Source organism: Amblyomma mixtum, chromosome 1 (genome assembly GCF_055824585.1).
Source record: "Amblyomma mixtum isolate Tamu chromosome 1, ASM5582458v1, whole genome shotgun sequence".
Classification (NCBI taxonomy): Eukaryota; Metazoa; Arthropoda; class Arachnida; order Ixodida; family Ixodidae; genus Amblyomma; species Amblyomma mixtum.
Window position 1 is genome coordinate 233,921,816 of NC_143012.1, and position 72,089 is coordinate 233,993,904.

Sequence of the window (72,089 nt, forward strand, 5' to 3'; positions counted from 1 at the left end):
CTATAACCTATTAGCACCAAGAAATTGAAATCGTTGACAACCATAAAATATTAGGTGTACATTTTTCCTCGCATCTAACCTGGGATGCTCACATTGATCACCTTCGTAAAAAACTTTCCTCGATTACAGGAGTTATATCGCGCTGTCGTACAGTACTTCCACCCAAGATAAAACTTAAGTATATCATGCTTTGTTTAACTCTCATTTAAGATACTGCAGTCTAGTTTGGTGCACAACCACCAAAACCAATTTAAATAAACTCCTGGTTTTACAGAAAAAAATCATCCGTTACATAGCAAATATTGAGCCCATGGAAACTACAAAGAGTGCATTTGAATCATTCAATATCATAAGTGTAGACAAGTTGTATGAATTTCGCCTATTACATTCAATCTACTTTTCCTCCCCTGAAGTTACTAACCTTCTAACGTCCTTGGCATCCTTAGAGCGACGAAATATTAGCGTGCAAACAAGAAATGTTGATGCGTGGGCAGTTCCTCATTTTCGTACATTTTATAAATATCAGTCACTTACCCATAACCTCCCTACAATACTAAACAAATACAGACACACAGTGGGCTTGAACAAAAAACAATTGCATTCCTATTTTGTGCAGTTGTGATCCATTAATTTTTGTTTGTTGTTTCCGCGTATGTGCTTTTCAGTTGTTTTATTTTGGTTTCAGTTTCATTACTGGTTGCTTTATGTGACTGACATCATTATTACTTGTCACAGTAACTGTTTTATTATTACCCTATTACTGTCTTCCTATGTACTATTCATCTATTATGTTTCTATTCTTTACGCTGCTGCCTTGTATTGGTCTCTTGGGCCTCGTCAAGCTTTTGTGTAGCTTTTAGCCCAAGAGACCATCCAGTTGTCTTCTGGAAAATAAAGATGTATTGTATTGTATTGTATATCCTGGCATAGCAGAGCTAAGCCACTACCCTTCCAGTTCTGAAGACGTCCGACAAGACGTCGAGTGTGACGTGTAGGACGCCGTCTACATGTCTACATATTGGAACGTGTCTACTTAACGCGCCACTTTGCGCCATACAAACTGAACTAAACTTCACGATTAGTTGCACTTCTATGTTATTAATAATTGTTAATAAAAAAAGTTAAAAACGCGCTGTTAGTAGTTTGCTTTTCTTTTCCTGCCATAATGATGCGTTCCTCGCTACCGCTTTAGCAGACGATCTCACCCGCATAGCAGACGATCACACCGGCACGATTTCCTCCCGCGCGATTCACACACATAAGCTGCTATAGCAATCGTAGGTCCACAAAGACTACTTTATTGGCCGCCAGTTCTTATAAATATGAACTTAACGGAATGACTTAACGGAATGATGGTGCGTCTCCGGGCTCCAGTGCCCGCAAAGAGCACGGCTCGCTCAGCTCCGACTACACCAACTGCTCTGCCATCTTTAGACAGGAAGTTAGTCTGCGTCGATGTTGACTTTGGCGAAGCATCCTTTCACGGCTTCGTGAAAAATGGAACGCGTCTCAAAATGGCGGCTGTCCGGCAAGACGTCTGAGTAGACGTCTACTCGGGAGTATTAGAACGCACCCATATCTTCGTCGGTGGCTTCCACGGTGACTCCTCGCGGAGCGCGCGTTATTGTTTTTGTTGCGACTGAGAGAAGAATGAAAAAATTGGAGGCTTATCAAGGTTAAGCCCAGTGGATGCGAAGCATGTTAAGCAGCGTTTGGAGGCATCTTGACCCCATACACGCCCGGCGCAAAGACGCTGGCGCGGTTGCGGGCACAGAGACTGACGCGACGGCGGGCGCGCGCCGCTTCATCCCTGGCGTGACGTCACATATCACGTGATGTAGCGATGGTGGCGCCGCTGCCGCGTCGCGCGCGACGGCGCGAACCGAAGCGTGGAGGCCTCCGCCGGGCGACGTCCGACGGCGCGATATGAGGCCCCATCTGCAGCCGGTGTGACGTCATCACGTGACGTCACATCATGTGATCTCACTTCAAGGTCAATGGTGGCCACCGCCGGAAGGCGACCAACGGCGCGATATGACGCCCCATCTGCAGCCGGTGTGACGTCATCACGTGACGTCATGTCACGTGACCTACTTGAAGGTCACTTGAAGGTCAATCAATGGTGGCCACCGCCGGGAGGCGACCGACGGCGCGATATGAGGCCCCATCTGCAGCCGGTGTGACGTCATGTCACGTGACCCCACTTCAGGGTCAATGGTTGCCACCGCCGGGCGTCGCGCGAAGGCCCGAAACCTACGTTAATATTTGATATTTATTTATTTACCACCACAATATACATGGTGACAGGGTGCCCATAGTAAAAGCGGCCTCTTGGACCGCTTGACTTGGCCATGGACACCCAGCTGCGAACTTTGGCAACAAAACCGTGGCACACTTTGAAACTAAATACAATATTGCAAAAAAATCGCGACAGGTACTTCCCACAAGAAAAACAAAATGACAAACAAAGCAATGAAGAGTGCAATACAGTAAATTTTATGCTTCGCATAAAAGGAAATTGCACGGGCCTGCCAACTGGCTCCAGCCCAGCCACCACCGCTGCCACGTGCAGATAGAGGAGAGTTAAAAATCAGAGGAAAGAGTGAAAGAAAAGAAAAGACGCGCGCCGCAGCAACAACCGCGTCCGCCGAAGCGGACGCCGGCTGAAAAAACAGATAAGCGGCCGTAGCCGTGCTTCGTCACCACCTCCCCCAGGAGCGCGTGCATGACCGGCTCCTCCCGGCTGCGGTGGAGAGAGCAAGCTGACGTCACGCGTCGCCATAGCAACGGAGAGGCTGACGTCACAACATCTGTTAGGCGCGGCGGCGGCTGCTCGAGGAGCAGGAGGTCCACGGACCACGCGACGAGCGGTAAGACCTGGCGTAGTATTGCTTTCGCAATAAAAGAATATTCACACACCCCAAAATATAGCTGCACCAATTCAACCATCTTTTATTTGGTAATAGTAGTGGTAATACCTCAGGTTTAACACCTCGAGAAGACACGGGGGCTATATGATGGACGCTGTAGTGGAATGTAGACAAGCTGTGGTTTTCGAGTCAGAGCTCCACTACGCCATATTTCGCCAAGGTCATCAGGTGTTGCGCTCTGACCTTCAGCAGGAGGAACGCAGAGGTGCGGTTGTGACGTAAGGCAACGTGACTTGCCGCAGCTGCGTCCGTCGAGGCAGCGGTAGGGAGCGGACGTGTGGTCGACGGCTCCGTCGACCACGGCCGCTTCGTATAAAAATCTTGCGGTGCGGAAACCTAAAGCCCTCCGAATCGACAGAAGACGACGAGCGAACACTGCGGATACCAAATTTTCGGATGTGGGAGCCTTTTTTTTGTCTGTCATTTCTGGGACATTTCCGCGGACAGCGTCCGAGCCTAACGCTAGGCCTAGTGAGGTGCAGCCACCGACGGTGGCCCAGTCCCGCCCAACGGCTGAGGCACGATGATGGAAACCGTCGAAGGGACGGACATTGATCCGAGCGAGCTAAATGGGCCCGGCCAGTAGTACACTAGCTAGAAAAAAAGGCAGAGCGGTGCCGAAGGAGGCTAGTCATAACCTTAACCCCAACCAAGAGACGCGCATCGTGGAGCGGCGGCGGGCTGACGAGGCTCTCGCTAGAAGGAAAATAGCGAAGTCGGGGGAAAGGCAGAACATCAGGCCCCCCAGCGACGCCGAAAAGATAATCATGAGACCCAGCGGCGGCGTCACGAGGCTGACGAAACACGGAAACGCGCACTTGTCGGACGCGATAACCCGGGCTGCCGGAGTCGAGCAAGACGCAGCGGGAGTGTACATCGTCTCCATTAATACACGCCAACAGTCTATTCTCGTGGCAACGAGAGACGCCAGGCGAAAAAATTCAGGGGGCACTTTGACTGTCTAAAGTGCGTAGAGGCGAAAGCGTTTTCCACACCACTTTGACTGCCTCTGTGGCACTTGTGGCGTCATATATAATTGAGTAGAGTACTAATTACTAAGTGATGACAAGTCACTAATTAGTGGTTAATTACTTATTAATGCCTGAATGCTGATTAACGGTTAATTAATGACGCTTAAGCTTCGCCTTTAGGAGTGGAACGCGACAGCGTGTTGTAGCGCTGCCAGGGAGTCCACGGAACGCCACCACCCGTTCGGCGCTATGCGTTGCCCTTTGAACGCAACGCTTTTTGAGCAAAGGAAATGGCGCAGTAATTCTCTGCAATCTCGGTGGACGCCCGAACCGCACCGTAGAGGAAGGGAGGAAGTGGGAGTGAAAGAAGACAAAGGGGGCCCGTAATGAAGAAAATGAAAATTGTATTTGAGGAAAGGAAATTACGCAGTAACTGCCTCTCGTATCTCGGTGGAGACCTAAACCTCGCCGGAAGGAAGGGAGGAGGATGGGAGTTAGCGAAGACACCGTATTCACTAGACGCGCCTTTGTTCATTCCAAACTATCGAGCTGGCATAGCGGAGTGGATAGCATGCTCGTCTCTCACGCCGAAGACCGGGGTTCGATTCCCGAGCTCGACCAATTTCCTACTCGGTTTTATTTATTTATATGGCGTGACTAGAAAAGCTAATTAGGTTAATTGTGTAATTAAGGAATTAACTAAGCTCAGTCCCACTTACTTGGAGCATCACTATACGGTCCCTTCAATTGGTTGCATGGTTACTAGGAGGAGGAGGAGGTAAACTTTATTAAAGAAGAGGTCTTAGGCGCGGATTGGGGTCATGTTCCCCTCCCCGCGGTGGGCTCCTCTTCTAGGCCGGACGCCAGGTGGCCGACCGACGATGTCGTTCGGCGACCTCTTCGGCTCGCTCTGTGGCTCGAAGTTGAACCTCCGGGTCCGAGCTGAGCAGCGCGGCCTCCCACTGAGATTGGGTAGAGAGCTGCAGACTGTGCGATGGCTTGTCTTGAGTACATGAGTATAGGATGTGCGGTGTGTCTGCCTTTTGGTGCCCACAGAGAGAACAGACGGGGCTGTACTGCTCCGGGAACCATATGGAGTACATGTATGGATTAAAGAAAGTGTCTGTTTGGAGCTGCCGCCAACTGACTTGTTGTGTTTTACTGAGGGATGTATGTGGTTCTGGGAAGATCTGTCTTTCTTTCTTGAAGTGGGTAGTAATTTCTTTGTAGGTTGTCATTCGCTCCTTGGCCGACCTGAGCTCGGGGTAGCGCACCTCCCGGTTAACCACGAATCCTCGGGCAAATTGGTGCGCCGCCTCGTTTCCAGGATGGTCCGAATGGGCGGGGACCCAGATCAATGTTATCTGGCGGGTATTGGAGATTTTTTGTAAGATTTTGATGGCTGCTGAGTGGGCCCTTCCTTTTGCAAAATTTCGAATTGCTGTTTTGGAGTCACTTATGATGTATTTGGCAGTGGTGGAGGTAATGGCTAAAGCTATGGCAGCTTCTTCGGCCTCCTCCGGAAATTTTGTTTTATCTATAGTCGCCGATGCAAGGGGAGAACCTCGATGATCGACAACTGCCAGAGAAAAGGCGTCTCTGTCCGCATGTTCTGCCACGTCAACGTGCGCCGTGTCTTTCTGAACTGAAAATCTTTCGTGAAGTTTTTGTGCCCTAGCCTTTCTTCTGTCCGTATCGTAGTGTGGATGCATGTTTTTGGGCAGAAGAGGGACTGTTAAGTGTTCGTGCACGTGTCTTGGAATTGGCAAGGTGTGTGTACGGATTCCTTCATATTCTATTCCTGCTTTCTTTAGGATGAAACGTCCCGTTTCAGTGCCTGATAGTCTTTCGTATTGTGCAATGAGGTGTGCTTCTATCATTTCCGCTAAGGTGTTATGAATTCCTAACTGTAATAGTTTTTCATTTGGAGTATGACGTGGGAGGTTGAGCGCAATTTTGTAGGACTGTCTAATTAGAGAATCCAGGTCGTCTCTTTCTCTTACTGTGAGGGTGACGTATGGTGTAGTGTAGTTGACTCTGCTAAGAACGAAGGCTTGTATTAGTCTCCTGGTCTCGGCTTCTTTAACTCCTCCTCGCCGATTCGCGATGCGTCTGATGAGGAAGGAGATTTGGTTGACAGTGTTTCTCAGTTTCTTAATTAACGTGTCGTTTTTTTGGTTAGACTGTATCAGCATTCCTAATATTCTTAGTGTTTCCACTTCTGGGATGGCTGCCCCTTCCGCGTAGATTTTGATCTCAGGTGCTTTATTTTTCCTTTGACGCTTTGGGTGTAGGATGAGGACTTCAGATTTTTGGGGGGAACACGCGAGTCCCGCGGCTTGTGCCTCCTCTACTACTACATCTGCCGCTTGTTGTAGTGTATCTTGTATTGTGGCAATACTCCCCTTGGTGGTCCAAAGAGTGATATCGTCCGCGTACAAAGAGTGCTCTAGGTCTGGGATTTTTGCGAGTGCGTGTGCCATTTTGATGAGGGTTATATTGAATAAGAAGGGGGAGAGGACCGATCCTTGCGGCGTTCCTCTGTCTCCTAAGCTGAAGGTGTCGGATTTAATTGCGCCAATTTGAATTTTAGCCGTTCTATCGGAGAGAAAGTCCTTGATGTAGTTAAACGCTCTTTCGCCCACATTCAACGGTGAAAGAGATTCTAGGATTGCTTTGTGTTTGACGTTATCAAAAGCTTTTGTTAAATCTAGAGCTAGGATTGCCCTAGTGCTCCTTTCTTGCTCCTGAGAGAGGACTTCGTTTGCTAGTCTGAGCATCGTGTCCTGTGTTGATAAATGTGGTCTAAAGCCAATCATAGTGTGTGGATATAAATTGTCTTTGTGCATGTGAGTCTGCAGTCTGTCTAGTATGACGTGCTCTATCAGCTTTCCTATGCAAGATGTAAGCGAAATAGGTCTGAGGTTTTCGAGCGCGAGCTTTTTGCCCGGTTTTGGGATGAATTTAACGATGGCATGTTTCCAAGCCGCTGGGAGTTTGCCCTCCCTCCAACACTCGTTCGCAAAATCCGTGAGGGCTGTGATGGAAGCGTCGTCTAGGTTTCTGAGTGTCTTATTGTTAATGCCATCTTCTCCCGGGGCGGATGTCGTGCGTATCTTATGGAGGGCTGCTCTTATTTCCGCTATTGTTATGTCAGCGTCCAGGAGGGGGTTAGGTTGTCCTTTATAATCTGGTAGTGACTGCGTCTCTCGGGTTGTGCAGAAGTATTTCTGCTGTAGCGTGTTGATAATGTCTTGATCCGTGCCTGGGTCCATGTTTAAAATTTTGGTGATTTCCCTTTGAGTCGTAGCTTTATTTGATTCCGGATCAAGGAGATGCCGCAGAAGATTCCACGTCTCTCTCGTGCCTAGATTGCCATTTACATTTTCGCAGATATGGTCCCATTGCTGCCTTGCGATTTCTGCGGAGTGGTGTTGAATTTCTTTTGTGAGTGTGATTATCTTGTTTCTAAGCTTTTTGTTGTATTTTTGTTTAAGCCATCTTTTTTCTAGGCTTTGCCTTGCCTCCCACATGTGTGTAAGTCTGCTGTCAATCGCATTTACGTCTAGGTCATGTGCTAGTTCTTTAGTGGCCTTTCCCACATCTGATAGGAGGGTTTGTGTCCACTGTTCTAGGTCTGTGATCGGTTCCTGATTTTGGTCGCGGATCGTCCTAAGTTTGTCCCAGTCGGTGATCTTGTTTTTTCTGGGTTGGGGTTTGAGTTTGGCGATGGTGATTTTAGATGCTATGATATAATGGTCACTTCCCAGATTTTGTCTGGTGTTGCTCCAGCTTAAGTCTGGGAGATTTTTGCCTATCGTGAGGTCCGGGCACGTGTCCCGGCTCACGCTGTTACCTATCCTGGTAGGTTGCATGGGATCCGTGTATTGGGTTAGCCCTCTTTGCTGGATAAAATCAATTAGGGCCGTGCCTTTCTTAGATATAGTTGCGTGTCCCCATTGCACGTGTTGAGCGTTGAAGTCGCCCACAATTAGGGTTGGGTTTTGGCCTGCAATTTGTAGGGCTTTCAGTATAGCGGCTTTTGCTGGTCCAGCCTGCGCCCTGGGGTGGCTGTATGCGTTCAGTATGAACAGAGAAGAGGAGTTTCTTTTGCTGGGTAAAATTTCGATTAATATACAGTCGAGCTCTACGTTTTCAATTTCGTGGTTAACCACGGTAAGGTTTCTATGTACCATCGTAGTGGTTAAAGGTTGTTCTGTGATGAGACATGGCAGAACTGCCCGGTACCCTGGCAGTTTTAGTCGAGATATTCTGGGTTCTTGGATCGCTATTACGTCAGGTTTTTCGGATTGCGATTGAATATGTAACTGCAGATCTGCTTTTTTGTTGCGCATAGATCTGCAGTTCCACTGCCAAATTGTTATGATTTTAGGATTGGCCATTTTGCTGGGATAGATCGATTGGCGCCCCTTGAGCTGATGGGGGAAGCCGACGTAAAATTTCCTGTAAAATGGTGTCGATTACCCCGAACTTGTGATTTACATCCTGTATGTGTTGTTCGAGTCTTTGTGATAAATTGTCAACTGTTTGTGTTACGTTATCGAGTTTCTGACTGTGCTCTTCCACTTTTTGTTCGAGTTTTGGGACTCTATCCTCCAATGAGGGATTTCTAACATCAGCTACTGCTCGTTTTTTGCGAGGTGTTTCTTCCTTGCTTACTACGCTTACTGGGGTTTCGACTGTTGCGGACACAGTAGTTTCCATTTCTGTAACTTCCTGCATGGCAAGTGGTTTTGGAGGAGGGTCCTCAGATTTGGTGGGTGCTTTTAGTTGACTGTTTTCCTGTTCTAAGTGTTTGATGCGGTCCGTAAGTATTTGAATGTGGTGGAGTGCCTGATCGAGTTTAGACTGTAATAACTGCAGCTCCGTCCCCTTTCCGTGAGAGGCCACTCCCGCCCAGCTCACCTGTTTCGGTCCGGGGCTCTGCGTCCGGCTGCCGGTGCCGCTGTCACCTCCACTGCGGCTGCTGCTGCGTCCGCTGCGGCTGCTGCTGCGTCCACTGCGGCTGTTGCTGCGTCCGCTGTCCAAGGGCGGGAAGGAGCTCGAGCGGTCCTTTCTTTGGGTGGATGTTGAGTCGTCGCTGGTCCGGGATTTTGATCTTGATTGGTGCTCCGACGTTTTAGTGTGGGGTCGTAGAAATCTTTTTTTGCAGCTGTTATCGCCTGTGCGGTGCCCTTCTCCACAGACAATGCAGACTGGGTCGCAGATTTCTTCTTTGAGGTGCTGGTTTCCGCAGTACGGGCACCGTTGTTGCGGTGGCTCTGGACATACGTCTCTTCTGTGTCCGACTCTTCTGCAGTTCGTGCACGCCTCTACTTTTGGGATGAAGGGGTAGACCGGATACAGGACGCCGAAGTATATGATGCTATCTGGCAATTCGTCCGCGTTGAAGTGGAGCAGGAGGGACTTTGATGTTCTTCCCATGGTTCGTGCTTGGACGATTTCAGGGTTTCTTTTGCGAAGTTCTTTCATCATTTCTTGCTGCGTTTCGCCATCGTAAGCCCTGTAGATGATGCCCTGCAAGGCCTTGTCCGGAGGAGCGATGTATGACGTCATGATGATGTCTTTGCCTTCCAGCTTGATTTGTTTGACTGCGACGTAACGTAGTGCGTTTGCCTGCACCGGCGTCGATATGGTGAAGACATTCTTCGTACAGTTCGTTCTGGATTGGTCTTTGTCAGCCTCGGTCGCGGTAATGCCGCTAGCTGATGCAATAGCTTGCCTGATAGATTTCTCGGTGTAGCGCGTGATGTCCACGCCACCCGTTGGTCTGTAGATTATCTTATAGTCTTCCTCCGGTAGTCGTGGAAGCGGTTTCTTAGGATGGAGTGGAGGGAGAGGTTGCGCCTTCGACTTTTCGGTCTGATTATTTGGCTTCTGAGCTGTTAATGATACAACTTTGGGGTCCTGATTCCGGTAAGACACAATCGTTTTCCAATCGGGCGTCTCGAATTCGTCTGGGGAGGCGTTCGTCCCAGCTACGGCGTACTCCATGACTGCCGCCGTGGCGTTCGCGCCGTGGCGTTCGCGCCGCGCCAGGCCTGGCGTTCGGGTAAGCTAGGGCGCCGGAGCGACGCTGGCTTTAGACGGTTGGAGCTCGGTCGCCCGAGCTCCGATTTGCTTAAAGGAGGTCTTGAAAGGACTCACGCTTCTTGTCCGTGTGTCGGAGTCGAAGTATCCTGGCTTTTTTCCTTGCAGAAGGTGTTCGAAAGCGGAGCCCATACGAAGCACATGCGCCTCAGTTGGCCCTCTAGCGGGAAAAAACTGCATGGTTACTAGCCAAAGTACAATTGGCCCCGTTCGAAATTCGCGCGCTGTGACGTCACGACCGTTTCGACCAATTGAAAATCGTGACATTTCTGTCGACAACTGCTGCTTACAACGATGAGACATTAAAGGCTTTCGCCTTAAAAGAAATTACGCAGAGCTGAATCCACGACGTACCCCTCTACTTCTCAGAATCGGACATATTGCACCGTCTCTAGACGCGCGGCAAGCCCCCGGTGCTGGGAGTTTGAAGATTAGGCAAGGAATCGAAGACAGTCCTGATACTGTTCGAAGACAGCAAAGTATCGAGGTGGGTGCGCATCACGCCATTGGCTCAACGGGACGCGCTTTATCGGAAAAAATACGAAGTGTGCAACGCATGCGGAAGAATGGGCCACCGAGCCGACGTCTGCCCGGACCCTAAAACGTGATAGAGAAACCTGGGAAGCCCTGCTGCGGAGCGAGGCCCCTTCACAGCAACAAACCATCCGCCTGGCGGAAGAAGCCGCGAGGAATCACGACCTCTTCGCCTGCTTCTAATCCCGGAGGTCCCGGCCCCCGTCACCAAGGCCTGCGTGCCGGGGACGGGGAGTAGGGGGCTTCCTTATTCTGGCGGAAAAAAAAAGTTGATATCATCATCATCATCACTGCCGCTGCTGCGGGCGCTGCGCCACTGCTCCGACCGCTGTGTGCTGACCTCCGCTTCGCCAGATGTGGTCATGTGGTTATGCACGTGACTCCGAGCCGAGTCGTCGCCGCTCTCGCACGTAGTTTCGCCATGGATGACAGCGCGGCTGACAGTGTGCCTGAAACTACTGTGAGCCATTTCAGGCACGCGGAAATCGCACCTGAAGTGCTTCGCAGTCGTTTCAGGCGCGTAGCCAGGAGTAATGGAACTTTCGCTCTAACTCGGCTTAAAAGAGTTAAGCCAGTGCCCTTTTTCTCTCTCCGATGCTCATAAACTCGCAGAAAACAGCTTTAATGCATGTACAAACAATATTCGTAAACAACGCAAGCGGAGAGAGTAACGTTTTCGCATTTCCAAATAAAAGCAGTCGTGTAAGTTTGTGCAATTACTGCGGAAGACGTAGCGTTAACGGAGGAATCAAGTTAAAAAAATATTTGTTCGAAATGGTATGCTTGCTGAACACTAATTAATACCTTGCGACGAAAATAAAAACACATCGTTTTTCGAACGAAATGTTGAAGACTGCTGTTAAATTTCACTCCGGCCTATTAGTGATGCCCTAGGCGCACATTTCCTTTATTCACGAAGATTAAAATCTTTCTCCTCGAAAACGCATCACTGCACACATTGCCACAAAAGTGCTCGGTGCCACGCCTGGCTGGCTGACATGTTGCCAGATAGCGCCTCTCGTCCTTCTTCCCGGCCTCCAGCACCACTATGCTCATTTCTTACGGCCCCGACGGCATCGTCTCGTTAGATGCGAAGCGCAGAACGCGCCCGTCTGCTGTGCGGTGTCAATGCACGCTAAAGATCCCCAGGTGGTCCAAATTATTTCGCAGCCCTCCACTAAGCTGCCTCTTTTTTGTAGCGAAAGCTACGTTCGCCACGAAATCGCAATTTCGCTGTAGCGGTGCTCCGAGGAGGTACAGAGACTGACCTTGAGCCGTTGCCTAACAACTGCCACAGCTGGAGGACGCCGCTGCGCGCTCGCCGCGCCATCTGGCATGCCGACAAACCACGCGCATCGCCGCGGAGCCGTCGCTGCCGTTTGGTGTGACGTCACACCGCTTGCGTCGTCACTCACGAAAGTACTGGACGAAATAGAAAACATCAGCTACGCAATGTATGCAGATGACATAACAATATGGACAACCACAGGCTCCCTAGCAGCTAAACAAGAGCGGCTACAAAAAGCGATTGACCATACTGAACAATACGCCAGGGCCAGACGATTATCGTGCTCAGCAGAAAAATCAAAATACGTAAGAATCAAAAAAGGTACACGAAAATACGACTCCCGAATCACCCTGAAACTCGGAAACGAGACAATACCTGAGAAAACGGAAGTCAGGGTACTTGGAATGTGGCTGCAAAACACAGGACGATGTAGCAAGACCATTGCCTCTATTAAGAATACAACAGAGCAAGTCGCCAGAATCGTGCGAAGAATCAGCAGTAGAAAGAAGGGGGCGAGAGAACAGGACACCCTAAGACTCATAGACAGCCTCGTCACGAGCAGGGTTACGTAGAGTCTCCCCTACCACGAACTAAACAAGCAAGAAACTCTATAAATCGACACCATACTACGCAAAGCGTACAAAACGGCGCTCAAACTTCCAATGTCCACACCAACCGAAAAACTAATGGCCCTGGGAGTATCAAACACCTTCGACGAACTACGAGAAGCGCAACGTAGTGCGCAATTAGACAGACTCACTCAAACCAGAACGGGAAGACACCTACTGGAGAAATTACGGCTACCTCTAGGTAAACAAAGAGATAAGGAACAGATTAATAATGAAGACAGAAACAACATCCGGGTAAGACCAATACCACGACACATGGATCCGAATTTACATCATGAAAGACGACAAGCCAGAGTCCGAGCACTCACCAGGGAACTCAGCGACAATCCCAACGTAGTCTACACGGACACAGCAAAATACCGATACCAACGCAAAACGATCGCCGTTGTAACAGACGAAGGAGGGCAAGAAATAACCAGCGCAACTATAAACAACCCAAACATAGAATCAGCTGAAGAAGCCGCCATTGCTCTGGCAATATCGCACGGCAACGCAACAGGACACAACCTCCCTATAGTGACGGACTCCAAACAAGCATGTAGAAACTACACAAGAGGCAGGATCGATAGCATCGCCAATCATATTCTACACACGACGAGAAGACACAAAAACACTAAACATAGTATTTTGTGGGTTCCGGGACATGAGGGGATGAGGCGCAACGTGGCAGCAGACGAGTTAGCTCGAGGATACGTCAATCGAGCAGACTCAGCACTTTGCACCACAGGCACCTTTGACCCAGTTACCCCCACGTACTCAGATGTACTCGATCATTACAGGGGTCAGCGGAAACGCTACCCAGCCCCACACAAAAGGCTCACCAAAGAGGAGGCGGTAGACTGGCGTAGACTACAAACCGGTACCTACCCACACCTGCACAAACTACACAAGATTTTCCCTACACAATATGCAGACAAATGCCCGTGGTGTCAGGGTAAACCTACACTAGAACATATCACATGGACCTGCCCTAAGGCAGACTTAGAGCCAAGAATAAACCCGAGTTTGATGCAGTGGGAGCACTTGCTGGCCAGCGAGGACGAGGAAACGCAACGATTCCTTGTGCGCCGAGCCACGATGGCAGCAGTCAAGTGCGGCATCCTGGACCACGGATCGACCACGGCGCCCAGTGACCCGTAAGGGTCAAGAACACCAATTTATTGACAACAAAGTTTTTTCCATCCATCCATCGTCGTTGCGCTCTTCTCCGCTCACTTCGCCAGCCAAAACGCGACGTCGCTACCAAAATGTCCTTAGACGAAACTGCTTTCGCCAAGTATATCCTGGCCTTGGCTGAGCTAAGCCACTGCCATTTTAGAGGGTGGTGGTGGTGGTGGTGGTGGTGGTGGTGGTGAAAACATTTATTACGAATGAGCAGGAGGTATGTTGGGATCAGCCCGTAAGGGACCGATCCTTACAAACACTAGGTGGAGGTCCCTAGTATGGGACCCCAGTGGCGGTTGCCGCCGCCCGGGCGCGCCCGACTAAGGCTTGTTGGGCCTGTAAGTCGTGGCAGCCGAGCAGGGTCGCCTCCCAGTCCTCCCGGGTTGGGTTGGGGATGGGGGGAATAGCGGGGTTGGAGGGGCAGGCCCACACCATGTGATAAGTGTCAGAAGACACTGCACTACAGTGGGGGCAGCTGCCGCTAAAGGAGGGGTCAAAATGTTTTAGCGCTGCCGGGCACAGCAATGTATTGGTGAGAAGGCGGAGAAGGAGCCGCTCATCCGCTAGGGTAAAGGCGATGACAATTTTGATAATATGCTGTAATATCTTTGAATGTATAGACCGGATTAAAATCGGGTTCCTGATCGGATGGGGAGGAGAAAACAGCCCGGTGAGAGAGCGCGCGGGCGGCTGCGTCTGCTGCCTCGTTTCCTGTCAACCCCTGATGAGCAGGGGCCCATATGAGGTAACGGTGTGCGGGGTCCGTATCCCGTATGCAATTTTGGTATATTCGATAGGCTAGGGAGGGAGTGCAGCCTTGTTCGACGTTCCGACAGGCCCCTCGCGAGTCGGTGATTATGTATTTTGAATTGGAATGTGAGGCCGCGAGAGCAATCGCGCGCAGCTCTTTGGAGATACAAAATCTAAAATCAGCCCTGACTACGGCAGACGCTAAGCCAATGGCAGTTGTAAGCACTCCCCAAACAGGGACACCATCCTTGGTAGAAGCTAAAGCACAAACCTCACTAAATAATAGCCAGGAGAGCGAAAGTAACATGGTGGTCGAGGATGCCGTCCCGCCCCCATCCAAGCGCAGAATAAGGGAAGAGAGCAACTCAGACCTGACTGTGGACGAAAAGCTAAACAAGCTAGAAGCCAAAATGGACAGACATTTGAAAAATTTCTCAAAGGAAAGGGATACGAAACTAGAGGATTTTGCTAACCAAATCCAGAACCAAATGCAGAACCATTTCCATTTAATAACTGAGGCACTTCAGCAGCTAAAGGGGGAAAATGCCGTCATACATGCACGGCTCGCTAAGGTTGAGGAGAATATCGTCAAGCTTAGCAATGGACAGATCGTGCAGTAGTACCCAAATTTGGCAGTGGAACTGTCGCGGATACCGACGCAAGCGGCCGGTGCTACAAAGCGCCTTGTCGATGCTCGATACAGCCCCGCTGGCAGTTGCGCTGCAAGAGACCGGCGGTCCGGCTAAACTGCAGGGTTATCAGGTTTTCCATAGCAATAGGGGAGACAAATCACGGGTATCAACATTAGTCAAGAGAAACGTAGCAACAATAGAGCATGATCTAGAAGACAACGTAATCGAAAACGTCTTCGTGGAAATTTTAACAGGAAAGAAGGGAGAATCAAACACTTTTCTCTTAAACATATACAGCCCACCCAAACAGAGGAAGGTTAGGTTTAGGGCGATAATTAACAAAGCACTTAAAATAGCCGAAAACCAACCCCTAGTCATAGTAGGCGACTTCAACGCCCATCACCCGGAATGGGGGTACCTGAAAGAAGACCCAAAAGGGAGACAATTATGGGAGGATATACACAACCTGGGACTTACGATACTAACCGATCCGGAGCACCCCACACGAGCCGGAAATAGCGTCAGTGTGGACACTTCACCGGATTTAACCCTCCTTAGAAACGTAGGAACGGCGAAATGGATTAACACGGAACAGAACTTAGGCAGCGATCACTATGTCATAGCAACAGAGATAAGAACCAAGAACAAACAAATAGGCAAGAAACAAACCCCTACGACGATCACAGAGTGGGACCACTTTAGGGAGCTCAGAGGAAACAGAGACGAGACAGTCATAAACAATATCGGAGAGTGGTGCGAAGCAGTTAAGAAGGATGCCAGAAAGGTAACCAAAGTGCTAGACGGGGAAAAAGCCCCCGAGATAGCGGACAGCCGACTCCTACACATGTGGGAAGCCAAACAAGGCATCGAGCGCCGACTAAAGAAACAGGGCAGGAACAACCGCAATCTCAAAAGAAGATTGGCGCGGCATAATAAAGAAATAGAGGATTACGCGTTTAAACTGTGCCAACAAAATTGGAATAGCAAATGCAACGAAATGGAGAGGAGCATGAATCTCCCCCAGACGTGGAACATTCTTAGGCATCTCATAGACCCCAAAAAATCCAAGACCCAAGCAAAAGTTACAATGACCAAAGTTAGACACGCGTGTGGGGAATACGATGACGAAAGCTTCATACGTAAACTAGCTGAAACCTACATAGGAGATACAAATAAAAGCCGGCTTCCAGATTATGAAGGAGCCCCGAACGAGGCCCTGGACGCGCCCATTACGGTAGCCGAGGTAAGGGCTGAAATAGTCAGACTCAAAACCAGATCGGCTCCTGGTCCAGACGGGATTACGAACACAATGTTAAGGAACCTCGACGACAACTCCATAAAGGCCCTCACAGGTTACATGCAGGAGTGCTGGGAGAAGGGCGAGATTCCCCCGCAATGGAAAACGGCCACCGTGGTCCTAATACCTAAGCCTGGGAAGCAGCCGCAGATAGGGAACCTCCGACCTATATCCCTGACATCGTGCGTAGGAAAACTAATGGAGCATGTCGTCCAAACCAGAATATCGAATTACATGGAAAAGAATAGGAAGTGGCCAGATGAGATGTATGGATTCCGACCACATCTCAGCACACAAGATGTCATGCTGCGATTAAAACATGATATCATTGACTCCAGAACCAAGGATGCAAAGGTTATCCTAGGTCTCGATCTCAAAAAGGCATTTGATAACGTCAAACATGAGGCAATATTGAAAGGACTCAGCCACGCCGGAGTAGGCCACAAAACCTATCGCTACATAAGTGACTTCCTCACAGATAGAACTGCGAGCATAAGCTTCCAGGAGATTAAATCCGGGGAAATAAAGCTGGGAAGCAAGGGAACCCCTCAAGGGTCGGTGCTATCACCCATTCTCTTTAACATGGCCATGAGAGAACTCCCGGGCGAACTTGAGAAAATTGGCAACCCAAACTTAGAATATAGCCTGTATGCGGACGACATTAATCTATGGATCAACCGAGGAAGTGATGCAGAGATTAACCAAACCCTACAGGCAGCTGCCAATATTATTTCGATGTATGCAGAAGAAAGGGGCTTAGAATGTTCGCCCGAAAAATCTGAAATATTCATATATAACGATAAGGCTCTGAGGAACAAACCACCCTCGGAAATTCAGATTTCTGTAGGAGGAAAGGAGGTGCCCAAAGTGGACACAATCAGAATCCTAGGCCTTTATATGCAATCAAATGGAAAAAACATGACAACCATCAAAAAGCTTGAGAGCCACGTGATGCAGACCCTCAATCTCATCAAACGTGTCTCGAGCAAAAGAGGCGGTCTTAAAGAAAAAAACCTACTTAGGCTCATACAAGCTTTCATAATAAGTAGAGTCAGCTACGCTACGCCGTACCTAAATCTCAAAGCAGCAGAGAGGAACAAGATCGACGCTCTCATAAGGAAGTGCGTCAAGAAAGCTCTAGGCCTGCCCATGTGCACATCCTCGGAAAAACTCCTATCACTGGGCATTCATAACACGCTTACAGAGCTTGCAGAAGCAGTCCATACATCACAGCTAGAGAGACTCAGCATAACACATGCCGGAAGAGCCACACTAGCCAAAGTCGGACTCAAAACAGATAGGGGAGCTAGACAGAGGGTGGATATCGACATGGAGATTAGGAACAATCTCAGGATTCCCCCCTTACCCAAGAACATGCACCCAGAAATAAACACGGAAAGAAGACAAAAACGGGCACAGGTGATAGACCGCATCTACGGTGACAAGCCTGAGGAGGAGGTCGCCTACGTAGACGCAGCGGGTGATATACATAGTCAGTACACGACCGTCGCGGTAGTGAACGGAGCGGGTAGCCTCATTACGGCCGCAACCGTCTTAGGGACAAACACTGAGACGGCGGAGGAGGTCGCAATAGCACTAGCTTGCGTCGGTTCCAAACCTAAATACGTCATAAGCGACAGCAAAGCTGCAGTCCAAAATTTCAGTAGAGGGAGAGTCTCTCCCCTCGCTGCCAAAATTTTAAGACAAGCGACATTGAATAGAACAATCAATATAATCTGGACCCCCGCGCACGAATCTGTCCGTGGCAACGAGGCGGCCCACGAGGTGGCTCGAGATCTCTACCACCGAGCTGCACACGACGGTCCACCGCTCGTAGATCACGGGAGAGAAGGGCGACTAATTTCCTGTCAGGAAGTTACAGAATATTATAGACAACATCGCAGGTACTTTCCCCCGCCTAGCATAACACTCAACAATCAACAGGCGGTGGCGTGGAGGCGTCTACAAACAGATGTCTACCCACACCCAATTCTATGCAAACATATAATTCCTGAAATAGAAGACGATAAGTGCAAGAAGTGCGGAGTGAGAGGGTCCCTCGACCACGTAATATGGGAGTGTAGCCAATCCCCAGGCAGGGCGAAGAACATTAATAGTAGAGACGCCTGGGAGACCTTGCTCCGGAGCTCGGACCCTGAGCTCCAGCTCACCGCCGTCCGACTGGCTGAAGAGGCCGCCGGGATACAAGAGATCCCGGCCAGCATCTGACGCGACTACCCCATGCGGCCGGATCTCTCCTGATCCTCCTCCCTCAACTGAGGGTATGGGACAGGGGAGGTCTGGGTGAGGTAGTCTCATTCTGTTGGACAATAAATGTTTTTCACTCACTGGCGCCCGTTTCTGGGTTTCGTGGCGTTTCCGTCGCCGTTGTACGTTGTAACCAGCAGTGGACACAGTCGCGCTTTAAGCTGCGAAACCAATGAAGCGGGAGCTTGAAAAGAAAACGAAAGGCGCATAACTGTCCTTTGAAACAGAGGACACCTCCATCGTGCTTTATGCTACTCAGTACTGACAGATGTGCGCAGCATGCGTTGGCATTGAAAACATTGTGCCGTTTTACGCAAAGTACGCAAAACTGGCTCTCTGGGTCAGTAGACGCCTGAATCACGCTTATAGGTACTGTACGTGGGATGATGAGAGAGAGATGTGGGCTGCAGGCATTGACTGCGTTGTGCCAGGAACACGGCGCTGAAGCCATAGGTCGTCGGTGTTCGAAGTATTCTTTGGCGTTGGCGTTGACAATCTTTTACACCACGATCATTTTAAGGAAAGGAAGTGCGCATAACTGGCTCCCTGGTTCAGCGGACGCCTGAATCGCGCTTATAGGTACGTGGGGTGACGAGAGAGAGATGTGGGCGGCAGGCGTTGGCGCTGACAACGGTGAGCGAACTCTCGCGGTTAACCGTCAACTGCGACCTGCCAGGGTGGCAGGGTGGGTGGGGAATGTAATGTACATATCAAGACAAACAGGAATTCCTTACCACTTATGCGTGAGCACATCCCGTTCCTCTCGCTCGTAACGCCTCCCACAGCTGTGACAACCTCGCGAAATACTTGCACAAATCTCGTCTTTGAGAAACAGGCTTTGACGCAGCAAGTCGAGCATACATGCATCTATTTCTCCGACCACAAAGCTTCCTTGATGATAATCAAGAACTGTTGGTGGAGTTTTTCTTGACGAAGAAAAATGTGTGAAAAATAACAAGTTATCTGTGATTGTACATACAAGTCCTGCGCGAATTCTTTGCCTCAGTCTATCAAAAAGGTGAATCAGCTGATGAACTGCGCTCAAATTTCTCTTTAAGAAGTAACCTAATCATCTGGAATTTTTTTTCTTCTTTCACTCCCACCTTCCACCCTTCCCTCATGGCGCTATGAGGGTGTCTCTCCTCAAAAAATCTAGTTGCGGTTCAACTACTCTTTAACATGGTTAGAGAGCGAAAGCTAATTCGTATCGGGCAGCTAACTATACGCGGCTTGGCGTCTTTAATGCTGAGTGCGTTCTGGACACTGGACACACAGCGCGCCCACCCTACCACCCTGGCAGGTGGCAGTTAATGGTTGATCGCGAGAGTTTCCGCGCCGGTCGAATAGAGGCCCGTGTACTGTGCGATGTCAGTGCACGTTAAAGAACCCCAGGTGGTCGAAATTTTCGGAGCCCATCCCTACAGCGTTTCTCATAACCTGAGTCGCTTTTCAGCGATAAACCCCATAAAACAAACCGATTGCGAGAGTTTGCGCAGCCAACAGCCAATAACCGCTGTGGCCTATTGCTGCAGTGCCACATGTCCGCCACCGCGTTGTCAGTGCTAACGAATGCAGCCCACACCTCTCTCTCACCACCCCACGTACCTATAAGCGCGATTCAGATGTCCATTGACCCAGGGAGCCGGTTTTGTGCACTTTCTTTCCTTAAAATCATCAGTCTAAAACATTATCAATGCCAACGCCAATGAACTCAATGAGTGCTGCGTTTCTACCACGTCGTTGTCAATGCCAACGCATGCAGCGCACATCTGTCACTATCGCCACGTACCTTAAAGCGCGATTGAGCTGTCCACTGTCCCAGGGGGCCAGTTATGCGCCTTTCCTTTGCATTCTAAGCTCCAGCTAAAGAAAGGCGCATAACTGCGCGCATTAAGCTACGAAACCGACGGAGCGCGGCAGCGTCGTTATGTATCTTTTCATTGCAATCAAGACTACGGTGGTAGGGGTATCTGTTACAACCGGCGTTGTCGCTTCGGCGGACGCGGTTGCTGCGACCGACGCGCGTCTATCTTTCGTCTAACATCTTTCAACTCTCTTATGTCTGCACGTGGCAGCGATTGGGGCTCTGCTCGAGCTAGTTGGCAGGCTCGTGCATTTTCCTTTTCATCATTCCTTCGGTCGCAACAGCTCCCGCTCTTCATCGTTTTCGTAGCTTAGAACGCGACTGAGGTGTCCTGGGGGCCAGTTATGCACCTTCCTATTCCTTTGCTTTACCTGTTGGCAACTTGGCATGGGCTCTGGTTTTGAAGGTCATTTGAAGGTCAAATTTGCAGCCATGGCTGAACTTGCTCTACCTTGCGTAGTGAAGTTCGCTTTAAGAAACGGTCGGGTACAAGTACATACAAACAGCGCTAAACAACAGGACCAGAAAGAGGAGAAAACAAACACGGCGCTGACACGGTACAACTAAAGCTCGCAGCTCAAAACTGAGCGACCCGTAATGGCTCTCAGCAATCGCAATCAAGAAAACGTACTGGTTCTGTGAGCCCGTCTCACGATTTTCGAGAAAAGAGTGCCTTACTACTGATACTCTAGCCAACGAACAACAACCAGCCGATGTAACAAACCAGACGTTCATTTCCCACATGAGCTTAACGAGGCTCTTTTGCCCGGTAGCCAGCCAGCTTTTGGTGCTGTGTCTTCTTCCTTGCGTTTTTTTTTATACCGCTTGCAAGAGTTTCCAGGAGGAATATCTGACTTCGTAAGGTGGTTTCTGAAGTCCACATCACATAGGAGTGATGTGAAGTTTCCAGCGCTCATCGAGACAAGAAATATTTGCCGGTTCTATTGGCTAACAGGACCAGGAAGAAAGCGGTAACAATGAACTGCAATATTTTGTAGAAGTATAGGTCGACGTTCTTTCAAAACAAGTCGTTTTAAATAACACTTATGAGCGCTACGGAAGGCAATCTCGAAGAGACATTTTTATATCGCCATACGTTATAGACTGTTCGCTTCTCTGCGAACAGAAAACCCCGTACCTTATTTTCACTACAAGCAGGAATATTTATGCCCCCAATAGCATACAGGGATGCAATAGTCACCGAGGGAAAGGTGTCATTTTGGATATTGTATAAAAATGCGTCAACCCAAACTAACAGCGACCACTGAACATCTGTTCAGATTTCTAAAGGCGCGCGCAGCGTCACTTTTAAAATAGCACATATACAAGCATTTTCAGTCACTAAATTGCGTTCTTGTGAATATATCAGCCGGATATTACGCCTTTTACTCACAACAGAGCCCACAATCACGATTGAAAGTTGGCGACCTCTCTCTCTGGCGACTTTTTTACACTAGCGTCTTCCTCCTTGTCGTGATTCACCGGTTCAGAATGGGTATTGTTTGGACTCTTTCAGATGTCACGAAGCTACCGTCAGCTTGGCCAGCCAACCGCGTCTCGCCACCACGTTAGAAAGCTGCGCCCCTCTGAGAATATCCGCTCACGCAGGCAGCCCGGGTGGTAGAGGCCGGCGGTGGAGCGCCGACCTTTAAGCGCACAAAACAACCACGAGGAGAACTAAAGCACGAAAACGGTTAAATTCAAGTCTCGGTTACAGGTAACTCAGCGCCTACAAAATGGATTTCAAAAACTCTGACTGGAGGGCATTCGAGTAGTTGCGCCTTTTAATATCCTAGCCAGAGTGCAACTTTATTGATAATTACTCCAGGGCTTCTTTAAGTTGGGGCCATGTTCCGAGTTCTTTTCGCAGTGTGACTTTCTTCGAGCTTAGATTCTCTCTATGAAAGGTCTCTATCTAAAAAATCTTAAATTTTACTCATGCCCGTTCTTTTCCCGGCAGAGCAAGTAATTCACTTTTCTTTTTAAGCCCATTTTTATGTGCAAAAATAAATAATGTTGCACTGAATAGAATTCCTCAGGGATACCAACAGTCACTTCAAATGCAGAAACAACTCAAGCAGGAACTTCAGACCGTGGTCTATAACTCGAGGTGTCAGAACTCTAGCCTCAGTGTGGAAATTTGAAAGAATAGCCGTCTGCTCTAAATAAGATGGTTGTCAGATGATGCGAAAGGAGCCCTCAAGCCTGGTGCCTGTTTATAGTGCCCCTCAACACTCCAGTTTTCTTTTCTCGCTTTGTGTAGCACAAATTATTTGCTGCCGCATGAAAATGCTACCCATGCAGATGAGAACTGCAGAGAAAAGAAGCTGAATAACGACTTTTAGCACCATATGAAAAAACAACCGGCCACACTGCAATTCAGGCGAAGGAGGAAGTAAAGAAAGCCTCAGAAGCAAAGCGAAAGAGAAAAAGGGCTGGAGAGGATCAGGCGGCAGCAGATCTGATGAAGGACTTTTGGGGAGATTGTGCCAGGAAAACTAGCCACCTTGTGTAACGAACGCCTCTCGACCTCGAGCGTACCGTAATCTTGGATGAACGCTAGCATTATCTTAATTCTTCAAAAAGGAGATGATCAGGACCTCAAAAAATACAGACCGATCACCTTACTCAAAGGTAATCGCTCGCTAATAGAATTAGAGGTACCTTAGACTTCAATGAACCACAAGACTAAAACAAGCTTTTTGTAAAGGGTACTCGGCATTAGACCATGTTCCACTACGAATCAGGAGGTGTTAGAGAAACGCCACAAATATAACCAACCACTATATACAGCCCTTGATATATTATAGGAAAACATTTGGCCTAGTAAAAACCTCAGCACATAAGCAGGCATTCTGTAGACATGCTGTAACACCACAAATTCAAAAACAAAAAACAAAAACGTCTCCTATGCTGCTTGGTTTCGGAAACAGTTGGCTTCCGTCATATATGCTGTAGACTAGAAGATTTCTATAGCGGCTTTATAGCAACCGTATTCCTCCGTAAAGAAAATTAATATTGCCCCGGCAAGGAAGGGTGTCGATCTCTCCTTCAATTAACCACTAGTGTCCGATTCACACTTGTTACTGGAGGTATTCAAAGATCTGTATTGAGAACAGCTGGGGAAAATTCCTTGGAAAATGGAGAATAGTTTAGTAATCCGCAACTCCCTGATGAGACTGCCTTGCTGGGTAACTTAGGGGACGAATTGAAAAGCACGACAAATGGCATAGTTAAACCGGAGTGCCACTCTCTCTTGGAGGCACGCTCAACCTTACCCCCCCCCCCCCCCCCCCCCCCCCCCGTCCAGTGCTCTGTTCCTGTGCCTTTTTTTACATATATTTAGTGCCGTTTCCTGAAAGGTTTGTAAATAGTTCATGTAAATAAAACAATTTCAGTGTACTGAATAACATGGTAAAAAAAGCGGTTTGGTGTCCTATATTTTATTTTTCTTTGATGCAACGGCACCGTCATCTGAAAATTTTCGTGATCACTTGTTTCGTTGCCGATGAGCCATATAATGCTTTCTTATTATTAAGAATGGAGAAGAGCGCATTTGGCAGACTCTCTCAGATCATGAATGGCAGTTTACCAATACCCCTGAAGAGAAAACTTTGTAGCAGCTATATCTTGCCGGTACTCACCTGTGGGGTAGAAATATGGGGGCGAGCGAAAAGGGTTCAACTTTATTAGAGGACAAAGGATCCGGCTACGCAAAGAAAAATGAAGTTGTAACGTTAAGACAAGAGAATAACGGAAAAATTTTAGGAGGTACTTATGCTCCGCCTTAAGGGTATGATCCGATAGCTTTAGGAGGTTATTGCCAACAAATGGAGGATTGTTCATCCTCTACTTAACATTCATGTATACTTGGCAGTCCTCATACCACTCCTGGCGCTCCGGTGCAGCGGTTAAGCAATGCTTCACTATGGCAGGTGCTGCCATGGGTGGGGCTCGTGCGAACCAGGTTGCTCTTCGGGGCATCCTTTCGTGAACAATCATTGATTCAACTGCCACCTGCCACAGTTGGCAGGTTACTCACAATCATATGGGCAGATTGTACAGAGAGATTGTACAGACGGATTGTACAGATTGTACTGATTGCACAGACAGAGATTGTACAGATTGTGAAGACGCCACAAGGTTACGGGGCATAGGTGGCCCACCTTCCTCCTAGATTGCTGCTCTGCGGATTTTTCGGGGATTTGCCGCTCAATATCATCGACGCCGATCACGCCGACTGCGATGCCCGATCTGCTACACGTTAAGAGGTGACGTCACAAACGCGGAACGACATCCCAGTCTAAAAATGTGGGTAAAGTGCCATGCTTAGAACATATAAGGCGGAGGCAAGGTAACTAATGCTCGGTAAGCGCACTGTACTGGATTCCAAACAACGGCCTCTGTAGCCGGAGGTGGCAGAAAGTTAGATGGGCGTATGAGATTAGGAAGTTTGCGGGGATACGGTGGCCGCAGTTAGCGCAGTTAGAGATACGGGAGAGAGGCCTTTGCCCTGCAATGGGCGTAATCAGGCAAATCATGGTGATTACCTTCCACTCATAATGTCGTCCTGATGAAGTAACCAAAACTGGGGTTAATTTCTCCAACCTTCACTTCTAACGCTACAAACGGCACGTGTGGATGGCTGCCATTTCCACTCGATTTGCGAACGACATTCCTTGAGTGCTTGAATTCAAATGAATCCAGAGATACGCGTTGTTTTGGATAGTGATATGGCGCTTTCATGTTTCTGACCATAACTAACACTTCGAAGTCGTACAAATTTTGACACTTTAATTGTTTAGTATTTTCTAATTCGATTTGTTCTTTTCCGGCATTACAGTTCATGGAATCTGCAATTATCGGAACGAATTCGTTTGACGAAGACAGAATTCCTTTTTTCATCAAGAGTTTCATCCGTTATGAACTGCGGGTTTAGAGTTCTAACATTTTTCTAGGCAGGGAAGAAATCTGCCACAACAGCAACCACCTCAAGCCTCCGAAATGCAAAACTTCCGGAAAACTGTCCCGTGATTTCTTGAATAAAAGCATAGATGCGAGCGCAAAACACTTGTGTATCGAGGCAGAATCTGCAGCCCCTAAAGAAAAGTGGCGTTCATAGTTAGCGACCACAGTTACAGCATGCACCAAAACATTTGAAGTTAACTGCATACAAGACATTTATCCGCCCGGTTTTGGAGTATGCCTCCCCTGTTTGGAGCCCCCACCAAGTGTACTTGCCAGATAAGCTCGAAAAAATTCAGAGAACCGCAGTGCGTTTCGTATGTTCGCGTTATCGCAAGACCGATTCTGTAACAGACATGCTTAAATCTTGCGACCTGGAACTGCTCGAAACACGACGAAAAAAACAACGGTTGAAACCGTTTTTCGAAATCACCAGGAATCAACTAAAAATAAACAGGGAAACATATATTCACCCCCCTCTAAAACAAAGTGCGCGTTTACACCACAGGTCCGCAATACGACCGTACAGAGCCCACCTATGTGCTTTTCAAAACTCTTTTTTCCCCTCATGTATTAATATGTAGAATGGTCTTGCGGAATTCATTGTCACAGCTCAAAATGTCAAAGAGTTTGAGAACCTTTTGGAATTATATTACAGGCAACAGGGGAATTGACAATGATCATGCTGTTGTTATGGTTTCCCTCATCCTTCTTTGTTAAGTTGTTAAGTATTCGTGTTTTGATTATGTTTTTTGTGTCTTGTCGGTGCCTGACGTTTTCGTTCCACGATAATTAAAATAAAAACCTCTCCTGTTATGGCCCTCAAGTGAGGGCTACAGTATTCCCAAAGAAATAAATAAAATAGTTTTTGTTTAGCTGTTGATACCTTGGAAGTAAAGAACAACAGCGAGACCTACAGTTTGCTGCCCGCAATGTGGCCGCAATGTTACAGTCCTTTATCAAGTGATGCTGGGCAGTTGTAAGACGTACCGTCTTTGTCAAAAGTAACCAGGCTTCATTGTTTGCTTGTATCTTTTACAGTGGAGCCCTTGTGGCTTTCCTAAAGATCAAAAGGTGTTGGAAGGTGAGAAGACCCCCAGTCCTTCCCTTTAACGATCATTTCAGCTTCAGGGAAGCTGTAAGGGCTCCACTGTACGAGCTAGAAGCAAACCATGCAGCCTGGTTACTTTTGACAAAGACGGTACATTTCATTATGCACATTATGCACATTATGCACATTATGCACATTATGCACATTATATGTCCCTGTCTTTCTTTTTTTCTTACTTTTTGAAATTTTCACTCTTGCAATGCCGCTTATATTTACAAGTTTGGAATAAACATCTTTTTGTTGGTTCGAGAATGTCGCCTCCTTCCAACCAGCTGACATATTTTTTCTACACCAAGTGCAAGAGGGCCTCATCGGTGGCTCAGTGGTTATGGCGCTCAGCTGCTGACCCAAAAGACGTGGGTTCGATCCCAGCCGCGGGGGTCGCAATTTGATGGAGCGAAATGCTTTAGGCCCGTGTACTGCGTGATGTCAGTGCGCTTTAAATACCCCAGGTGGTTGAAATTGTCCGGCGCCCTCCACTAGGGCAACCGTCATAGCCTGAGTCGCTTTGGGTCCTTAAACACCCGTCCAAAGATAAAGATCAAGCACAAGAATGCGACGTTGCGCTTTGTTCAGTGCGAAAGCTCTATTGGTCTCGTAGCCCGTAAAATGCCGGTTTGTGGTTAAAGCTCTTCGTCTTCTCTTCATCTTCGAGATTTCACGCGTATTTATCTGGCCGAGTTCCTAGCGGCTGTACTTGCTCTGCGCAAGATGACCAACTCTTTTCCCGCGGTAATAATTACTGAATCATTATCTTTATGCACTTTTTCTGTCTGCGTCCACTAAATTATAGCCATTTCGAATACTAAAATTCTAATTCCTCCAGATATCCGACCAATTCGATGTGTTTGGGCTCCTGGACACGGGGGCCTTCATTTAAATGAATCAGCTGATGCTTTAGCGAAGGCAGCCCTGAGTGTTCCTATCGTTTATTTCCTCCTCCTCGGCACCGTTTGGTGCGTACACTTTAATGAGGGAATTTGACGCACCAGTGCTTACATTCTTGGACGATTTTCAGTACCTCCTGTTCCCACGGAGGAGTACATCTTGGCGATCTAGCAAACTTGAGGTTTCCTTCACGCAACTTCGTCGCCGTAATCAGCAACTAAACTTTCACCTCTACAGGCCTGGTCTTGCGATCTCCCCACTGTGTCGGTTTTGTGCTGAGCTGGAAAAAGTAGACTAATATCTTCTCTATTGTCGTCGCTACTCATCGATAGTAGGCGACTGTTAGAAGTCCCATTGCAGAAATTGAGTTTGCTCCTGTCTTCTGCGGTCGTTCTATCCCTTGGAAGTTTTGAGCTTGGACACGTTTTCTCTGCCGTTCAAAATTTTTTTCGAGGAACGAAACGCCTACCATCATAAGCTTTCGTAATGCCCGTTTTACCCTTTATTTTGGTATTTCCTTTTTACTATCTACATGTGTTTTTTTTTCTTTTACTCACTGCCTCTCATAAATTTAAGCTTGTTGCACGCCCTTCCCACCCTAAACCGCAGCTTTCAAGGAAACTGAGTTGGCGAAACTTTATAGATAATCCCATGTTTGGCGCATGCAATTCGCTATTCAGGCAGTGACCGCCTGGCTATTCCCAATCTCTGTTGTGGGCATTTGCCATTTTATGAGGTAAACAACAATAATAATTAAATAAATATCTCTTTATCCTCTTCCCCGCGAAGCAGTGGTGCTGCCGCGGTTGTGCTGTAAGCAGCACGTGGCACGTTCGCACAGCTCGTGCGAAGAAGAATCCGAGCTTTACCCTGCGCCGGAAGCGTTTGTTGGTCTCTCCCTGTTTCGCCAGCGATCCGCAAGGTAAGAATGCGCCAAGACCTGGCACGGCTGCACTATCAGCTCCATACACGCGTTGGAAGCCTCAGAGGCGCGACTGCCGGCAAACCTCAGAGAAAAGCTGCGGCGTACAAAACGCTTGAGGCGCCCCTCAGAGTTGTAGGCGGTCTTTAAAGTGTGTCTATCAGCAGCGCGATGGTGGTACCAAGCAGTGGTTGTTTCTGGCTTCTCAAAAGCTTGCCTACGTTTTGTCAGTTTTTTTTCCAGCCGCTCCTTTTTATCTTGCGCTGCCGTGCTGTGCCGATGACAGTGTCTAACCTTCGCAGTGCAGTCAGCTTAAGAAGTGAATGCCCTTAATTCACTGATCCACGTTAGTGCAATTTATTTTAATGGACATTTCAACAGGGTCCCAAAATTAACGTCTCGCGTTCGAAGCACAGTTCTCAAGCTCAAGAGCAGCAGTAATTTGGGCGCAAAGGCACAAGGATTACATCAGAGGATTGGACGAAACAAGCGCTATCTCGCCCACTTCTCTAATGGGGTCCTAGTGCATTTTGCGCTTCTACATCCCCATCACGTTCAAGAACGGAACGTTTCCGCGCTCATTAAGGAGAAGGTCCGGAGCCACATGTAGCGTTTACTAATGAATGAACCTGGCAGATAGCTTTTGCTGGCGCCTTGAACATTGTTTCCCAATTACTATTGCGTTCGCACAAGAGCTTCCACTCAGCCTCTTAGCCGTTGTATGTACGATCCCTTTGTCAACTGGGCTGTGAGAACACCTGTCATGGGCAGCTGTTCGCTGCCCTCGTGCCCTCTCTGAGACCGCTAAAGTCAGTCCGAATTCCCTGCCAGGACTCTGCCCAGGCCAGTAAAACCCACCGCAGGCAGTCGCGAGGGTCGACTTTCCCCTTCTTTAATTTTGAAGGCTAGGCTTTGGTGAAAGGCAGTTAACCTCAGGAATGTGGCCGCGTCACATGATAATACAGGCGTTACTTCCAGCAGTAAGCTCTCACCGACGGAACGGCGCGGCATGGAAACGCTTTCATTGCTTTTCGCATCACGGCGCAGAGTTCGACGAGCACGGTGCGGCAGCTATGCGAAACCAAGATGAAGAACCGATGGGGACGGTGGCCGATGACCGCCAGCGGACGGAGAAGTCGCACAAGAAACACAAGAAGCATGGACACAAAGGTGCGCGCGCCCCAGATTTTTCAGCCCTGCAGATTGTGACAGAAAACTCGAGCTTTTATTTTTGTTGCGAAATAGGTCTTACTTCATGTTTTGCAAGCAAATTAGTCGGTCCAGGAAACTGAAAACTGAACGCTAATCTACTCTTCACATAATGGTACAATACTTATGATACGTCACGCACTTGGATGCACTTCAACACGATTCTTTACTCTGCCTTGATGCAGCTGTTCGGCTTTGAGTAATAAATGTTCGGAAGCCTATTTTCCTCAACAACATGGCTACAATATCACCGGTGGACTTCAAGTGTTAACAGGAGTGTGAAGCGTGCATTCTAGGAAGCAGTGACTGTCGAGTTGTTCATTCGGCATACTAGCCCATACGTGTGCACAAAGTGTTAGCCTGTCACATATGAACCAGTGACCGTCCACTCAGGCTAGCACCAGATGGACACTGGAGAGAAATTAAAATTCACATGTATCGACAGATTCATGCTTTCGGATGACCGAGGTTGATTGACAGCTTTTGCCAGCTAGAAAGCTTGAAGATTAAGTATAACTAGGTATCCACACCCCAGACAGTTTTTACACACTGTGGTTCACCCAATCAGATTTTTGGTAAGCGGATCTCACAGGGTATTCTACACCACCATTCACTTCCATATGATGATCACGGAGCCTTTTAGGTCGGTCTAATATTTAGCAAAATCGTCCACTGGTAGTTTTTGCAATAAGAGAGCAAATACACATTAGCATACACCCAAGCGCACTCTGACGGTTACAAAGGCTGCCTATACAACTTTTAAGGAAACTTCGTAGGGGGAAAAAAATTGGTCCAAGTCCAGGGTTCTTTTAGGTCCTAAAATAAGAATTGTGAATCCAGGGCAGATAAAATTTTCAATCCTTTTGATCTCAATAAAGCACCTTTAGCTACAGGAAAAACATAAGAGAGCAAGAAAGGGCCGTATAATCGATTTCTAATCAAAATAAAACTTGAATGAAATTGTCCTCAGTGTACTTCAATCTTTAGCAGTTTCAAGCACTAGGTGAAGTTCACGCTGAGCACCGTCGTCAGCAACAATGGCCCCAGGTGACAGCCGTGGTGCCCAAAGCTCCACCTAGGCGCGATGACAACATCTGAGCTGAGGCGGAGTAAGCCAGTTCTCATGTAAACGGTAAACAGGCGAGCTTCAGTAAGAGTTTATAAGGAGATCTGAAAAGCACCTTCAAAGGTATCAAGTTTGTTTTAATCATGCCAATTTAATCGAAATAAAGTGCGAGACTGCAGCAGCGGTATCAACAGCACTGCTCCGTAGTGTTTAGTACGGCATGTGCGGATTTAATTTTTATCATTCAGATACTGCAGGCCAATATAACCCTAACCATAGTGCAGGACACCGGCTTTACGCAATGATAATGAAAGCGTTACGCAAGGACCGGCGTTACGCAACGATACTGAAAGTTACGTACAACAATACGCAAAGCATTGAAGACAAGACGCAGCAACCAAACACAATACAAACGTTCACATCAAACAAAGCCTGTTTAAAACGGTGCAGTCACTGCAGAGGGAGCTACGGCCCACGGAAAAGCTCAAAAGCATAGGTACGACCACTGTGTAGACCTAGGGTGCGAAAATGTCAGTAAAGTGGCCATTTTCTCTTATCGCGGATAGGGTCCCACCAAGCGCCACCGTCTTCTAAGCAGCAGCAGAGTGCGCGGCGAGGCCAATCCGGAACCACGTCACAAGCCATAGTTGTGTCGCCACTCCTGAGCGATGAGCGCTACCAGACTACCGCCACGGTCAATGTGGGCTCCAGCGAGCTGTCGCCGTCGTCGCCACCTATGCCGCGTCCAGCGGAAGACGTCAAGCCCGCCGAGCACCTCGACAGGTGTGTTCTGCGCGAACCTGCATACAACCAGCGCCCGCGTTTGCTGCTGGCACCCTTTATACGGCGATAGACGCTATACGGAAACTAACTGCGGCGATGCTCTGCCTCATTTGCCTTTTTAGTTGGCGCCTTCACACTGTCTCATGGAGTTATTTATCGCTTTTGGCGTAGCCTGTGACCACCAGTCTTGGCAAACAGGTTTGGCGCGCCACGATGCAAACACTTCGAATAACGCCTCGCCGCTTTCGACCGCTTCTAGAAGAGTGCATCTGACAGACAACAGAGTTCGCGAAAATTGGCGACCATTGCGGTGCAAAACAATGCCTGAGGCGCACCCAGGAATAATCTGTCTGGAATTCAAAGTCCGACGTCGGGCCTCGCACAAACCAGGTACTCTAGCTTTAAAGGTATGTGTGTTTAGCACCGGTGGAGAAAGCAGCAGAGCCTTAACAGGTTCCTCCAAATCGCTCCACCATCCAGGCTCCTCCAGTGGTGGGAATGCGAGATCCGACCCCTGTTTCAAAAAGCACTACCAACGGTGTACTGACGAATGTCAAAGATACTCACATCCTAGAAATGTAGCTCCTTCGGCAACACGCTAAGCAAACATGTTTATGTTCCTCAGATACATCTAAGAAACCATTTGGTAGAATTTCTTCGCCTCCTTCACTGGGCACGCAAGTGCAGCTTTGCAAGGCCCTAGTTGGAGGAGGAACAGGACGCTATTTCTAACTAATTAAACAAAAACGCCTCTCCAATCTACGCCGTCCCTCATAACTTATATGTCGCTTCGGGACGTTAAATATATATTTTCTAGTGTTATAACAGCGAGAGTTTTGTGTAGGGCACCTTCCACGGCCGGTCACGCGTAGCATTTCTCAACAATCAGATGGCCATCCTGTGCACGTAGCCGGTCCATCACGCTTGGGGAAAACTTTGCTCTCGTCGCTTGGTACGACCGGTCGCCAGTCACCGCAGCACGCGTTTAAACGCCTCTCGATCACGTGCGCAAGTCTGTGCATGGGTTTTAAGTGGTTATGAGGAAAGGCTCTGTAGCAGACTTCCAGCGCATGGACACCTGGACCGTACACTCAAGGGACTAGAGTGAGGCTGAAAAGGGCAGAGATGAGCAGCCAACGTTTACACTTGCTCTGATTTTCTCGACTTCCGCAGCATAGCGCAAGCGTAGTAATTTTTTTCATCACTCGAATCTTCCTCGAAGGTGAGCTTTCACTGCTCGAGAGGAGAGCAGTAGGTCATTAACTTACGGGCTACAATCAACCTCTTGAGTGCGGTCCTTTCAACTGCTCGACTGAGTACATGTCGAAAAGAATTTCGCACATGGCGAACCGCAGCAGTGAACACGGAAACACGTTGACATCTCTTTTTGAAATGCCTGACACACTTAATCGTCCTGCTGTTGACAGCGTCCATGAGGGGGCGATCGATGGCGGGCTGGTCGTGCCTGAGAACAACTTGGGGCGGCAGGCGGCGCACCAAGCGATCGACACCAAGAGTGTCGGCATTGGCGCTGATCCCGGGACTTCTGCGAAGAAGCACCACCGCAAGAAGAAGCATCGAGAAGCCAAGGAGGACACCGAGGTGAAGGCGGCGGAGCCTCCTGAAGAAAAGCTATCGCCGGACCAGGAGCCGACTGTGCAGTCCCCAGAGGAGCCGACGAAGACTACCCCGCCCGACCCGTCTGTTCCAGCAGGAGGTGAGCAGCAGTTAGAAGGTGCGCCTGTGGCTCCGAAGGACGCGCAGCCCGTAGACCAGCCGCCACCGCCACCGAAGGCGCCTGATGAGACCACTGGCACAGAAGAGAAGCAGCACAGCGACCTCAAGCCAGGTGAAGTGATGATCCCACCAGACCACCAGAGCATCCAGGGCGTGAAGGACGAACACGACGACGAGCGCGACCAGCGGTGCGGTCTACTGGGCGTTTACCCGCGGTTGCTGCAGAAGTACCGCACGCCCCGCACCGCCCTGATCGCGCTATGCCTCGTGTCGTTCACCCGGAGCTTCTCCATGAACGGCGTGATGATGGTGGTGCTGCCGTCTCTCGAGCGGCGCTACCAGATGAAGAGCTCCGAGAGCGGCATGATCCTGAGCAGCAACGACGTGGCCAGCTGCATTGCCATGCTGCCCGTGTCCTTCCTGTCCACACAGCGCCACAAGCCGCGCTTCGTCGCCTCCGGCACCGCCATCATGGGGCTGGGCAACCTGGTCGTGGCCATGGTGCACTTCTTGTCCCCGCCGTACCACCTGGGTGGCGCCGGTTCCGACACGTGTCCGGAGATGGGCGCCGGCGATGCGTGCACGGAGGTCGGAAGCATCAGGTGAGCGAAGACTGTTGACACCGCTACTCGGTGTAAAGAGCGGCCACCATAAAACTAAACTCTAAAAACCAGCCGGAAAGGTAACCACGTTCTGGGTAGACATTGATTACGTTTTATTTCACACTCACCATGCCTCATTGGCTTTGTTAAGAATGCACCGATAAAACGGGCGCTTTCTTTTTGAGATATAGGGGTATCCCTTTTGAGAGTTTTTAACCGTTTAAGAGTTTCAACTCAAACTTAATTTTGGTGCTTTTAATAGAAACACCTACCTGCAAACCAAAAGCGTGTGATCTGGCATGTGCATACCACCCTCATTTTCAGCAAACACCGACTTTATTCTGGCTTCTGTTTTTAACCCTGGCGAAGTCACAAAAGTGCGTCAATACGCTGAAGCTTTTTCACCTATTTCGGAAAGGAGACACCTTAGCACAATGGTGATATTGTAGACTTTTAGACGCTTTTAAAGCGCACTGAAAGGGACTAGCCTTCGTTTTATGAGAAGCGTATTCAAAAACAACTCCCTCTTTTAGGCTGAACTGACAGCTTCTTCGTGCACAGTGTGTGCTGGGTATATGCTCCCAGTTTACAAAATCAACTCTCTCCTTAGGATTTGGCAAGTTCTAAAGTTATTAAAAGAAACATAGTTAATACGTGCCTTAACGCTCCGCTCCGGAAATGGCGTGCTCAGAAAACAGCCAACTTTTGATCCATAGTTCGCAAGAACTTTGGCATCGGGCTACCATTTGTCGATCGTGACAAACATAGCCTCGACCCTCATGAAGAAAGTCGTTTGGTTCCAAAGCCTGAATTCGAGAGCAACTGAAAGAGCCAGGGGACTTACACAGGCCACAAACTGAGTGCGTAAGTGAAGCTTTGATTGGCGTGTACAGTTCGGAACGCAAGCTTTCCTCTGCCATAACATAGAACGTTATACGGCCTAGTGCCTTTGGCACATGTACATTTGTGTTTACCTTCAAGCAATAAACCGTTGCGTGCAGTGTCTGTCCGTGTGTGTATGCCTTCAGCATGTTATCCGGCTTCTTTCCGCTGCAACTATAGTAAAAAAACCTTCAGTCGGAACTTATCTACTAATAAAGTTCGACTTCTACAAAAGCAAGCCTCAGTGCATGTCATGGGTCACACTCGTATTCTTCAAGGCGTTATATACAATAACAAAATCTGCATGTTTGCGCCGTAGATGAGGGGTGGGGAGGGGGGGGGGGGGGGGGGGTAACTATGGGGCAGGTCGTAGTAGGATATCGAGACATTCTTTACCATTCGAGGTCGACTATGGTCAGATTACAACCACCTCAGCTTCTTCGACGTGTATTAAAATCGTTTTACACAGGTTACTTTTTATTTCTCCCTAATATAAATTTGTGCAGTATAACACGCGAGACGTCGCCCTCAATAGCAAAACGTTAGGGAAGAATATAGTTTATTGGCAGCGTCAAGAAATGCAGTGGTCCCAGCAAAGGTGCCTCGTGTATAACTCGTCCGGCGGTGAAAGTAATGTGCTTATTACGAATCGCATATTGCGAATCACGGTACCCTACATGTACCGCCAATTCTATGATGTGGCTGTATGCATCACCCATATCGCCATTCACTGCTGCGGAACAGCATACAAGTGCAGGTTCCAGTGTAATTAATAGCACCTGCTTTCTTTAAGTGCGATAGGCGCAGTTTTAGCGCATGTAAATTCCTTTGGATTACGTAATTTTTGTCTTCACACGTCATTCTAGGCCTGATGGCAAGAAAACAATGTCGGCACTAAGGGCTTGTCGTTTGGTAGCTGCATTAAAAAAGGTTATTCCCAAAAATGCCAACACGAGCACATTACAGAGAACTTATGGGAAGAGCTTCGTCCTGGCGTCCATCCTTCCCTGCTATAGCGAAAGTACCTTGTCTTTAGTGCCAGAATAACAAAATTAGCTTGCTTCTGAAAGGGATCCCTTTTGTGTTATATACCTACAAATTCTAGACAAGCGCATTTTTATGCGGTAGTATTAGACCTATCCTCACACTGAAACCCTGCCGATGACAGGTGTCACAAATTCCTTGCTTGATGGAGAGAATTCACTTGACCTTGAGACGACATAACAGCCTGCCTACCGTGGCAGGTGGCAACCTGACCATCAGATTGTGAGTCACCTGCCTACTGTGGCAGGTGCCAGTTAAATTAATGCACCTGTTTTGATCCACCCAGATATAAAATCGAAATAAAAAATCTGAAAAAATATATATATGCAAATGTTAGCACCACCACACTATAGCGGGTACCTCCAGCTGCAGCTAGCAGTCCAAATTTGGTGGTGGTGGCTCACCGGCAATAACAAATAAATTGGCACAAACACACACACAAGTTGGAACACAAGCATTGGAGCGTAAAAGAAACAGCGACTTGGACCAGACTTGAGAGAAAAGTGGACAGTACCGCTTGTACTGTCCACATCTCTGCCCAAAGACCCGTCTAAGTCACAGTTTCTTTTATGCTCCAACACTTAAGACAGAGAAGTGCACAGTACCGCTTGTACTGTCCACGTCTCTATCCCAAGACCCGTCCAAGTCGCAGTTTCTTTTATGCTCCAACACTTAAGGCAGAGAAGTGCACAGTACCGCTTGTACTGTCCACGTCTCTGCCCCAAGACCTGTCCAACTAGCAGTTTCTTTTATGTTTCAACGCTTAGGGCAGAGAAGTGCATAGTACCGCTTTTACTGTCCACATCTCTGTCCCAAGACCGATCCAAGTCGCAGTTTTGTTTATGCTTCAACACTTAGGGTAGAGAAGTGCACAGTACCGCTTGTACTGTCCACATCTCTGTCCCAAGACCGATCCAAGTCATCGGTTCTTTTATGCTCCAACGTGTCCCACCAATTGACCCGAAACTTCGCCGTCTTGTAATAAAAGCTGGTACAGTTGTAAAATTTAATGGTATCATATCCCAATTTTAAGTTGACTTAAGCGCCCCCGAAGTTTATTCAGCAGGAACTTGTTTATTAAAGCAAGTCTTTGACATATCGTAAGATTGCACCAAAACAATCAATATATCCTCAAACCTCACCTCAGAGGACTAGTTGTTTTCTGCTACTTTTTCTCGAAGACTCACCTCGTTGGTTTTCTATGGCAGTCCTAACTGCTCGGTGCGAGCGCATCACAAACTTTAAAGCAAGCGTTTGCTACGCACCGGAAGCTTTGACCATTCTCATCAATATGTTGATAACAGTATCTTGCAATATTTTACCCTTGCCTCACAAATAAAAGTGGCGTCCAAGAAAGCTGGACTAGCCTGCTGAAGGAGAGAGCAAAAATCCAGCACTTCAGTCTACTTCCGCCTGTATATCCATGGTTTCTGGGACCACCACTGCTGCAGGAATTATCGATTCATCATGATGGCAGGCCAGATGCTCAGCGGACTCGGGGCCACGCCCATCAACACGGTCGCCGTCGCCTACCTAGACGAGAACCTGCCCAGGAAGAAGTCCGGCTTATACATTGGTGAGCAGCTGCACAACAACTTCCTGCAACGCCACCTGTGGAAAAATATTGCTTGCGGCTGAACACTCTTAATCGTAATTCAGGGCAGCTGGGATTAAACGTTCGTTCGCACCGTGAATTTGAACTTAGACAGATCCAGTGCCGTTTTCTTTACCGCCTGATTTCACTACTTTAGACTCAAATATGTACTGCAAAGATGCAACTTCTGACAGAAGTTTCCGCATCACGATGACATCACGGAGACGAAGAAAAACTGAATGAGCTGAAAATCGTTTATTAGCCGAAGTTCACCCACCAAAGAATAGCTGTTCAGCGGCCATAGAGAGACACCTAATGAGTTGCCTAAACACACCTAGTGAATCCGGAGCACAGAAGGCTTCTATGCGCGCCATCGTATACAGTAAACTGGGTCTCCGGATATCATGAAAGCTCATAAAAAAGCTGCAAGCACCCAGCATATATAACATGTCGCTGGCGCTTTTCCTAGCGAAACACCAAAAGCCCCGTATATATCTGTCATGCGTAAAAAACACAAAACTACGGTGCATAAAGCAGGTCTAACGAAGCACAATTTCTTCCAAACTCGATAGAAAGCCCTCAAAACAAGGAACAGTGAGACGGGCAAAACTACGATTACTTTCCGTATAGCACGCCTCATACATGGGCGTTCCAAATGTCTTCAAATGCCGGTTAGTATAAGCTGCACATTTAAGGCCACATTTGAAGACTACGGTCCGCGTCGTGTGGTATCTGGTCCTGGTAAGCTGCTCTAAAAGGAACAATGCAAGGAACACTGTCTCTACGGCTCCAAGAACTTCACGACTGGGCAGTACATCTCTCAGCTCGAAAGGCGCAATCAGACTGGCGAAGTTATCTCGACATTGCGACGAGTGTGTGATAGAAGTTGCTATGTCATTCTACTAATGGTTAGTTTCCTGTGTATTGGCCCTACTGTGCAGGCATTTTCGACAGCATGGCCATCATGGGACCCTCGATGGGCTTCATTGTGGCTGGCTACACGCTGACCTACTACGTTGATATCTCAACCGACGTCTCTGCGTACGTGCTCCAGCTTGGTCACGCGGACTGCGCGCCATCGCAACGCCGTACTGCACTGCAGCAGCCTTCGGCTGCATCATTCAGCCTGCAGGGCCTCCTCTGTTGTGGTGTAGATCACAAGGCGCTAGCGCACATATTATACACGGTATTTCAGAAATAGCTTTTGCATGAGCGTAGCCAGATTGAGTTGTATTGCTGGGGGTTTAATCATGATCCTTTCTTTCTTTATTTTACACTTTAAGAGATTTGCTGGACGCCTGTGTATGATGGGCAAAAAACGTTTGGTCCATTTGATTTCCGTCTAAACTTTCCTTGATGAAAAGAGAAAGAGGCGCAACAGATAAATGATCACGTCCATAGCTCGGTGAACGTCATTATTGAGTGCCGTTATGTCGTGTCCGTACGGCGTGCCCTACCCTAGTCGTATTCATGTTCTGCAATCTCTGTAAAAAGCTTCCGACAGCACCTATAGAGCTACAAAACTCAATGTGGCGACAGATAGCAAGACCTCAGTATGTGGCAGGACCAATTCATTTTTTAAGCTTGTGTTCAGCGCTGCTACTGTTCTGTGACCGAGGGAATGGGAAAACAGGCCACCAAACCCGATACTCCTGCTGTATTGGTAAGTTCCTTCTTGGTTATGACCACATGCGCAGTTATGCCCGCACCACAGCTGGCATTCCGAAGCTGATGCCTGTTAGCACGCAAACCAGGTGTAGTACGGACAGCAAAGGACGCATACGAATATATGCAGTAGCTGTGGACATAAGAAACTGCACTAATGTGTCGTAATCTGCTGCTCTCCAAACTGCAGCCTCGGCTTGAGTTCCAAAAGCCCCGCGTGGGTCGGCGCCTGGTGGATGGGCTTCCTGTTGTCAGCCATCATGGGACTCATTCTAGGCCTACTCACCGCCTGCTTCCCGAAGCACCTGCCCGGTACGCGCGCCAGCCATAGTTGTCGCCATATTCGCAGACATCCGCGAAAGAGAAGCTGAAAAACACCGTAGAAGATTTCACTCCAGTGCAGTGAGCAGTGCGGACTGTACAGTAAAGAAGGCAGTATTCTTTATTTCGGCGAATGCCGAAAGCAAACCATGACTAATCGGACAACCTCACTGCATGGTTGCCCTTCGTGGTCCGTACTCGAACCGCCGCAGTTGAATAATTTTGTGCATGAATGCGTTGCTGGTTGTTTAAGTGGCAACAGACTCAACAATATTGCGATGACCGGCCATTCCAGGAATCGGAATGCTATGACTACCGTTCGATAATCTTCTATACCAACCTCCTCTACTTGCGGACCCATGTAGACGCACATCTCTTCACTAGATGTAGCCCCGTACTAGCCCTGTCCCGACGTCTGCTTTTGCGTTTCAAGGATAACGACACTGCGCTGTGTAAAACAGTAGACAGCGGGATAACTCCCACCAATTTATTTGTGCAGGCTACGCGGAACTTGTCGCGGAGAAGAAAGCAGACACCACCATGCTTTCGGTGGTGAGCATGATGCCGTCGGGCGACTTCGGTCGCCGCCTCAGCGACCTGCCCAAGGCCATCAGGCGGCTGCTCAAGAACGTGCCATTCATGCTTCTCTGCTTCGCCATGTCCTTCAACCGTGAGTGCTGCTATCCTGAGGATGCCGAAACGCCACGACATATGTCCAACATTTTTGGAGAAAAATTCTCAATGTTACAAAATTGTAAGGTAATGTTGGAGAAATATCAAACGTAATGATCCATTCCTCCTATCTGTAGGAAAATCTCCCTTTTAAAGTTTTCCCATCACTCGTATAGAGCAGTTCAGACTACCATATTAAACCTATGGGGAAGGCTTTTCATCATGGTGAAAAAATGGCAACCCTGCCGACGGGAGATCGGATATATTTATTGGCACAGTGAAACCTTACAATGTATGAAAAAGGTGAGTTCATAATCTCTTCCCCGTCCAATAGTTTTGTGAAAAACTGGTGGGTAAGGTTATGTGACCCCCAAGCTGTGCTCTTCTCACTCAGCCGTAATTTTCATAGCGCAGTTGAGTGCACTGTGAAGCGCTTAATTAGTATGGCCGTCGACTCGAGTTCACCCACTGGTGTATGGGGCAAATAAATAATCCTGGAGCAGGATTTACACTGGCACGAATTTCCAAAAATTTTGGCGACTTGTCTCTCTCCTCTTTTGTATGGCTGCAGTGAGCATTCTAAGAACACTAATGCGAATTCCTAAAGGATGCTGTGCGCTAAGATATGGAGATTACATCAATGCCACTAAAATGAAGTGAGCAAGTGATACGTAAGAAGCCTGAAAAGATGTTCCATGGCTGATTTTAAACCTTTAAAAAGGGGTGTAAGTGCACATGAAGTTTCTGGAAAAAAAGGTATTAAACTACTACTTGGCGCCACCACACAAGATCTGATTAACAAAAGCAAAATAATGACCGCTACTCTTGGAACGCGCAGACACAACCTTTTCTTTTCCTTCAGACGCGAGAATTCTGAAACAGCCTTGCAACGCCATCTTTATTCAGCGAAAAATCTGAATACCCAGAAAGATTTCCGAAACAGTCCTATTTTCCTTCATAATTTTTAGTGCTGCCGCTAATTCTATTTTCAACATTTCTCTACTGAGCCAATGCTGGTATTTTAATAAGAGTGCTTCGGTCTGTGCACTTGAATCCGAGTTTTGTGATTCACCTAAGATCAAATGAGTGCATGATTGCAAGCCTACTTGAATGCACGATTGATTAGACCAGTGCGTTAACCACTCTTATCTGGCTTTGTGTTATCGATAAGTGGTACCTTTATTGCTCAGCAGGGCTCTTAATTTCTCCATGGCTTCACGCCGCATGTGCAGAGATGTTCGCCATCGGCATCACGTCCATGCTGACAAAGTTCTTCGAGTCACAGCTCGGCATGCCGTCCGCAAAGGTCGCGTACCTTACCGGTGAGCTCCTTACAACTGGTTATTTCCGCTCTATCGACGGAAAAAGAGCTTTGCATTAGGCGGTACAACATACATGTGATCAAGGCAGTGGCGGTCCTAAGGGGGTGGGGGGGGGGCGGTGTTCCCCCCCCCCCCCCCCAAAAAAAAAAAAGCTTTTCCACGTTTTCCCGAACGCCCGTTTTTGGGCTCTCATAAGGCGAGATTTTATTTTTTGACGTGGAACTGGAAAGCTATTTCGTCCGTGATGCGTCAAGTAGTCCCTTACTTTGTACGTTCACCGTGTTAGCGGCTATTTTATTTCACAGAATTCCACGTTCTACACGTTGGTAGTTATACGAGCACAATTCGTAGTGATTGTCAAGGTATCGTGTTCCTGCCGTGCCCCCCCCCCCCCCCCCCCCCGTTGTCTTGCCATGCCGCCGGCGCGGGAACCACGGCAACAGCGGGATATCCTAGCCGTTGGCTTGTTACCCCGGTATTGAAATTAATATTGCTCGCGTAAACGTTAACATTCAAAGAATGGAAAATGGTATAGCATCTTTATCGTTCGCGATTTATTTTTCAACAACAAAGCGCATAAAAATTTTTGTATAAATAAATGAAGCAAAAAAATCGTTTCTATTTTTTTTTCTTTTTGGTATAGGAAACTCGCCCCCCCCCCCCCCCCCTCCCCGCCACCCTTAAAACTATTCTCTGGGACCATCACTGGATCAAGGCTTGTCCAGAGTGCCTCAGCGTTGTGCGACAGATCAAATAGTTTTGCCCTATCGCAGCTACTGTGTTAAAGATGAGGTTTTTGCGTTTGTGAAAACACGTGGCTGCACTGGTGCGCAAGACCTAACTGTGAAACTGAGCACCTGCATTATTAATGCACTTTGTTCGACCCGCACTGCGTTCTTCGCGCACTCTAGACAAGCCTGGTCAGATTTGTACGGCGCCTTTTGGCCGTTGTTCTCTTAACTATGTGGAATGCTACCAATCATCATAGTATTTGCGCTCAAATGCCTACGAGGTCAAAAATATTTACGTTAATCTTAAGACGCCTCTTATAACACGGAAGGGTAAATTGTAATAAAAACAAAATAAATTATTTTTTTCTGCCGCAGAAGAAACTAGCTGCTTGTGCGCTTGACATCCATTGCGCCAATACCGGCTTAGCCACACCGTGGTAGCAGCCTACAAAGCAGCGCTGGTTATTCCAGACACCCTATAATAACGACCATCAAGGAATGTCACGGTATCTGAGACCTCCGAAAAAAAGCTCTTAAGTTGCACCTACTTTAAGTTCTTGCGTTTTAGTGAGAGAAGGCTGCAAAAGAGCGCCCTGTAAAATTACTGCTGCGAGAATCGGTTTGGCACGAAATCTTAACTGTCCCGTTTAATCATGTGGGCTTCTGTACTTGGTCATAACATCTTCATGAAAATTACCAGCCAGAGGCTGCTCTGAACATAACGGTGAATGTTGCGTTTAGAGGCAGGAGCATTATGAACATACGGTGGCGGAGGAATGTACAAATTTATATCCAAGATACTCGAACAGCATATAAACAGTGATGTTAAAATTCAGCTATAAAATGTTCCTCTCCTCAAAGGAGCCGGAGAATGAGTAAACCATACGAAAATTTAGCGAATAATTTTGAAACTTGTGCATTGCATAGGCAAATTCGAACAAGACCGCTTCAGTTTGATTCTCTCAAAATGCACCCACTTCAAAATCAGCACAGTGCCAAGGGGCATGTCAAATAAAGCGCCACTAGCGACTTTGATAAAGCCGCTTCATCCGTGGGCCTGGGCATTCCTTATATAGGGCCTCCCCGCCCGCATATGCCCACGTTACCTCCCGCAGAATGCGCGGCATGATGGATTGCGAAGCACTCGCGGACGACTGGTGTTCAGTCCATATAGATTATTCCCTGCCAAAAAAAAAAAATTTGCATTGGTTTAATGTATGATTTGGATGAGCGTGCCAGGTGAAGGTGATGCGAAAAAAAATCACAGGGGGTAAGAAGTGCCTAACGCGAATGTTTGAGCGGTACCTGTGGTGTGTCAGCAAAGAAGCAGGGCGTCGAGCCGGGCAACGCTTGTACCCATCCTTGTTGGGTGGTGGTGGTGGTGAAAACATTTATTAAGAATGAACAGGAGGTATGTTTGGAGCAGCCCGTAAGGGACCGATCCTTACAAACACTAGGTGGAGGTCCCTAGTATGGGACCCCAGTGGTGGTGGCCGCCGCCCGGGCGCGCCCGACTAAGGCTTGTTGGGCATGCAAGTCGTGGCAGCCGAGCAGGGTCGCCTCCCAGTCCCCCCGGGTTGGGTTGGGGATGGGGGGAATAGCGGCGTTGGAGGGGCATGCCCACACCATGTGATAGGTGTCAGAAGACACTGCACTACAGTGTGGGCAGCTGCCGCTAAAGGAGGGGTCAAAATGTTTTAGCGCTGCCGGGCACAGCAATGTATTGGTGAGAAGGCGGAGAAGGAGGCTGTGAACGAAATCTCCCGCAGCCAAAGCGGACGCCCAAGCTACTAGGCCACCGGTCGCCTACCACCGTCAGGCGCTGGTGGCTCTGCGGACGCAGACGCCGACGCCAACGACGACGATGACGCAAAACTGAGGAGAGATGCTTCTTCGCGCGAAGATAGGGCTAAATAATGTGGCATGTGTGCGCGAGACATGCTACATAAGATCACAGAAATAGCTTAACCTGCTGCATTTCCGGCAAAAAGCAAACAGCTTGAGATTCACTGACAAAGATCGATGTGCAGGACCCATCGTGTTCGTGGGCGGTGGCTTCGGCGCCATTATAGGCGGCGCTCTGGTGAGCCGTTGGAACCTGGACTACGCGGGCATCATGCGGTTGTGCATGTACAACTGCTGCTTCTCCTGGTTCGGCGTGCTTGCTTTCCTGATGAACTGCAGAGAGAGCACGTACGCCACCCCGCAAGGATTCGTCGGGGCCCCGTGAGTGCTGCCATGTCTCTTCTTTAAGCCGGACGTTCGGTGCCGCCATTGCCCAGCGATCCATGTTGCCTTCGCATCATTCACACTGTGCGTTATTTTTTAAAGGGTGGCTTTTGATATGGCGCATACTTTGTACTAATGATAAAATTGTTTTGGGGACTTTTAGCAAAGACTCGCCGACTTGTGTATCCGAGAGATCGGCGAATGTTTTCTCCTTTATCTTGTTGCTGAATGAGTCGGTGGATGATCAGGATGTCTGTTTCGAGAAGGAAGCACACATGCTCATGCCGGCGGAATCGTTAACTTTATTCAGCGGCAGTTGTCGCGCTTGTGGATTTGACTAAAGTCGATAAGCGGGAGACAACGATGTTGAAGTAATGTATTTGGTGACCAACCACATGCGAGGGATAGAAGTTATAGTAATCGGCAAGTTAGTATGATGGAAAGCAAACGAAAACTTAAAGGGAGAGAGTTGAAGGACCGTAGAAGGTACATCAGACTGACATTTTTCCATGAGATTTCTTATTCGAAAACTGGAATAAACCGCGGACAATATCTCCAGGCACTTCATTATATCTCAAAGCGGCTGGACCACTGCTTGAAGGTCAGGGAATTTTCTTGCAAGGGTGACGTCTTGCGTTATTCTTTTTTGTTGGAACTGTTCGAGACTGGAACAGTTTGCCATCGAGCTTTGTGTGTATCACATCTAATGATGCATTTTTTCATGTACTGCAATAATTGTTTAATACCTCTAATAAAGTCTGTACCCCCCTGCTCTAAAGCCCTGCGGGGCGATGCAGGTTACTAATAAATAAATAACATGCACTTATCTTCGCTAAATATGGGGTCAAAAAGAGAGACCTTTCTTGCTTTCATCCTGTAGAGGTTGCTTTTGATCCGGATGATAAAAAGCCGCCGCATTTGGCGATCTGCAGGGGGCCCACCAGTTTCGATTTCGAGTGCAACAGCAACTGCAACTGCACGTCGGCTAATCTCAACCCGATCTGCGGTGCTGATGGTGTAGTTTACCTGTCACCGTGCCTGGCGGGCTGCCGCAGAGAGATCCAGGTCACGAACCTCATGGTAAACATGCGGAAACCTTATTTGTCTTTCGCATATTAGTGCAAATAAATATTCCTTTACACTAGAGTTGAACAATATAATTTTAAAAATACAAAACGCAGGCGAAAGACATGCATACAGGGAAGTGTCGGAAGAAGTCTTAATTTTTTTTTATTTTAGCAGTAAAGCCCGCACCACGCACGACTAAGCTTGAATGATTGTTATACCATATAGTGAGAGGCATAAGGATTACGCCTCACAAATCAGATTCAGAAACATGCTCCTCCCAGCCAGCACACGTGTCGTCTGAGTGAAAGAAAAAACAGTGGACTCCTGAAAGCATCCTGCTGTGCGGGTGATAACTGCAGAGGCAGTATGGCAGAATGGTGGTATCTTTTTGTGTTCTCACTTGGGATGTATCATGCCCTACTCGTAAAAATGGAAACTGCCGCTGCTACGCTGCGGCTACAAGATATTAAATTTCCCAAACTGTATTGTTGTCTATTACGAACCGGCTCAGGGTTACTTGACCACACGCACAGTGTGCACCAAAAAAATGCGGATCATAAGTGTGACCCTCCACTTCTTTAACTGTGAGCCTGGCCTAATTTAGCTCGCGCATATCGCAAAAGTGCTAACTCGGAACTAACTTCAAGACTTACCGTCAATTAGAGGAGACAATAGAGAGGTGCAGAAGGCAAATGCAAACTAATTACTAGGTAGACTTGTTCGCGCAAAAAAGGGTTTTTTAGCTTCTCCTCACGGTGAAAAACAAATTGTAGAGGCAGGCCCCACACATGGTTATGTCGCCAATTACTCTGAGCGGTGTTTCAAAAATGCTCTCTTAATCACGCCATAAGATGTTTATATTCTGTGGTGACTTGAACAAGATCTATAGGAGCCTTTACAGTCGGCTAAGCTAGTGGTTTTGGTTATCGTTTTATGGAATTCAATGTCTGAAAGCGACTCGGACAATGAAGGATGCCGTAGTGAATTGCTGCGAAAAATTTCGACCACCTGGAGTTCTCTAACGGGCACTGACATCGCGCAATACACATGCCTCGAGCATTTCGCCTCCATCAAAATGCGACCGCCGTGGCCGGGGTCGAACCCGCCTCTTGCGCGTCAGCAGCCGGGCACCATAACCACTCAGCCACCGCGGCGGCCGGCTAGGGTTGTGGGATTTTCGGCTCGATGTACAGATAGCCATTCACTTTTTCATCTGCTGCACAGCGCTCGTGTAAGGTGGTGATTGCAGGCGTAGAAAATGGCAGTAAAGTCGTTGTGAATGCCATTATCGGTGACAATTCTGGCAGTATAGCAGAAACCACTAGCCCAAAAATATCGTTTCTATAGGGGCGCTGTTGTCGCTTATTCCTCAGCCAATCATACGGGCCTTGAAGCTGATGGCTCATCTGGTAACTTCTACCATGCAATTGTTTCCTGGGCCCGAAGGGCCCATTTGGCCGCTGTCTAGCAGAAATCTTGAGCAGAGAGGGTAAAGGAAAAATCTTTTTAATGTTTTTTTTTTCTTATCTCGCAGTTCTGAAAGTTAATCCTTGTATGCATCTATGCTATAGTGTCCCACTTCGCCCCGAATGATGTATTTTGACATGAAATTAGGGTTTCAATACCTTAATGCTAAAAGTAACACCCCCTTTTCGTTGAGGCAATGCTCTTCTTTCATTTCGCAACACATTTATATGACTGGAGGCGCTATGGCAGCATTAGATGCTATCCAAACATTCAACGACGATAGCCTAGCAAGAGCTCTGGTTCTAGAGGCCTGCGGGCTTAGTCCATGCAGTAAAGCAATTGTCTCACTCGAACAGACTGACCAGAGTTGAGTCTATAAATTTCTGACCGAGCAGCTCAACAGACAACAAAAAAAAAGCTCGGGAAGGTAAACTAATAGCCGACGGCGCGAACCTGAGTACACCGCAAAACTTTACAGTGAGGCTGCTTCGAACACAAGACTCACCTATTCAAAAATAAAATCATGCGTCACACCGGTGCCGTAATCGTATCAAGACAACAAGAAAGAAGGCCAGTTTTCTTTTTCGTTCTATATGACCATGCGGAAGTATACTGAACGCAAATTCATTTTTTATTTCATGCAAATAAAACGCACCAGTGATTGTCTTAAATCAATTTGAAAACATCCAACAAAACACTGCTTTCTTACTGTGCTGAATAGCTTTTGTTCGTTGTAATAACACAAAATCCTGAACAAAATGCCAGAGGTAGGCGATATCTCGCTCGGTTGCTGAGAAAAGTCGCCAGAATTTCCGCATAAAATACAGAGGTTGCGTACGGCGTATCCTGTTACCTTGACAGACAAAACTGAAAACACTGCCCCAGCAGATTCCCCGTCACTCGATATTACAGCAAACGCTAACGGACGCGCCACTCTTGATGCCACTAGGTCGGTAAAATTTCCCGCGGACTAATTTCCAAATTTCTGATTCAAGCGAAAAACGTGGCCTGGCTGCGTGACAACCAGCAGGCTGCCCCATCACCGTTGCTTCTGCCTAGCATAGACGCCAGTCGCTTTGCCTGTCCCGCTATCGCAGATGTACAGCGACTGCTCGTGCGTGAATGGGACAATCAGCGAGGTGCCGGGCGTGAGCAGCGAGCAGGTCCTGTTGGAGCCCGTGCAGGCAACCAGGTCACGCTGCAGCGTCGACTGTGCGCTGCTCGTCCCGTACCTGCTCGGCGTCTTCCTCTGCCTCAGCTCGGCCTTCCTCAACTCGGCACCATCCACCGCGGCCATCATGAGGTGCGCTCTCTCCCGAAGGTCTGGCAACCGCGCTCCTCGCGAAGTAGTATGGCAGCTTCGGCCGGCGTGACCGCCACCCACAACAGTTCAAGCAGAGTCTCTGCTCAGGAACGAGCGGTAGTGAAAGGAAAACTATACGTAACCAACGGCGACTTCATTAACACATCAAATGTCCTTGCAGCCGCGGAGGAATTCGGTGAGTACCACACCACCAAAGCCGTCCTAACGTTACCGATATAAAAAACAAAAGAAGAGGTGACGGTGGATTTGCGTAGCTAGGCCAAATCCTAATTGGGTGCGCAAGCACTTAGGTTTTCGCTTTGTTGCCGGTGTTTGGATCCACTGTTCATCTATAGAAGTGTTTCGAATAGCGATAATGGGTTAATGCCCATACATGCGGTAGTAGTGATTCTTAACTTTGCATTCCTGCATCCCTGGAAGTCCTCACACCACTCCTGCCTCTGTGGTGCAGAAGCCAAGCGATGCGCCACTGCCCTGTGATGGTAGGTGCTGCCACTGGTTGGAATTGTGAGATCCAGTTTGATCTTTCGGAATAACCTCTTGTGGCCACTCCTTAATTTAACTGCCACCTGCCACTTTGCCCACAACCGGCGGGCAAGCAGGTGGACGGCCTGCCACAGAGCAGGATTCAGACAAACATACACACAAAGGATAAATGTGGGAAATGGCCACGATAGGTGCTAGCTCACTAAGAAATCAAGAGAGAATGCACTTCAGCAAACTATATTGGAATTGACGTTGAAAGAAGATTCGCTTACTTGCTAAGTTTTTGCCGCTGAGCGAGTTAAATGCGTGCTATTATCTACATTGCACCGAAGCTGCTGGCGTATCAACTTTTCGTTCTAGAGCAGTCATTCACAGAGTACGGAGATTTTTGTTCGACTGAACTCTGTTCTGAACTGGTCAGCTGGGATACTGTTGTTACCTTGATCCTATGATATGTTCTCGAACAGTCTACCCATGAATGCTTTGAGCTATAAGTAACAGACCCAAGTCGGCATGGACGTCTAGATATCGGTCCTGCAGACGAAGGCTGAATTACTTTGGGGAGCACAGCTTGCCAACGTTAACCATTAGCGCGGTTAACATTTTCCTAGCGCCGCTCGCGTGTCTTTCAAATTTTTTGCAATTAGTTCATCATTCTTTGTGCTTAAAGGAAAAAGAATACGGTGACTGACCAAGTCAAGAAATTTGAGACGTTTCGGAACCTCGTACGGGTTCCTTGATCACTGAGCGGGACAGGAGGCGCCGCGACTTATATACGCAACACGTGACATAACGAGCGTGCGTAGATTTGTGGCATATTTCCTTGCATCCGGTTCGTGGTAGCTGGTGTCGACTGGATGATTAGAGATTCCAGCAGCCGCCGAGATGAGACGTTCCTTTCCTTCGCGATGACAGTGGCGTGGTTCCAGTCATAGAGTTTCTTACTATTACCTAGAGGGAAAGCTGGCGGCGCTGCACTTCAGCCGCCATGGACGCTCAAAGCATCATGGGGCGGTGAGCTACTTGTTGCAGGACAGTCGTAGTTTTTCGGGAACACAGAGTGTCATTACTAAGACGTTTCATTCCGAAAACGCTGCCCGTGTGCGCGCAGACGACTTTCGCGCGAACGCAGTGTGCAAAAGCCATAGTAGTGAAAACGCGACGACACACGACGCCAATAAAAGGTTTTACTCTTCCGAAATGCCATTAAAAAACTTCTTATAGTATTTAAGCAACAACGTTTTTTTTGAAAACGTATTTACCTTTAAAAATGCGCCTCTTAATTACGAAATAGTTTTTATAGTGTTCATTACTTGGCCAATAGGAGAGCGAGTCGTCTCTTATTTTGGGCAAACTTTGCACTTAAATGCTTTTCTGCTCGTTCGTTGCAATCATTAGACAAGATATTGAATGTTAGGGCGTTTGTAGTTATCAAACAGCTTTATTTTTCTATTATTTTTTGGCCAAAAGTTGCAGTTCCGCAACAAGTAGCTCACCGCCCCATGATGCTTTGAGCGCCCATGGTGGTTGAAGTGGTCTCGAGGGGTCGCCATGCAAACTCCCATAGACGGGCTGCCAGCTTTCCCTCTAGGTAATAGTAAGAAACTCTATGGTTCCAGTCAATCGCGTGACCATGTTCTTGCGCATGCTTTGAATAGGCGTTAGTCGCGTGATTATTATTTCTTACGTCACGTTTGTGCTCATTGAGCCGTCTTGTGAACTTTCCCGTCTCACCAATGTACACCTGGGGCCAGTCAGCACATGGTATCTGGTATATGACGCCTGGATACTCTTCAATCTGCGGTCTATCTTTCACGTTCGCGAGCTGGTTACGGAGCTTGCTGGTCGGGATGTGGGCAATGCGCAGATCGTATTTTGAAAATACGCGCGATAGTGCCTCGCTGATTCCCCGCACGTAAGAAATGGCTGCGCGTGCCTGGAACGTCTTGTCGGTCTGTGTTTCCGGCTTCAATATCCGCTTTTCAATTTTGCCGATAGCGACTAGGATAGCCATAGCAAGTCACCTCACGGTGGACCGTCTTCAGTTCGCCCGCGCGAGTGTGTACTGAAAGTTCTTGCCCACGACCTGAAATTCAGTTCCTTTTTTACTGCATTTTTTAGCTTTGCATGGAACGGCTATTCCTGTTTTGTTGTTGAATAAACAGCATTAAAATAATAAGACGGTCATTTTTGTTCACAGTTACTTGGTTAGATTTGGCGTTCGTTCGTAGGAAACACTCTGTACATGTGGAAAACAAGCAGGCTCTCAACACGCAGCCTGCGTGGCCTCCTATACAAAGTTGGGCCACACGGCAATAAACTACCTCCTAAGTTTTAATTGTGCCAATTTACCTTCTTCTAGAAAATTGGGCCTAATACTTAACATGACAGTCAGTGATTGGCCCATAAACTTAATTTTGTCAATTTACCTGCTTCGTGTCAACCGTACGTTTGCGTTTGTTTCTACCCTATGTGTACGGCCTTTGTCAAATGTTTGGAGCCCAGGGGGTTTGCTTCTGAGCCTCACTGTGTGGTTCGTGATGCATCTCCAGCGCTCCAAATTTCCTCTGGGTAAGAAGATTTCTGGTTCTGCCTTCTTCAATGGGTAGGACTTTCCAGAATGCTTCACGAGTCCCACTGCAAGGCTAAGAAGTAAACCCCCTGGGCTCTAAACTTTTGACAAAGACTGTACAAACTATGCCGGAACGTGCGCTGACCCATCGCAGGTGCGTCAAGCCAGCGGAGCGGTCTCTGGCGCTTGGAATCTGCACCATCATTGGCCGCCTTGTGGGTAAGTGCCCGCGGCTGTATGAGCTCGTTTACAACGTGGCTTCTTGATTGGCATTCCGGGCGGAATTGGTGTCCCCTCATTTGCGATGAGTAAGACGGTGCGAGAAGAGGGCGGAGAAGGTGTCACTTCTCGAGCCCAGGCATGCCCAGGGCGCGCAAAGTTCGCGCACGATTTATGCAGTGAGCAAAAAAGGTGCGTTGAGGGGCCGTATAGGGAGGCCGTCAGCCACCTTGTCAGGGACCCGTAATGGTCTCAGCTATCCTGCCAATATCTATGATTAACACTTGAGAATTGCCACAAGCGTTGGCTGCAGAGTACAGTCGGCAGCAAAAGTTTAATGTGTGCATTTTCTGCCGGTAAACATATTGTAGCTTTATCTTGCGACAGCATCTGCTACTGCACGCAGCGGATGTAAAGTGACTGTATACGCTCTCAATACACAGTGGCGCGTAGGTCCACCTAATTGCCATAAAAAGCATTAAAGTTATGAGGGAAAAGCGCATCAGCAGCATGTTGCAGCTATTTTTGGCCCCCCTGTTATAGCGGTTGCCTGATCATTCCTCTCTTGCTCGTCGAGCTCGCTTTATTCGAAGAAAATTCTGTTGCAGAGAGGTGAGGCCACATCTTAGTCGAAAGCGGGATACACGAAGACCTATCTCAAAATTTCATCGGTGAAACACCAGTCGTGTGAAGCGGTTGTATCATCTGTTATAAATTGCAGAAGCCACAAACGCCATCTTTACTGAAATAAAAGGCAACAAGTCATAAAACCGCGTGTTGTAAGTGCAGAACATACCTTTTAAGGAATATATGCGAGCGGGAAACAAAAATATCCTGCCGAGGGTGAGAACGGTACTCAAGCGGGTTTTCTGAAGTAATCCAATGCCATATGTTGCGAGCAAGTCGGCTTGTCTATCAGGGAGGGTTTGCAGTCATGTGGTCACGAGCGGCGCAGGGGAAAACAAACAGTAAACTCTGGCTGCCATAAGAAGCTTATACAATAACTGAGCGGAATGGTGCGCGTGTAGCTCCTCTCATATGGGGAGGCACTTATGGCATTGGGTGAGGTGCATTTCCAGTGTCAACTCGAAGGATCATATGAAAGTCGTCTGCTACCACTGCTTCGGGTTCTAACTTTCTCCCCTTGATATTACATGCGTAATATCGCATGTTCGGAGATATTACGCGCGCGACGGCGAAGCAAAATAAGCCGCTGTCCCGGCGACGGCACTGGTGACGCCATCTCGTTTTGTTTTTTTTTATAACACCTCTTCCTAGCAGACTTCGGCAAAAAAAGAAAACGGGTTGTCGGGGGTAGGGCAAGATGGCGCCACCGGTACCATCGCTGGAAACGCGGCTCGCTTTGCTTCGCTGTCGCCGCAGAGGATGCGAATATCCCACTTCTTCTGGTTGAATCAAGCAGATACACCAAATAATTGCGGAAAACAAACAAGACTGGCGACCAAACGCCATTTTTATTCGAAATTTCGAGGCGAGCAATTCGCCTGTTATGCGGAGAGATGCATTCAACGGCACGAGTAAAATTTCAGAAGACCCTAAAGCATCTTATTTGGGGTCCTCCGTGCGTCAAATATCAACGCAAATAAGCCAAAGGATTAAACGAGAAAAGTATTTTACGGTGCGCTTTTAGTGTTGCTGCAGTCAGTTGGTAGAAATTAAAGTTGCGGCGACGAGAACGGGGGGGGGGGGGGGGGGGATGTTTTCTCGGCTACTTTTGCTCATTAACGTTAAAGCAAGCGAGAAAGCATCTTCAGTTGAGCCGCTCATCCCCCCCCCCCCACACACTTTAACACATCGCAGCTTTAAGTGTAAATTACCCGTGCCTCCAAAAGACACTAGACGGCGCCACCAGCATTAGTTACGTCAAAGCTGCTTCTCTTTATTCGCGTGCGCTGCAGGCGACGGAGATTTGCAATTCTCATCGAATCAGGCAAGCACATCATCCAAACTTGCTATTGAAAAAGGAAGACGGTCGTATACAATCCCTGCTTCAAATTTCAGCGCTAATACGCTAATGGTTTAAGAGACAGAAGCATTTTACGAGGTGTTTCTAGCCTTGCAAACCGCCTTTTTTGCACGACATGGTGCCCTACGGGCAGTGGCGAAAATTTGTCTCCAGTGGATGAAATCGCACGCACGTAGGAGGCGCAGGCACGATCTGGTTCTGAGCAAGCTGCGCCTGCGGAGTGGCAAGTGTGTACTAGACAGCTGCTGCCATCTGTCGTACGTACCTGTCACTAACATGACCTGCGCATGCGCAGTAGGTGCTCATGCTTTGATTTTCAACCAATGGAGCTGTAAGAGAAGCCGAGCGGCATTGTGAAACATGTTGTGAAAGAATGGCCGATTGTGAAAGCGGCTCGCTTTCGGGACTGTCAGTTCTGCGCTCAGGGCACGCACATACACAGCACGCGCTGACCTTGCAACGATGCTGTACAGTGAGCGATGTCGCGGCAGAAATGAATTAGCGAATAAGCGTTGCCGCAGTACACGGTGACTGTGATGCAGCACGCAAAGAGTGGGGGAAAATTGGAACCGGTGGTTGCTGGCAGACGAATCGCCATGGTTCTTTGCGTCGACTTCGGAAACGCACCTCATCCATTGGCTTGAGTAACGTAGGAGAAATAGCCACCACCAATTGTAGGGGTGCGTTTATTAGGCGTCCTCAAGAGACCGAACCGCCGTGCAGGATCTGGCAGCGTAGACGGGCGTAGCCAGCACCAAGAGAGCGGGGCAACTTCGTCGTCGTCAGGCGCAGCGTAGTGTCGGCGCATAGCTTCGTCGTCGCCGGGCGCAGCGCAGTGTCGGCGCATGGCGGTAGCGGAACCTGTCACAGTTGGCACACTACAGTTGTAAATGTTTTCCGCTGACTGTGCATATTTCTTAATGAATCACTTTGGAAAGCGCGCTGTGATGAGAAAACTAGGTATTGCATGAGCGAACCCTTCGACTGCGTTCGCAAGGCCGCCTTTCCCTTCATGCACACGGCATTTAAAAGTGCTTCGAGACCAACGCATGAGCGAAATATGTTCCCACTGTTTACTTCGTTCGCGACAGGATCCATTCCGGCGCCGGTGATACTGGGCGGCATCGTGGACCAGACATGCCTGATGTGGCACAGGCCGTGCGGCTCGAGTGGCAACTGCATCGCCTACGAGAACGAAGGCATGGCGCGAGGAATGTTCTACGCACTGGTCGTCATGCTTGCGGCCAGCATGGTCCTCTTCTACTTCTCGCTCCTCGTGTACCGCCGCAACGCCCGCAAGCGCGCCGAAAGGAAGAGGAATGCCGCACTTGCAGCCAAAGCGGCCTCCGCCGCAAAGAGCCATAACCCCCAGCGGTGACATGACCCGAACCGTCGGCGCAGCGCTAAGGTCTACACCGCCTGCCACCCTCTGCTGTTCTGCCTCGTGTGTCGCGTTGACGTTTTAGCACGCCTGTTAAAAGTGGCACGAACAATAGGGCGACAAGCGGAAGCCACCGCGTTTGGGTTTCGTGCGTGATGTGATATTGGGGCGCACTGTGCTTAAAAGCGGATTAGAGCAAGTATATTAAATGTTTCTGCTGAAGGCCACCGCACCTTACTAGCTGTCTTTTTTTTTTTTTGAGAATGCTAACAGAGCTTCCAGATTCTGCTGCATAGTTTTTGTTTTTTATTCGAGCTGTTTGCCATTACGCGTAATGAAAAAGGGAAAGAAAGTTATAAAAAGGAGTGCAAACAAGCCTCGCTTAAAAAGCGGCAAAAGTTCGCGGTAAAGCGGTTACCTTGAGTCCACTTGCGATAGTCGTCTGCAACGTCCCATCGTAGGCCAACCTTTCTTAGGAAGCGTCGTCTCACGGAAGCTGTAGCCTGGCGATGACAGCATCTCTTTTGGGGCGATGCATCTATCCGCCTTATATTGCTAGTGACGGGAAAGATAACTGCTCAGGTTATGCAGCGTTCTGCTCCAGCATTTGAGCCCTAGCGTGGGCGGCGATAGGGTTCGCTGATGGCAGGAGTGTAAAATGTGGTTACGGAGTACATATTGACGTAATCATTATGAAATGACCGATAGAGGCACGAGGTTGTACAAATGCAATTCTCGAAGATTTGAAGATCTAGTGAGGAGTCGCTCCACAGATCACTTTTTCTTTGTTTTTTTAGAAGTGCTATACTGTATTTATTTATTTATTTATACAAAATACCCCCAAAGGCCCTCATTTGAGGGTATTACATGGGGGGGGGGGAGTAAATACAAAGCATTGTTATAAGGTTAAAAATATTGCACTAAAATAAAATAGAAATCACAAAATATTATTCATAAATAGGCATTCACAAAGGGTCGCAACAATGCACATAACAGCAAAATTTGAGAATAAATAACAGCACCGCTAGAAAAAGAAAAAGACGACACTGGAAAAAGTGCGCTGAAGTACAAAACAAAAAATATAAAATAAAAAGAAGAGAAGGCGGAAGAAAAAACGCTGAAAAAAATACCTTTTTAGTTGTTGAAACATGAGTGCATAAGATGTTGGAATTTATTTAGATCAGATTAAGATTGTTTGTAAGCGCTGTACGTAGCGCAAGTAGAGCTGCTTATTTAGTCGACTGGACGGTTGTGCAAAGCTCACCAAACCAGAAAACACATCTTTTGTCGCTCAAAGCCTGGGCTTGAACGTGGTATGTCATAAGCACATATAGTTCTTGAAAGGACTTGATAGGAGAGAAAGAGGGAGCCGTTGCATTTCATTTAATTTGCTTAGTAGATCATGAGTGGCCGTTTAGGTTCTGACATTTTTTTTATTTTCGAAATTCATTTACGGCATATAAAACTGCGCCTGTTTGAAATGTTCAGGAATCAAAGGTAGGATTGAAGGAACTCGTTACTTTAAGCTACACGCAAGCTAAATTTTTTTGTTTCCTTGCCTATCACGTTAGGAACCCAATTTTACTAGACTAAAGGCTAAATCTTAGTTACTTGGCATTTATTTCGTTGTTGGCGTCAAGGAAAACAGTTACTGCGTGTGTGAAAGCGGATTTTTGTTAGGTGGTGAGCTTTCCGTGTGTGGTAATTTGAAAAATTGCACAAAAATTTTGGCGTTACCTCACCACACACGACAGAGTCATGAACGAATAGTAAATCCACTTTCAGAAATGTAGTAACTTTCAAATGTTTATTGTTTTCTTGCATCATATTCAATCAGAATCAGCTGAAAGCGTGGTTCCTACGTCATTGTTAACCCTTTTCTTCCTTGTTACTGCTATGCATTAATCACTCCGTTTTTACCACCCCGGTAAAATAGCTTCGTGAGCGCGAGTAGCTAAAAAGAGAAAATTTCGCCCGAGTAGCCGGAGACCACAATTTGTTCCTTCCTTCCTTCCTTCCTTCCTTCCTTCCTTCCTTCCTTCCTTCCTTCCTTCCTTCCTTCCTTCCTTCCTGCCTGCCTGCCTGCCTGCCTTCCTTCCTTCCTTCCTTCCTTCCTTCCTTCCTTCCTTCCTTCCTTCCTTCCTTCCTTCCTTCCTTCCTTCCTTCCTTTTTCGGAAAAAGGAGCGTTTAATATCTCATGTAAGCAAGCCCTCAACGCGGCTTTGATAACTTGCTGGCGCAGCTCCAATCCGTTGTCTGCGCATTCCCCACGATATTCATAAGGGCCTATGCCAATGCAACTTGCTTCGCAGTTTTTCGTAGCTGTCTGCGAGAATTCCGGCTCGAACTTAACACTAAATTATCTTTTCACTGTGCCGTTCTTTTGGCACTCGAAAATGCAAAGGTTTGAGTCCAAAGATTGGTACAGATGAGGCGGAGATTTTACAGGAGCAGGTCGGCAAAAATCAGCAGCGCTCATTTCAAGCCGGCTTTCAAAAATACGCTGCCACTGCCGATTGTACTCTTGTATTGGCGAGTGGCGTACGATGGGACCGAAAGCGGCCGTGACACGAGCCAATAGAAACGTAGAAAGCCTGTTTTTTCGGTTTGACTCCTTGCGACCACCGCCGAGAACATGGGGTCATGTCCTACTAGCTACGCACTGATTTGGGCACAGAATTATGATTGTCGTTCAAATGTCTCTACAAGCACGAGATGATTTTCGTAGAGAGAGTTTTTATTGTACGCTGACGACATCACTGTGTGGAGTACCCACCCCGACCTGTTGACTAAAGCCTCCGCCCAACAATCAGCCCTAAATGGTGCGTCAACTTATGCTTCTTCAATTCGTCTTGCGAAACTACGTATGTGTCAGTTGCCAACCGCTGGGGACGCCGTAAACTCGCTGCGACACCAATTCGTCTCCATCTATCCGGAACTCCACTTCAAGAAAGTTTGACCGTCAAAATATTCGGCTTGACAATACACAAGTCAGGAACAGGGACTGCTTGGCTTTCTCGAACTTTTAACAGCAAGCGATTCAGGCGTTATGTCTCATTAGACGCATTGCTCCTAAAACAGGCGGCGCCCGCTCTCATGTGGCACGGCAGTTGATGCGGGCGGTTGTGCAACCGCGCCTCGTTTACCAAGCCTGATTCCAGCATTTTACGAGGGCTCAGTGGGATCGCCTTGAAGCCGTTAATCGAGAGGCAATGAGGGTCATCACTTGCCATCCCCGCATCACCCTGATCGTGGTGCTCCAAGAACACGCGCAGCTGAATGCACTAGACGAGCTGGTGCAGAAAAGACGATGCTCGCTGGCTTAGGTCTAACCTTACACACGCAACGTGCGCACTCAGGGCTTATGCTTCCTCACACTCCATTCTACAGCCGCCTCCGCCAGTTCTCCCTCCCTGGCATTTTGTGCAGCTAAGGGATAACGAACCAACTGATCTACGTCGGCCATCATCTACCCTCGCGGCGGAGTCGTTTCGCGAGCGAATTATACAGCAAGACGCCCATCAACCGCAGGGCTCCATCGTTTTATTCGTTGACGCAAGCATCCAAGCCTGCGAAACCACTACTGCAATTTACTGCCCTTGAAAGCCTGCCCTGAACAAAACGTCCAGGTTTCGCTTCCCAGAACCTCCTTCCTCCTCCTGTGCGGAGATGCTTGCCGTTCAACAGGCACTTTGATCTGTGGCCGCCGTTCCCGTACTACCTACGGCTCGCATTGTCATACGCCTACTACGTCAGTCGCACCCCAGGCATTTCCCGGGACATCCATCCTCTCGCGGCACGCATCCCGCAGCCAATCCGAGTTGAGTGGGTCCCACGAAACCTACTCAGTTCGCAAAGCCGTGCAGATTATGCGACCCGCCTTGTGACCCCAACTTCATCTTCGCCTCGAGTCGTCACTCTAGATGACAGCACCCTCCTTTTAACAAAAAAGGAACATCTCCGGCGCCGCACACGTGCTCTAATTCCTCCGTGTGCGGTAACCCTCCCCCGTGGTCTTATTCGTGCAGGGGAGGTTGCGCTTCGGAGAATCCGGGTCGGGGTTGCCCTAACTCCAGCCGTGACACGAAAGTGGCCGCAATGTGAAGGTGTATATCCCCGCCACGGGTGTCCAGTCTGCAATAACCGAAATCTTGAGGCCGACATTCACCACCGGCTATGGGTTTACCCGGCGTTGAAGCCGACAAGAATTCGGCACCTGAAGGCAGCGGGTCTTTCGCCCGACAATAGTGCTTCATATATCGCTTGGAAACAAGGACCTCATCATCGTTCACTGCTCCATTTCATTAGATCAGCGAACCTTTTCTCATTTATTTAGGCATCCTCATCTATCATTGCATACCGTTTTATGCCCTGAGGCAATCGACATCGCACTAAAAAAAAATAAGTTATCCGGAGGTCGCGGGAGATAGCACCAGGAGCGCGCGCATCTAGAGCAGCGCGCTACCCCGGCTGCGGAGCTGGTTACGAGGGACAACGGCGACGTTGAGGCCGCGAAGCACAGGAGCCGGCGTCAGAGAGTTGTGCTCTAAAACTAAACTAAGCCACAAAAACACTTTCTGTAGTTAAGAAGTTCCCGTTCTTTCAGTTCCCGTTCTCGGTGCGCTGCAGGGCATTTTGGAACCAGAATGGAGGAGAACATGGAGGTGAACCTAATTATCTCTCGCGAAGCCTTCACTACACCTGGTGCTACATGCTCCGCTGGCACTGGAGGAGCTCACGCGTCCACAGCAGTGGCTTCGTGATCCCGTGGAGGGCGAGGCTACCGCGCAGCGCGAAGCCCAAGTTTTACCCTTCAGCACGAGAGGCGCAAGCGCAGTCCAGGTGGCACTTGATAAGCTCGGCGAGAGAGCCGCGTCAGTTGGCACCATTATGCAATGCAGCGAAACCTAGAATACTGGCCCCGTGACGCCTTCTACACTGCAAACCGAAAAACACCCGGATAGGAGTAAATGGCTCATCGCGTAGCGCACTCCCGAAAAGGGGTTTTTATACTCCTCAGAATAGGAGTATATCGTCTACTCCTCTGCTTGAAGGGATACTTTCGGAGTGCTAGAAGGAGTAAAGTGTTACCGCTCTGCAGACGGGAGTTTATTTAGGAGTAAAGTTGTGATCACAAAGGAGTTAGCATGGCAATTAATAGAAGTATTATATACTCCTTTGCAGCTACTTTTATAGTACATTTCAGGAGTACGTGCCTGTTCCTTTTAAGTAGTTTTGACAGGAAATTTTTGGAGAAATTTTTCTTACTATAGGGTTACATTTATGATTCCCAGATGAGTATATTACTTCACTTGATGCGGAAGCCGATTTGAAATAAAGTATTCGTATGGAAGGCTCATTTTAGAGCTTGATATTCCAGGATAAATGCGTCGATGAACTTACAGTGATTTATTTCAAACAATATTTTATTGGGTACAAAACATTTGAGACATGTGTTCGGCAGCTTGCTTTCGACGGTTACAGAGAACCAACGTCTTGGCCCCTGTAGAAAAGAAGAGTGCCTTAACCCACGCTGTCTTTGGGTACATAATTTAAATACCCAAAGGAATGAAAATAGAGATGCCACACTTGAAAGCAAGGAGGGAACCTTGAAATGCTTCGCTGTCAAAATACAGGCTCCTTCTGAAAGAAAGATTAGAAAAACAAATGCATCAGTGGAATTGCACCTCTAAGCTTGAAGTATGACGTGCTTCAAGTGTAGAAGTCAACCGTTCAGAGTGCACTTTTCAATAAAGTAGGTATTATTGAAGTTTAAACGTTTTTCATGACAAAAGATTAGCTAGCAGAACATAGTAGGTAATCAACTAGCTAATACATACCTGTACCCTGTCGGATGACAGCGGCTAAACGCGGTTTTCAGGGAATCACAAATTCCAGAGAGCCGCTTTCGTAAACGTTAAGGCAATACGGCGAATGGGAAGCAGCATCGATAGGGAACATTTTTTCCGCAAAGCATAAAACTGAAAAAAAATAAAATGGTCTTACTGAGGCACTTGCGCATTCGCGCTGCCTTTGGCTGCGTTCCTGCACCGAAAGAGGCCTCGAGATATAATTTTTTTTTACTTGTCAGAGGTTCCTCATGCTTTTCAGGCACCATATCAGAACCAATTACTGAAATAAAAACATGCAAACAAAAGACAGCGCTTTGCATACACGCAGCGGAAGCTTACATGCAATTTCCTTGATGGGAGAGCCCGCAGCTACGCATTTTCAGGACGTCCTCATTCTGTGTATAGGCCAAAGGCAGGGCAAGGGTGACTGACATAGCAGGCATTGTTAGGAATAGAAAGCTACCACCAGACCCACCCTCCCGCCGCCACCTGTCTTCTGTTAAGCTTTGCCCTCACATTCGTGGCCAGGGTTCAAAAGAAAGCATTCTAGACAGGTCTATCTGGCTGGGTAAGGAATATACTTTCGGGAAAGAACGCCAACCAGAAAAAAAAAACATGTTTGGGAATCTTGGTTCTTTCAGCAGGTGTGACTGCGAGTGAGTCACAGCTTGCCTTTTTTAAGCCTGCGGTTAGTCATCCGCCGGGTCACTGATCGTAGACAGTTGATGCAAGGATAGTTCCCTCGAAGTCAGTCTTGTCAACCCGCGCTTCCTTCCTTGTTCATTTGTTTGGCATCCGCTTTGTGCTGCTTCAGTTTTTCTGGGAAATGCTTGCTTTCGCCAATGTACTACGTCCAGCACGAGCAGGGGTTCTCGTACACTGGCGTAAGCTTTATTCTTTTTCTTTCGCTGCCTTCCTGGGATCAGCAGTCTGAACCGGAACGCTTGCCTCCACGAGTTTCACATAATGGAATGTGTTCGGAAACTGCACGCGAAGTGGAAACTTCTTTTAACATTTTTCAAATGCGAAGAGCTTACAAGATACCACATTTTGGAACTAGACGCCTAACCATCCAGAAAAGGCAGCGTTCAGTATGGTTGAAACCTCATGTCCGCTGCCGAAAATCGCTGCAACGTTAAGATGCCACCAACTCGGAAAATGTAACAGTTTAGCTAATCTCCGTGAGCGCTAAGGCGTCGCCATGTCCTGTGCTATGACTGAAAAGAATAAAATCGCTTGCATTGTTTGCATAACAAGGCCCTCTTAAAACACAGGAAAGGAAGCAACCGATTAGGGCACGGTTCTCAGCACTGTTCGTAATAACGTGACAAAAATTCACAGACCCCAAGGCTGTGCATTTTCACCTGTCATTGCCTGTACAGCTTTTCCACATTCATGGGGCGTGAACGCATGAAGAAAATTTGGTCCCTAGAAGAACTGACCGTACTTCCAGCTGTACATGTTAGCGTAACAGCCACGACTGCAGTGCCACACTCTTTTTTTCAGCCGCATGCAACAACAAATTTCTCAGATACTTACTTCATGCCTGCTGTGTGAGTTGGCTCCACCGGACCACAATGAAGCCTTTGCTGTTTTGCTGTTCTCGTTAAGCCTTTCATCTCGGCGCACCCGTGGTTCACAGCAAGTCTACGCACACTGAAAAGGGAGCGGCGTTAAGTGCATGCGCGTCTATGGCATCAAAGGAGAGTTTAATACTGCTTACCAGAACACACGACGATGATAATCCGGTCTTTAGTATTCTTGCAATACAGCGAAAGAACGAGGGGCCGACGATGTCGAGAAAACTGGTGCTTCACACACACATCGCCATGTCGGCGCGGCGAAACGGCAGCAGCCAACACTTGTATGCTGCGTAGACAATGAATGACTAGCCGCTGCTTCTGCACATATTGCTGGCTTGAGTGAGACGTTCATTGCAGCACGTTGCTGCTAAGGTCGATGATGTCCAGTCTTACGTCACGACAAGAGCGCGCAAAGGAGCGGGTGGCAAACTGGCGGCTTCGGGGAGGTCGACGCGTCACACACCGCCATGTTGGCTCGGCTGAGCTCGGCTGGCTAAGCCTCTCGCAGACTGCCGTCGCAGGCGATGCAACACCAAGCGTTCTCCGAATACACTGGGGGCTTCACAGGCACTGTCTGTGGCGCACCTTGGTGCGCGAGGTTGCGGCGATCCGGTGTCTTGTAACATGACAAACGTGCGTGAAGCAGCAAAAGCACAGGCGAGCAGGCAGCGACGACAGAGCCGGCGTCGTCACCTGCAAGTGCAGCGAACCGGCAGCTGCCACTAGGCGGCGGGCAGACACTAAGGAGTGCATAAAGGGCCTGAAGGAGTATTGAAGCCGACATACTCCTTCTTGGAAAAGTAGTAAAATCATGTAAATGCTTTATTTTACTCCTCGATTTCGCGACGGCAGTAAAAAAGGAGGATTTCCTCTTTTTTACTACTTAAAGTCGATTGCGCAATTTTCAATAAGGAGTTTAAAAGCGGACACTAGCCATTTATATTCCTATTTGGGCTTATTTGTGTTTACAGTGTATCGGCATGGCCAGTAACCAGCTCCTTGACGTGTAGCGTCCAGCCGCGACGAATGTCCCAGCGTTCTATGTAGCACGTGCTGGCATCTTCCACTCTTCATCACATGGCGAGCGCTGATCACGCTGGTCGACGTATGTACTGAACGGCAAAAAAAAAAAACGCCAGCGCTGTAGCTCGGGAAGAAAAACTTGAGGGAAAAGTAAATGATGTGAGAAGTTGAACAAAACGTGTGTGTGTGTGCTTCTAGAATCTATAAGCCATCCTAGACTAAGCTGCGCCTTTCTTGCAGTGCATTTCATGCTTATATCTATACTCGAATACAAGATAGTGTGAATTTTTTATTTTATACAACTTATTCGGCATGATTTTAGATAATATTGAAGTTATCTGATCCTGTGAAATGCTCCTGGGCTTATCTGAGTATACCGCGCTTCAAGGGTATCGCAATATTTACCCGTCAACTCGAAATTCTAAAGTTGGTTTCGCCTTTGTTTCTCCCTTAGCGAGGCAGAGCACGCTTTAGAGGACAACTAGTCGCTTGCTGTGCCAAGCCCATCAGTCCTACCGATTGCTTCAGCAGCTGCGCTGGCGACGTTGCTTTGCCATTTCACTGCCAAGCGCAGGGACGCGGGATCGCAGCATTTCAATAAGTTGTGTGCTATGAGATGTTAAGTGCCCTTAAACAACCCCGAGAAATAGAAATCATTGCTGAGCCTCTCCACTACGGTGTCTGAGAGGACACTGTAGTGAAGAAGAATCAGAGACGTTCCACTAGAAAAGGAAAATCAAACCCAAAACTTGATATCAACCTGAGTGCTGAGGCACATACCTTGAATAGAGCAGTCAGTAATGCCTCGGTATAATTCTTGACCAGTCATGTTTCCCAAATTCTCGAACCTATCAGGCGTCCACACTTCTAATTCGCCTGTATTTCGAATATTTTACCTAACGGCAAACCACCGAGTTCTCTTCGCGGCCGTTGGTGCACTCTGGTTTAACACAAAGCTCGGTTTAACACAAAGCTTGTAGGGAAGCCGCCACGGTGGCCAAATGGTTATGGCGCTCGGCTGCTGACCAGAAAGATGCGGGTTGGATCCCGGCCGCGGCGTTCGAATTTTGATGAAGGCGAAATTGTAGAGGCCCGTGTACTGTGTGATTTCAGTCCGCGTTAAAAACCTCCAGGTGGTCGAAATTTCCGGAGCCCTTCACTATGGCGTCCCTCATAGCCTGAGTCGCTTTGGGACGCTAAACCCTCAAAAATAAACCAAATCAAAACTTACACGCATGGCAAAAAGAAATACCATGGCCTTGTAGAATAAGAATAATTACCAGCCTTTCTCCGTCATGGTAGGGACCGTGACCCCAGTAGCTCCCTTCGCCACACGCTAAGTGCCATGTCTGATTGGCACGATGATTACGCAGGCATACATTTCCACGTCTTCACAACTGTCCCACCACACATATCACTGCTTTTTGCGGGCGGAAGTATGCGGCAATCATGTTCCCAGTTCGCAAGCTGTCCTCCGTCGCGTACGCTGAGCAGTATGCTCAGCCTCGCATTATTGGGTGCATGCACCACGCTGCACGAGCTGTGTGTCAGGTTTTCTCATTTGACAGCGATCTCGGGAGTTTTAGTGGCATTCTATTCTTTTTGATTCCCACTGCCTTACTCACGCACTCATTTCCTTGTTGTTGTAGTCGTCGCAGGTCGCGCAGAATATCTTGCACACTCAAGCATCCAGCAACGCAATGATTGGTCACACTGTCTGCACGACAGCTTGTGGCACATATTTGTCTAGTTCTCTCTTATCTTTTTCATGATTCACTTGGCGATCAGTTGCATCAAAGGCACAATTAAAATTTTTATTCGTTTTTTTTATATGCGGAAAGCAATAAAACAACGGAGTCGCAGGAGCGCGAACGTTGTGTTAACGTATCAGGATAGGCGACTGCAGAGGCACAGTTTCACAAGGCAGGATGACCACAGAGATGAAACCGTGGGAGCAAAGCCTTGAGTTATCTCAACCTCTTCAGGCATTTCATTTCAACAAAACACCACCACTATGGTGGCTCAGTAGTAGAGACTACGTACTCCGGCAGTAAGCGCCGCAGCTTAACTTGGCAGACGGTGCGCCGAAATGGGTCTCTTGTGTCCCGAAAAAACAAAAGACGAGGTTTACTTTATGATTAGCGGCTTTTACCAGGAAATCGTAGCGAGTGTGAGATTCCTTTCCGCGCGGTTTTCAAATGATTTTCTGTCGACTGTGAATCTAAACACGGATAATGGTACCACACAACCAGACTACCGGGGGACTCCTAATCCAAATTTAAACGCAGACATCACAGACGCAGAGGTCTGGTACGCAATTGGAAAACTGCGCACAACATCTGCGGCAGGACCAGACAAAGTAACAAATAAGACTCTCAGGAACTTAGATGCAACGTCGATCGCGGCGGTTACAGACCTTATGAACAAATACTGGCATGCAGCCAACATAACCAGAGTGGAAACACGCGAAAATCACTTTTATTCCTAAAGCGGGTAAGAAACTCAGCACTGAGAATCTACGCCCACTTTCATTAACATCATGCCTAGGCAAACTCATGGAGCATGTCATCCTCAATAGGCTCCAAAACTATGCGGAGGACATGAACCTCCTACCTGAAACAATTTTAGGATTCAGGGCCCAACTATCTACCCAGTACATACTCTTGCAGCTTAACAAGGAAATAATTGAAGCTGACCAGGGAACAGGAACGAAAGCAATATTGGGTTTAGACCTTGTTAAAGCTTTCGACAACGTCACCCACAAAGCCATTTTGACAAACTTCTCAGAAATCAACCCCGGAGAAAGGACGTACAATTACATCCCATCCTTCCTCACTAATAGAGCAGCAGTGATAACGGTCGGAACAATAGAGTCTGCCCCAATCACACTAGGAAGTAAAGGAACGCGCAGCCCTTTCCTTTTTAACCTCTCCCTCATCAAAATTCCCCCCAAACTGGCACAAATACCAGACCTACATCACATGTTCTATGCAGATGACATCACACTTTGGGTAACCAAAGGATGCGAAGGCTACATAGAAGACACACTCCAAGCAGCAGTGTACATCACTGAGGCATGCGCATGGGAATCCGGCCTCACTTGTTCTGAGCAAAAATCTGAACTCTTAACATCCCTGCATTTCCCTCTCTCTCTCTCTCTCTCTGAACTCTTCGTGATCCGTCGTAAACAAAGAGGTAGGCGTACCACGATATCCCCCCCGCAAATAAACGTCTATGTTAATGGACGATCTGTCAAAGAGGTAGAGACCATGAGAATACTGGGGTTGTATTTACAAACAAATGGAAAGAATACTGACACACTCACTAAGCTAAAACGCATGGTAGAAGCGACGGCGCGATTAATCCGCCGCACAGCTAACCGCAGACAAGGGGTGTGGGAAAGAGATGTATGCCGACTAGTGCAGGCCTTTGCGCTAAGCAGGATACTCTATGCCACCCCTTATCTCAAATTTTCGAAAGCAGAAAAGGACAAATTGGATAGCATGATACGGCAGGCCTATAAGGCTGCGTTAGGACTCCCACTAAATGCCTCAACCGAAAGGCTTATGAGGCTAGGAATACATAACACCTACAATGAACTGAAAGAAGCCCATTTAATGGCTCAAACAGCGCGATTAGCCAATTCCAGAACTGGCAGGAGTATTCTTACCAGGCTCGGAATTAACTTTCAACCTACGAACAACGATGCTAAAGTAGACTTACCGCACGACTATAGGACGGCCCTACTAATCAAACCACTCCCTAAAAACATGCACCCCTTACACCATGAGGGTAGAAGACAAGCACGAGCCAAAGCCTTACATAACAAATACAGACAGTGCGTTGGAACACTTTATGTAGATGCGGCAGAATACAAACATACCAATGCCTCTGCAATTGTGGTTGTGAACGAGAATGGTGACCACATCGTCTCGGCGACAATCAAAACGAAATCCTCTGAAACGGCAGAAGAGGCGGCTATAGCCCTCGCCCTAGCGCATACCCAAGGGAGCATCATCCTCAGCGATTCCAAAATGGGTATCAATAATTCCGCTAAAGGGCGAATTACAAACACCTCCCTTAGGATCCTTAACGCAACCAAATTCTCACCAAATTATTCGGAATTGATATGGGTCCCAGCCCATTCGGGGAATCTGGGGAACGAGGCAGCCCATAATAAAGCCCGAGGTTTCGTCGACCGCGCAGTGGATGAGTCTGGCTCCCTGAATATCACGAAGGACTCCATGATCACACATCATGATCTCACCAATCATTTTAAACTAGAGAGAATTTTTCCCCCTCCAGACAAAAGACTTACTAAAGAACAAGAGGTTACGTGGCTACAGACGAGATCGATACGCACCCCATCACTCGTCGCGCACGTTTATCCAGATCTTTACAACCCAAACTGAAAACACTGTGGCCAACGTGCTACCTACGATCACATCCTGTGGGACTGCAAAATAGAGCCACCTCCGGGTGATCTAGTTACAGCTCCTTCTCTCGAGCGGTGGGAGACAGTGCTGGCTAGCTCTGACCCCAGAACGCAAGTTTTGGCGGTGTAGTGGGCTGACAAAGTCGTCGAGGGCTATGTACTCTCGACCACTTAACGCGACCTCTTGCCAAGCTCTTTCCGGCGAATAAAATGTTTTACAATCAATCAACGGCAGAAGCTGTACCGTGCTTTGTGCAATATAGTTTTCCCAGAGGCCTTGTACAGGGCCTTGTATTGTGGAGGCTCAGGCAGTCATGTTTTAACGAGGGTTAAAAACTGCAGGTGCCGCCAAGAACAAAAACCACCTTTTTTAAGCTGCACTCCGGAAGCTTACGGTCTAAAAATTTTTAGGGGGAAAGGAATTATTTTTACCCTAGGGATCTCATTGTTTGATTTGCAGAAAGCCGGAAACGACGTTTTTTTTTTACACTGTTAGGAAGGGGTTCATTTTTGGGATGTATTCCAGCGAACCCTAAAGAAAGAATTACCACTAGACCCTTATGGCATCCGGTACTTATCTGTAGAAAATGAGGATGGGGTACCGTTTGACTTAATAATGCTGATAGGCCTCCACTGTATATTGCGCTCCTGAATTGCACGCTAGCTTTGCGACAAAGACGCAAGACCTGCCCGAACTTACTTTCGGGAAAGCATGGACTGGTTTCTGGCCATCCAGAAAGCCGTTGCGGAGCTTCCGGAGTGGCTCTCGAGACTAGAGTCGCTGTGCAATTTCCGTGAATTTTAATCTGACGAAGCCAGATTCATGCTGGCTGACCACGACAATGCCGAGTGTATGTACACCCGCCGTCAAAAGTAAACAGAAGGTGACTTCGTCAAAAAAATTAAATTTTTTTTAAATCTAACGCATAATGGCCCATGTTTGTTGGTGCACAGTATCACAATTACGCTGCACATATGTATTCAAAGATGCATGAATTGGGGGAGAAATTATTAAATTTTTTCGTTAATATTGGCTTCCGTTTACTTTGGACGGCACCAGTAGATAGCATTTAGTGTGTTTTGTTGATTGCTTGTTTTGTTAAATGTTATGTGTCAAAGCCAGGCAATAAAGAAAAAAACCACGGTGGCTCAGTGGTTATGGCGCTCGGCTGCTGACCCGAAAGACACGGTTTCGAACCCAGCCGCCGTGGTCGAATTTCGATGGAGGCAAAAATCTAGAGGCCGTGTACTGTGCATTGTCAGTGCATATTCAAGAGCCTCGGGTGGTCGAAATTTCCGACGCCCTTCGCTACGGCGTACCTCATAGCCGGAGTCGTTTTGGGACGTTAGACCACCGAAAACTAAACTATTTCAACAAAACTTGTTGCGCTCAGCTTCCTCCTATCGGCTGGAATAAAAACGCTTACTTCGACCAAATTTGTTGCACATTTCTTCCCTCTTTTGCCTTGAGCGAGAAAGAACCCATCGGTCAAATTAGTGGCGCAACTGCAGCCATCTATCGGCTGGTGCGCGAAAAATTGAAGCTTGCCTCCCCGTAGTCTGAAGAGAGGGCGATACATACACGCTCACTTCTAGAAGTAATCGCCCCTTTACACTGAAGTAGAAACACAATTTCTGAAAAGCTATGCATGCGTGTCATAGAAAATAAGTCCCACAGCTCCGACGCTTTGAAATATTCGTTCGCGTTACATGGTTCTTGTGTTCGTTTCTGTGTGTTATATTAATTGACGGCGATTTGCGTTGTTCCGAGACGGTTTTAAAATGATGCTTTCTTTCATACACGGTGATTTTTTAACCTTTTCAGATTTTTATTTTTCTAATGTGAAAAATACGTCTGTTTCACCAGTTGGATTGTACAGCAAAGCTGACTGTATGTGTCTGATATCAATATTAAACGAATAATTACCTTAAATTAGCAAATAAACTTGAGTGGTCGAAACTTCCGGAGCCCTTCACTACGGCGTCTCTCATAGCCTCAGTTGCTTTGGGACGTTATACCTCATAAACCAAACCGAACCAACCAAACTTTACTCGAAAGGTGAGCACTATTTTAAATATTCTTGATCGAGTAGGTTGCTCACAATATCTAACGTCAAAAATATGCATTTTAAATCTTGCTGAGTTTCTTTCCACACATTTAGTATTTATAAATAGGCGTCTCTCGCATTTTCCATGCATTAAATACTGGTGCCATTGGTGTATTTGATGTAGAAGCAGATTCTTGATTTCGGAGTTGATACCTCACGCAACGATGCCATTTTATGAATATTTGTAGCGCCACCTCACGTGCCAGCGTCTAGATGACGATGAAGTGACAGCGCTTCAAGTGAACGTCCATGGCTGCCTAGCCAGCGCCTCCTCTATTTTTTATGCGAAGCATACTACTTTAGCTACCACTTCAGCCCTTCAGCGTGGTTATGCGCCTCCAAATCACGTGATACATGACGTCACACCACGTGACACGATGACGTCTCGACAGTGGAGAAACGGGGGCCCACCTCGCGCCGTCGCTGTGGTTGTGCGCCTCCAAATTACGTCACACGATGATGCCACACCACGTGACACGATGACGTCACGACAGTGGAGAAACGGGGGCCCACCTCGTGCCGTCGCTGTGGTTCATCATCATCATCATCAAAACGTTTATTTCCACCGAAATGAGACTCCTTTTTGGACCCCCCGGCACGCAGGCCTAAGGGAGCCCTACTTAGGAGCCTCGCAAACTAAGGTCTGGTGAAGACACATTGTCTCTTCACGGCCTCAGCCGCCAGGCGGATGACTTGTTGCTGCTTAGCGGGGTCCTCGCTCCGCAGCAAGGTCTCCCAGGCTTCTCTACTATATTTTGCTCGGCGCCCGGGCTTCCAGCACATTCCCATATGACATGGTCGAGAGTGCCCCTCTCCCCGCACGTTATACAATATTGGTCTTTCTCCTCTTTGGAGATTGTTACGTATACCCAGAAGGGGCTTATATGATTCCCCCTTGCAATCTTCTCCACGCAATTGCCTCCTCTTTTGCGAGGGAACGGTCGGGCGGCGGATAGACCCTCCTGCTAAGCTTATAATGTGTCGCTGTGGTTGTGCGCCTCCAAATTACGCGACACGATGATGCCACACCACGTGACACGATGACGTCACGACAGATCGCCGTCACGCGCTGGGAGAGGGAGAACGATGCCATCGCACAGACGCCGGAATGTCCTCGAGCGGCATTCCCGCGCATTTCGAACGCGCGTTCATACTCGGTGTAGGTGAAACGCTCGCTCCACCGGGCAGGCGGACGCGGCTTCCGTGGCAATCCAGGCGCTCACCCAACGCGCGTCTCGGGGTTGGTCGGCGTTCCGCTGTAGACATGCCGTTGTCTTCCCCCACGACGAAGGCTTCTAGTGGTTGTATTAAAATGACCAAGTATTCAACGAAGGAAAGCCATGTATTACCAAGCCTAGCCATCAATATGCTTCGCATCTGACTTGGCTTAACCTTAGCTAAGCCTCAGCCATTTTTATTTTTATTTTTATTTTAGGCGCTGGCCTAGCAGAGCTGACGCGTCCTTCAGCTCGCAGCCGCTTTCTTCATCAAGCGTCACGGGTCTTCCTCAATAAATGTAGACCACTCTTCCACATATTCACTAGGTGAACGACAACTCATCTAGCTTTCAAATGTGTTCTTTTCACGTTTAGTATTTGGGACCACGCTTTCAGAAAATTTAAATACGGAGTTCAGTTTCGATGTTGACGGCCATCAATTCTGCAGTACAAGCATGGCACCTAAATTAATAAAATGTTTAATGCTCAATTTCAGTTTATCATTCTTCTAATTATTGATCCATACAAGATGCATAATGTCCTCTTTGCTGTACTTAAATTCAATTCAATTCAATTTTATTTTCCAGTTAAACACTGGAACGTTCTCCGCGCTAAAAGGACTGACTGGGCCTTGACTGAGCCACGGAGACGGTTACAGACATAACTTCCAAAATTTTAAAAATGAAACTTTAAGTGTTGAAATAAATCAACTTATATATTTCTTGAGCAGTATATGTGTGTCAAGGTCTTCGACGCGAAGAGAACATCTTCAGTTTACCCTGTAATAAAAGATGAATCACATTTAAACGAGTACCTGCAAAAAAAATAAAAAAATAATAATACACGGACGGATAGCGAACACGGTGGCACGAAAGACTGGGTGTCTATATCTTCATTATATGTCGCAACTCATGTCTCTATCATCAGGCTGCAAAAATACGCTCAACACCCCCTGTACAGACGTCACCTATGCCACGACTTGCCAAAACCCATCAAGAGAGCAACACGTGGTATAACTTCTAGGTGCTGGTTGCGATTACTGTTTTACAAGAATGAGAACATGCGTGCTTACGCATTTGAGGTTTCGAAAATAAGAAACAGCCACACTACCACTGAGAACAACTAGCCGCTATGTGTCAGCTGGGGCCAGCCAGGTTGTGCGGATGCTCCCAAAGAGGTATTGTTT

The 72,089-nt window shown here is 48.0% G+C and overlaps 1 protein-coding gene across 1 annotated transcript; it reads left to right on the forward strand.

The window, feature by feature from the left end:
* Nucleotides 1-16,318: 16,318 nt before the first annotated feature.
* LOC149371146 (solute carrier organic anion transporter family member 4C1-like) lies at nt 16,319-54,905 on the forward strand. Its single transcript, XM_089579504.1, has 14 exons — nt 16,319-16,388; nt 29,372-29,494; nt 31,166-31,382; nt 32,810-33,721; nt 37,099-37,223; nt 38,183-38,282; nt 39,097-39,218; nt 39,727-39,897; nt 41,132-41,221; nt 43,983-44,178; nt 45,114-45,261; nt 47,814-48,019; nt 51,253-51,317; nt 54,396-54,905. The coding sequence occupies exons 1-14, from the start codon at nt 16,319-16,321 to the stop codon at nt 54,680-54,682; spliced, it is 2,832 nt and encodes a 943-aa protein (XP_089435630.1). The 3' UTR covers nt 54,683-54,905.
* The last annotated feature ends 17,184 nt before the right edge of the window (nt 54,906-72,089 follow it).

Excerpts from the sequence above, each read along its gene's own strand:
- LOC149371146 (XM_089579504.1), top strand. The coding sequence starts at position 16,319 with ATGTTAAGGAACCTCGACGACAACTCCATAAAGGCCCTCACAGGTTAC. Across the intron at positions 37,224-38,182 it reads GAAGTCCGGCTTATACATTG|GCATTTTCGACAGCATGGCC; the intron begins GTGAGCAGCTGC and ends CCTACTGTGCAG. Across the intron at positions 48,020-51,252 it reads TCCACCGCGGCCATCATGAG|GTGCGTCAAGCCAGCGGAGC; the intron begins GTGCGCTCTCTC and ends GACCCATCGCAG.